This window comes from Ascaphus truei, chromosome 7, assembly GCF_040206685.1.
Source record: "Ascaphus truei isolate aAscTru1 chromosome 7, aAscTru1.hap1, whole genome shotgun sequence".
Taxonomy (NCBI): Eukaryota; Metazoa; Chordata; class Amphibia; order Anura; family Ascaphidae; genus Ascaphus; species Ascaphus truei.
In genome coordinates, this window is record NC_134489.1 from 22,433,501 (window position 1) to 22,505,589 (window position 72,089).

The 72,089-nt window shown below is 46.9% G+C and overlaps 2 protein-coding genes across 20 annotated transcripts in view; both read right to left on the minus strand.

Moving 5' to 3' along the window:
- Window positions 1-203: 203 nt before the first annotated feature.
- On the minus strand, window positions 204-37,225 carry RAMP1 (receptor activity modifying protein 1). Of its 2 annotated transcripts, none has more exons than XM_075607274.1 (3): window positions 35,909-37,225; window positions 17,994-18,132; window positions 204-3,153 (listed from the first exon to the last, which is right to left on the minus strand). In XM_075607274.1, exons 2-3 carry the CDS (start codon window positions 18,119-18,121, stop codon window positions 2,898-2,900), a joined length of 384 nt encoding a protein of 127 aa, XP_075463389.1. In that variant the 5' UTR covers window positions 18,122-18,132; window positions 35,909-37,225; the 3' UTR covers window positions 204-2,897. The 2 variants fall into 2 exon arrangements, with proteins under 2 accessions (XP_075463389.1, XP_075463388.1); XM_075607273.1 differs by lacking the exon at window positions 35,909-37,225 and adding an exon at window positions 35,560-35,878.
- A 16,385-nt stretch (window positions 37,226-53,610) lies between these two features.
- RBM44 (RNA binding motif protein 44) overlaps window positions 53,611-72,089 on the minus strand; it is a 48,575-nt gene continuing 30,096 nt past the window's right edge. For 11 of the 18 annotated variants that reach the window (XM_075607275.1, XM_075607281.1, XM_075607278.1 and 8 more), the window contains 13 exons: window positions 67,145-67,206; window positions 66,628-66,807; window positions 65,947-66,085; window positions 65,619-65,644; window positions 64,891-65,008; window positions 63,309-63,372; window positions 60,259-60,408; window positions 59,833-59,918; window positions 59,209-59,282; window positions 56,654-58,103; window positions 55,560-55,681; window positions 55,276-55,441; window positions 53,611-54,992 (listed from right to left, as the gene is read on the minus strand). In XM_075607275.1, coding sequence (XP_075463390.1) covers window positions 55,303-55,441; window positions 55,560-55,681; window positions 56,654-58,103; window positions 59,209-59,282; window positions 59,833-59,918; window positions 60,259-60,408; window positions 63,309-63,372; window positions 64,891-65,008; window positions 65,619-65,644; window positions 65,947-66,085; window positions 66,628-66,807; window positions 67,145-67,206 — 2,610 coding nt within the window. In that variant the 3' untranslated portion in view covers window positions 53,611-54,992; window positions 55,276-55,302. The other 7 variants (XM_075607279.1, XM_075607276.1, XM_075607289.1 and 4 more) reach the window with 7 other exon arrangements.

The following is a 72,089-nucleotide window of genomic DNA, read 5'->3' on the forward strand; positions in this document are numbered from 1 at the left end:
CAGTAGGTTCTTCCCCAGGGAATAAAATATTACATGACGGACATTACAGAATAAGAGATGTAAAATACAAGCTCTTAACCTCTTTCCTGCATGACCCTTTGTCACATTTTGGACTTAGATGTGCCTCCCCTGAAAACAGGAGATGGACATCACTGTGGCAAAGAGCAGTGACCAAAGTGGCTTAATAAAGTAGTGATCCTGTGTCTGATAAAAAAAAATCTATTTATTATATATTAGGGCAAAGCTCTTCAGAGCGTGTTTTAGATAGATTTATACAATATTCTTATACAACAGAAAAGAGAGAGAGACCTTCACAAATAAATCCCGTTCTCAATAAAAAAAAGTAGTGTCCCAGTTTGGGTGTGAAAATACAGACGTTTTGGTGAGTGCACAACATTACACTTACACTACTGGTAGAGAGAGCAGCTACAATCACCGTAGGGGTCTTTGTACCAAGGCAATTTTGGAGCAAAAGCAGGGCATTTTCACCCTGCACCTATGCATTTTGGCCCCGGGAGAAGTTGGGGAGCAGTTACATGGGGCTCAGATTATAATGAGATGTATCACATTCAGTGTCTCACTAGAGATGGACACATTTTTTCTTCAAATTTGACTTGAGGAGAAGGGGGACGGTGACTTCCATTCTGCTAGTGTCTCTAATTGTGTATATATCCCCTCAAACCTCCCTCCAAATAAATTAGGGTGTACTGAAAAAAAAGGGGGTTGGGGGAGTTTAAATAAAACACAGGTTTTCTGCAGGCACAAGTAAAAACAAGGCGAGGCACAGCAAACAAAACAGATACAGAGAGAAAGTGAGCTGGTGATTTCAGTTAGTACTACTAATTTTGTAGAGGATAAAGACAGTGGGACATATTTACTAAGCAGTGTTCTGCCATAAGGTACCTTCTTTGCTGGAAAACATTACAGCCTAGTCACATAAATGTACGGGAAGGTGTCTTTCCGTGCCAGAAGGTGTCTCATGGCAGAAGACTGTTTATTAGCTATGTTCTCTGTGCAAGAAGAGGGTAAAGTGCTTTGTACAGGTACGAGGACTGAGTGAGAAGTAGAGATGAGCTGTATGCTGTGAGAGATGAGCTAGTCATCAGCTGATGTAGCTCACACTGCTAGAGCTGCTGTCTTGGATAGCAGAGGTTGTGTGGGTTCTAATCCTGTTGGGTCTGACACCAGTCAAATCACTAGGTGCCTTAAGCTTACCAACTTGATATAGTTCTTTAGGAAATGATTTTAGGAAGTGTGGGATGTGACTCATTTAAATATACTTTGCATAGCCACTAGCATATTATTTCCCAGGGTACCTCAGGTGTGCTCCTTTTTCAGCACAGGCATCTCACCCTAATTTATTTCAGGGAGGTTTGAGGGGATATATACACAACTGGAGACGCTACTGAAACAGAAGTCATCCTCATCTTCCTCAAAATCAAATGACAGATGCTGAGGTATCCACTCTGGTTTTTTTAGCACCCAATCCACAGTTGGACTTTGGTGTGCGGATCGGATTTGGTCTAAAAATATTCAGGGAAATCCAGGAAGGGGATTTGGACCAGTCTGTCCAGCTCAAATTTTGCCTTTTATTTGCCTCAACATTCTGCATCCCATGTAAGAAACTGTTACTTATATATATATACTGTTACTTTTATATATATATATATATATATATATATATATATATATATATATATATATATATATATATATATATACACTGTGACTTATATATACACCGCGGCTCTGCTCCAAATACAGAGCAGTGCGTCAAAACACACTTTGTTCTACATCAGGGGCGGCCAGCTCCAGTCCTCAAGGGCCACCAACAGGTCAGGTTTTCAGGAAATCCCTGCATCAGCAAAGGTGGCTCAGTCCAAGACTAAGCCACTGATTGAGCCACCTTTGCTGAAGCAGGGATATCCTGAAAACCTGACCTGTTGGGGGCCCTTGAAGGCTGGAGTTGGCCACTGCTCTACGTTGACACATAAACACCCATGAGTTGAAGATCATTTGTGAAACTTAAGTGACTAAATAGAATGAGCGTAAAGTGGACATGAGGTCACCCCCTTTTTAAACCTTTAATAATTTCAGTCTGGGAAAGAGTAGCTTCTCTGTCACCCATGTGACGAATCTGCAGCGTTTAACTGGTGACAATATGAGGTTTGGCACTTATTACAGTAACTATGGAGGCACTAATATAGCAGAGGAGATGTGATAATACATAATTAATGTGCCCACAGACACATCACTCTGCTTGAATCTGCTGCTGCATATAATATTACTGAGCATCTCTATACATTTCCAGACCCCAAGCCTTGAAGCCCCAGATGCTCCAATAATGCTATTTTGGAGGACTCTAGAGGCCTAGAAATGTGTAGTTACTGATCAATCCAGTAGGAAGGTTATTTTCTATAACATAATGCCACCGTGAGAATATTGTAACACTAGTACATATGCTCTGCCCGCCCTTGAGGAAACATCTGCATTCATCTTTTCAACAGTTTCCGTCCCTCAATTCACTTCCACGTTTGACGTTCCAGTCGGAAAACACAATCTCTGAGTCCATTTTGCCTCTCGTTTCTCTCAGACGGATGGTAGAAGTGCACAACCCTATCTGTCAGTCCTACAAGGGCAGCAGCTTCCTTTTTTACTTCCGCTCCATCGTGATGTCACATACAGGCAGAAATATCCTAGCGGAAAGTGTCAGAGGCGGCCATCTTTGAAACTTCTAACAGGCTTTTTCAGGTATTCCAGGCCCGAATCTGAAAGCTTTTTACTCAACTCTGACTGCAGAATTTAGATACGGTTTTCCTTCTCTTTCCCCAAACCTGGAGGATGGGTGAGGGGAGAATGTGGAAAGGGTTTTAGGAGGAAGTTAGTGGTGGTTGTTGTCAAACAATCCCTTCACTGCGTTTGCTCCTCCACACGACCAGCGCTGTCATGAGGAGGGTTATGAGCATGGGAACAAAGATGAGAGAGCACAGGATGGTGAATGGGGGGTCAGCTGGGAGCCGCCCTGTAAGGGAACAGCTCTTGAAGTAGTTTTTATGGATCCCTGTGAAGAAATTATCCACCAGTTGGCTGGGCCAGTAACAGTCCAGCTTCAACGCTATTAGGACCGTACAGTTCGTGAGCTCTGCGTAGATTCTGCAGGAGAAAAAAAAGGAAGACATTATCAGGTAATCAGGGACACACGTGACAACAGGTCACACTAATCTTAGGGATAAAATTAAAGCAATATCCTACATGTGTGCTTTTTTGTTTTTTAATAAATCAGTTTAGTACTATGAGAAAATACTTCTAGCATTTAATTTTTTTTAAACAACGCTGAATGACATTTTTAATGTATTATAATATAACAAGCATTTTGTTTGATTCTATAGCAACCATTTACAAAGTAACATCCCCTTCCTCTTCTGAAACAGGCTCTGACACACCCGTTTTTGAGCCCTGCCCTCACATAATCTTCTAAGGAAAAGAAGGATCCAACGCTCTACGGTTTTCTGAATAAAGCTAATTTATTGTGCCACACAACGTTTCGACCAATAGGTCTTTTTCAAGTGAATAGGCATGAAACAACTGAGGATAAGCCCAGTATATATACCCCCAACCAAAGACAATACAACAGGTGAAAACAGGTAAAAAAAAATCACCCCAGCTGACCCCAATCCGTCTCCCCTGATTAGTCTGATCAACATGCTTAGTCTTTTCAGTTCGTGAGCTAATTTCCAGTTTTGCGTGTCAGCAGCATCATCTCAGCTCCTGATTGGACTCCTTTGTGTCCCTTGTCTTCTGCGCAAGCGTTATGAGTGCTTGCGTTCCAGCGTCCTCTTCGTCCGTGTTCCGGCTAGTTCTGATGTCATCCGCCCCATCAGGATTGGTCCTCCTCTTCTCGCGATGATTTGGGGGCTGCTCATGCGTCCTGTGAGCTGGTAAGCCTTCCCTTGTCTGTGCTTTGCGTCTTGGACATGCATCCTGCATCCTCCGTTGCCAAGGGTCCTGTGACGTCATCCTTTTCTTCAGCTCTCCCTCCTTTAAAGTGCCACGATGTGTAGTCTGGCTTTGATATGTACGGAAAGAATGTAATAAATAATCAGGGGTGACATGTCCAAAGTGTGAACCAGTGATAATAGTAAGTGCTTAAAAGTAATACAAATTAAAAACTTCAGAATGCTTGTCAATCTGTCCTGATGCTCAGTCACATGAAAGATCAGTCCTTGCTAGAGAGGCAATAACAGCAGCAGCCATACAACCTGTAATAAGAGCCCTATCTTCTTTTAAGAAAACAGTTGAAGGATATGTAGTCGTTTAAACCTCTAGGATGTACCGTATCAAGAATGTAAGTCCAGTATGAAAAAAGTAGGATAAACAATAAATCAGAAAACACTGGTTTTATTAACCATTGTATAGACTGTAAACATCTGGTCTCATCCCTCCGTTTAATGGGCATTGAGCACATACAAAGAAAATCGACAGGTTCTGATATTGACACACTTTTATTACAACGGGAGACATACTGGACTTACATTCTTGATACGGTACATCCTAGAGGTTTAAACGACTACATATCCTTCAACTGTTTTCTTAAAAGAAGATAGGGCTCTTATTACAGGTTGCATGGCTGCTGCTGTTATTGCCTCTCTAGCAAGGACTGATCTTTCATGTGAGTGAGCATCAGGACAGATTGACAAGCATTCTGAAGTTTTTAATTTGTATTACTTTTAAGCACTTACTATTATCACTGGTTCACACTTTGGACATGTCACCCCTGATTATTTATTACATGCTTTCCATGCATATCAAAGCCAGACTACACATCGTGGCACTTTAAAGGAGGGAGAGCTGAAGAAAAGGATGACGTCACAGGACCCTTGGCAACGGAGGATGCAGGATGCATGTCCAAGACGCAAAGCACAGACGAGTGAAGGCTTACCAGCTCACAGGACACATGAGCAGCCCCCAAATCATCGCGAGAAGAGGAGGACCAATCCTGACGGGGCGGATGACGTCAAAGCTAGCCGGAACGTGGAAGAAGAGGACGCTGGAACGCAAGCGCTCATAACGTATGCGCAGAAGACAAGGGACACAAAGGAGTCCAATCAGGAGCTGAGATGATGCTGCTGACACGCAAAACCGGAAATGAGCTCTCACAAACTGAAAGGACTAAGCATGTTGATCAGACTAATCAGGGGAGACGGATTGGGGTCAGCTGGGGTGATTTTTTTTTACCTGTTTTCACCTGTTGTATTGTCTTTGGTTGGGGGTATATATACTGGGCTTATCCTCAGTTGTTTCATGCCTAGTCACTTGAAAAAGACCTATTGGTCGAAACGTTGTGTGGCACAATAAATTAGCTTTATTCAGAAAACCGTACAGCGTTGGATCCTTCTTTTCCTTAGTATTGCCCTGGAATATACCTGACAGGTACTCCTTGAACCAGCAGCACCGGTAAAACTGTATGTATATTTTTCTCATTGTTGAGTGCAACATACCCCTTTTATTCTCACATGATCTTCCCCACAGAACTTTGCATCTTTGGTCCCCTCCTGCTGCATCTTTTGGTCCCCGGCAGCCATTTAGTGAACCCCCGAGCCGAATCTTCGCCGATTGATCATAAGAGAACGGATCAATTAGCAACTTAGCTAATTACTTATCATTGTGTGGATTGTATTGATCCACATATTAAAGTGGGAAAAAATGGCAGCTAAGGACTGCTGCTTTAAAAGGGCAATTCAAGGTAGCGGATCCAAAAATAAATGTTTAAACAACCTATTAATGTAATTGGCTCCTTTAGAAGATGCAATCCCCCCCCCCCCCATAAAGCAACTTTATTTGTATCTTGTGAAAAATGAATATTTTTTGTGACGGGAACACTGAATTCAAGTATATCAACTAGTTATGTTTTATCTGTTTGAACAAGGACCAAAAAATGTCAGGAAAACAAAAAAAGTTGGAAAAAAGTATTAAAGGAAAAATCCGATCAAAGTATGTAACATGGCTAGTGCAGGGTGCTCAACTCCCGGTGACTCTTGTACAGGACATGTTTCCTTCGGGGTATGTACACACCTGTGGTGGTTTTGCCAGACTCCCTGCTCATTTCATACGGGGTAACAAGTTATGGCGAGTAAAAAAAGTGTTAAAACCCTCCACCATATGGCGTACAGTAATGATGAAAAACACATGAGCAGGTTCACATGTCTGAGACAGGTCCACAAACCTGCCTTTGCCCCATAATCGCACCGCATACAGTGCTCCCACTGCGGCAAAGAATTCTGGGTAATTATATGCAAATGAGGTCGAAACAACTGTCTGTAAGTAGGTTTTCTTCTCCTGCACTTCTTGGACCTGGGCTGTGTTGTGTCCGCGGTGCGAGACGGCAGGCTTGTAGAGATCCATGTGATAGTGGATAAAAAGCAAAACGTGACACACTGTGAGTGCTCATCTGCATGTCATTACCCAGAATCCTTTGCTTCAGCGAAAGCATGGTATGCTGTGTGCTTATGAGGCAAGGCAGGGTTGTGTAGCACTCATTTCTAAAAAAAAAAAATAATAGTGCATTAAAGGCTTAGTACGTCCCAGCCTCGGGAAAATTTAATTGGTGGTTGTGATACCTCTACACAAGCTTCGGGAAACTCACAAGTCTCTTCTTCAGGTATTGCCACCTTCTTCTAGTAATATACGGTATCGCCACTGACAGCATCTCCTGGGTGCCGCTACTAGAATTGTGCACCGTTATCAAACACTAATGTGGATGTTTAGTCTCTCGGCTGAGGTCTAACAAGAAGTGGAGGGTATTGTAATGGGACTCCAAGGATCAGGAGGAGACTACGTCTCTAGTACAGCATGTTCTAATCATCGTCAGAAAGCAGACAGAAGCATGTGATCCCATCACATAGAGTTAAAGGGAAATGTGGCTGCATGATGTTGGAATTAAGTAAGGGTAACGTGGGGTGATACATTGTGCCACGGGTGATGCGTAGTAGGCTCCACTGATTTGTGAAGCACTAAGAGGAGGTTGCGGGGTCATGCTTTGGAAGTGTGGGAATGTAGCACCCCAGGGAGAGAAGACATGTCCCTGTGGGCAGGGAAAGTCTGACTCACTGACCCTGCGGGTTCATCAGCTTCCTCTGACCCTTAAACATCCTCCCGGAGGACGGGAGGGAGCCAGGGAGAATGGCAGCGCATTGAACCGAGCCTGGGACAAGAACTCGGGCGCAATGATACCAACATGTTTATCCCTCAGTGCTCTGGCTGCACACACACAAACTTAGCGAGCCCATATCCCAAACCCACAGTATATATTTCACCCCTCCAGTGCATTATTTACGTACAGCGTACATCCGCATTTTAAGTGAAACTTCTTTATCTTTTGGCAGTTTTGTCACGGAAATTGTGCTGTATTTGTAATGGTTATGTTTTTAATTAAAAATCAAAACACAATTTCAGTGCCAAAACGCAATGAATTTTGACTTACAACACATGTTTTAGCTATTTGCACTTCTATATTTATAACTGTGAATTCCTTGTGTGTGTGTGTGTGTGTGTGTCAGTGTGTGTGTCAGTCAGTGTGTACGTGTGTGTGTCAGTCAGTGTGTGTGTGTCAGTCAGTGTGTGTGTTCTCAGTGTCCTGCCCCCCCTCCTCCCTTCACCACCAGCCCCCTTCCCCCCTTCCCCCCCCCCCCCCCCGGCAGAGCTGCAGACATGGCTGTGTGTGCTGGTGCCTTCTGCCAGAACAGCCCCCCGCGGGGGAGGTGCGGAGACACGGGGAGGGGGTGGGTCTGTCTGAGTGCCCCAGAGCAGCCCCACTCTCTCCCCTGGCGGAGCGAGCTGTGTCCTGTTCGGCAGAGGTACAGGGACATGGAGGTGTTCGGTGTCTGACGGGGGGAGGGCCGCTCGTCGTGCTCGGCAGGGGTGTACAGGGGATACAGTCACCAAGCTGGCGCAGGCGAGCTCCATATCCCCGCCACTGTCTGAGTCCCGGAGCAGCCCCAATTCTCTCCCCCTCGGCGGAGCTGCGGCCGGATTGTGTGTGTCAGTCAGTCAGTCAGTGTGTATGTGTGTCCCCGTCCGTCCAGCGCTGCCGCCTCCTGCTGGAATCTGGCAGCACTCACGGCCTCCACTGACTTCCGTCTCCAATCAATACACTAACGCCGCTACAGAAGTTTCACTTCAAAAGGGCCACCGGAGAGGCCCTTATGAAGTATACCGTACCGTACGTCACAGCCTTTTGCTTGATTTTTTAGGGTGGGGGTGAACCACTTCTTGTTCAACTGCCAGAACCTGTAATCGATCAAGTGATTGCTCAAAAGAGCGGTCACACGTTGCACTCTAATATACAGAATCTATTATTAGCAGCACTCTAATATACAGAATTATTAACAACACTCTAATATACAGAATTATTAACAGCACTCTAAAATACAGAATCTATTATGACCAACACGCTAATATTCTATTAGAAGCACTCTAATATACATAATCTATTAGCAGCACTTTAATATACAAAATCTATTATTATCAGCACTCTAATATACAAAATCTATTATTATCAGCACTCTAATATACAGAATCTATTATTATCAGCACTTTAATATACAGAATCTATTAGCAGCACTCTAATATTAATAATCTATTATTAGCATTGCTCTAGTATATAGAATCTATTATGTGAGGCCCAAGCTCAGGGGGAGAGGCTCGAAGGGAATCGGGACCCTCCCTCTGGACTCGATGAGCCCCCCAAACAGTTACAGAGGCCACCGCGCTCTTCCCCACGCCAATGAAACTGCTGGGTGCCGGGGGAGAGAGAGGGGGCCTCTGTAACAGAGCAGCCCTCTGTCGACGTCACGACGTCATGTGACGCTGCGTCATCATGGCAACGCAACATTGCCCGGGGGCCCCTTCCGGCGTAGTCACACCACTGCTACTCCCTCACCGCTCTCGTCATACATGGAAGCTTTTAGCTGTCAGGATTTGTTATCTTTTACTCTGGTGGCAAAATGGTTGAAGCTCCTGTCCAGCACACCAACACGTAACACAAAGCAAGAGCAGCACGCCGTGTTTAATACAAAGGGGAGTTACTCTGGGATGAGTTGTTGGAATGATCACAATTTTCACCACAACCGAAGCCCTGAAACAATATGGTCACGACTGTTTTTTCTCTGGGGCTGCAAACTGCTGGTCCCTCCGGGCAGTAAGAGATTCCGGAGATCGGAGACCAGCGTTTCCCTGTTGTGTTCAGGTTCATTCGGCCGCGTCCTTGGCGAGCGCGCGTGGCGTCAGGCATGCCTGTAGCGGTTTGTGTCCTGTAGGTAGACGTGACGGGAAGGCATGTCCGAGGCGTGGCCGTGACGTCACGGAGCCGGTTCGCCCTCACGTGACCCGGCCATCGCGCGACAGAAACAAATGTATTTGTCTTCTGGTAAATCGCGCGCTTCGCCCCGCCTGCACCACCGCGGTCGCGTTCACCATTGCCTTATGGTTAATCCTTACTTTTGTGCACATATGTTCGGAACAGTCTTTCTCAACCTTTTTGTCCCACAGGGCCCCTTATTGAGAGGATCCAATGGCTGGTGTTGGGAAGAACGTCAGGTAGAGATCCCAGCCAGTCAGTCGCCAAACATCGCGAGACGAGACTGAGTATCACGTGATGTGGGAGTACTCGGCATCAAGCGCCACGGACGCCAAGGCAGGGAGAGCAGACAAGAGATGGGCGAAGCCACCCAAATCTGTTTCCCAGATTTTCGCGCATTTTCACCCCAAAATCCGTTTTGCGGTGTAAAATACACAAATGGATTTTAACGGTTTTAATCCGAGCGGATTCATCAAACACCGCCGTTGGATACAACCTGTGAATGGATTTGTAAAATTCAACCCGCGGATTCAGCAATTCTTAAGAATCCGCCTACGGATCGCTGAATCCGCGGATTGGAAAATACAAATCCGTCCCCGGGTTCGCGGAATCCGCGGAGCGTATTGGTGATAATAATCGAAAATCCCCAAACCGCGAATCGCCCTTTTTGAGATTGATCCGCTGAAATCCGCGGACCAAAGGAACCGGCCAATCCACGGCAGATCCAAATCCGCCCCCAAAAATTCGCCCACGCAGACCTCAGTTTTCTCAGTGAGTCGGGTGTACACAACCTGCGATTTTTTACCCACAAATCTGTGAGTGCACTGTGCAACTTTTAAGTTTTAATCGTTTCTATTAACCAAATGACGCTATATTTGCGGTTCTGCCAATCCTCCTTACATACCCAGTCTAAGCCACATTGGACATGGGGATCTGCAGAGCGGCTGAGATGTCCAGCAGCTCGTCTGTCTGATTCACTGGATTTATTCAGCTACGTGCCTTATCGACACGATTTCTTGCGAGTTCTTAGTATTGCAGTGGGGATTGTTTACACACTATACAGATTATCCCTTGCGACATAGTTTTCTTCTTCTTTTTGTTACCCCATCATTTTATATCAATTGTCACATTAATTTAAATTCCAATTAAACTGGGTAGAAACTGAAAAGAAAGATCTAATTACAATATAATTTCACACTTGCAGCATTACCGGAAAGACTGCTTCTAAATGTCATTGTAACATGTTATTTTTTTCCCCAGTTTAAATGTAATGCCACATATTTAATCAGCAATACATTCTGAAAACATTGCCTCATTTGGGTTGATACTCTAAAAGCTCCCGTCGGTCGTTTTTTTTACACCGGGCACCCTACGCCTGAGGCACCCCGGGGTGACAGGGCACCCTGGTTGAGAAACACTGCTCTTGAATGTATTTAGAAAGCCCTTCCTTATTTGAATCATACAAAAGACAGGGGAGCCCAATGCTACATCCAATGACAAAACATATGGTAATAAGTGTAAAGTACAAATACTTCAATAATAACATCTTCTTGGTTATTTAGTTAAACCCTTTGGCCAAAGCGTCATAAGCCTGCATACCAAACGTCAAGGTATAACCAAAAATGCAGGTCCTAACACTACACTGTGAACCCTTCCTTTTACCTAAGTATGAGGGGAAGCAACCATAGTAGGTCCTGTCCATACAGCAAACTGGCAACAGTTGTTTGGAGGTAGGTGGCCCCTCCTCCCAGAGCTCACCCTCCCCACCTTTTTAACTTGGGAGGTTCTGGCATTTGCTGTATGGACAGGACCTACTATGGTTGCTTCCCCTCATACTGAGGTAAAGGGAAGGGTTCACAGTGTAGTGTTAGGACCTGAACATTTGGTTATACCTTGACGTTTGGTATGCAGGCTTATGACGCTTTGGCCAAAGGGTTTAACTAAATAACCAAGAAAATTTTATTATTGAAGTATTTGTACTTTACACTTATTACCATATATGTTTTGTCCATTGGATGTAGCATTGGGCTCCCCTGTCTTTTGTTGTATACACCTTTTGACACATATATATATATCTTAATATATAAATTCGAAAGTTGTGGGGTTGAAATGACATGTGGTGAATCTGATTGTCCAGCCTCTGGTCAATCAGATTGGTGGCTCTATGACGTCACCCAACTGCCGCCTCACCCAACTGCCACACACCACTACACACACCACCTCCCGCCCAAACCGCCGCCTGACACCCCTGCGCCTCCCCTCCTCACAGCACCACACACACCGCCTCCCCTCCCTCACCCTGCTGCCTCCCGCCGCAACCGGCTGGGACCAAGCGGCGGAACGAACGGACAGCCGGGGGCAGCCCACCCCCCCTCACCCGTACCACACCCCACCTCACCCGTACCACACCACCCCCCCTCACCCGTATCACACCACCCCCCTCACCCGTACCACACCATCCCCCCTCACCCGTATCACACCACCCCCCTCACCGTAGGGTGCAGCGCCACACGGAACTCCGGGGGGGGGCCTGCGCCCGAGAAAGCCGACGTGCGGGTGGGCGGGGCCTGCGCCCGAGAAAGGCGCCGCACGGGACTTAGACGTACGTGTGTGTGTTACTGTGTGTGTGTTACTGCGTGTGTGTGTGTTACTGTGTGTGTGTGATACTGTGTGTGTGTGTGTGTGACACTGCCCCCCCTCCTGTCCACTGTCCCCCCCTCCTGTCCACTGTCCCCCCCCTCCTGTCCACTGTCCCCCCTCCTGTCCACTGTCCCCCCCTCCTGTCCACTGTCCCCCCCTCCTGTCCACTGTCCCCCCCCCCCTCCTGTCCACTGTCCCTCCCTCCTCCCTCTGGGGGGGGGGGGGGAACAGAGAAAGAGGGGGACCACAGAAATAGGGGGAGAGGAGGGAGCGGGAAATTTTACTCACGGGCAACGCCGGGTCTCACTGCCGCCTCACCCAACTGCCACACGCACACACACCACCTCCCGCACAAACCTCCGCCTCCAGCCTCCCCTCCACACAGCACCACACACACCACCACACCACACACACCACCTCCCGCCTCCCCTCCCTCACCCCGGTGCCTCCCGCCGCAACCAGCCGGGACCAAGCGGCGGAACGAACGGATGGCTGGGAGGGGGAAGCCCACCCCACCTCACCCGTACCACACCACCCGTACCACACCACCCACCCTCACCCATACCACACCACCCCTCACCCGTAGGGGGCGGCGCCGCACAGAACTGCGGGGGCGGGGCCTGTGCCCGATAAAACCAACGCGGAGCGCCGCACGGGACTGCGGGGGGGCGGGGCCTGCGCCCGAGAAAGCTGCCGCTGAGCGCCGCACGGGACTGAGACGTGTGTGTGTGTGTGTGTGTGTGTGTGTGTGTGTGTGTGTGTGTGTGCGCGCGCGCGCGCGTGTGTGTGTGACACTGTGTGTCCCCCTCTCCTGTCCACTGTCCACCCCCCCTCCTGTCCACTGTCCACCCCCCCTCCTGTCCACTGCCCTGCCCCCTCCTGTCCACTGTCCACCCCCCCTCCTGTCCACTGTCCGTGTCCCCCCTCCTCCTGTCCACCCCCCTCCTCCTCCTGTCCACCCCCCTCCTCCTCCTGTCCACCCACCCCTCCTCCTCCTGTCCACCCCCCCCCTCCTCCTCCTCCTGTCCACCCCCCCTCCTCCTCCTGTCCACCCCCCCTCCTCCTCCTGTCCACCCCCCTCCTCCTCCTGTCCACCCCCCCTTCCTGTCCTCCCCCTCCTCCTCCTGTCCACTGTCCCCCCCCTCCTCCTCCTGTCCACTGTCCCCCCCCTCCTCCTCCTATCCACTGTTCCCCCCTTCTCCTCCTGTCCACTGTCCCCCCCCCCTCCTCCTGTCCACTGTCCACCCCTCCTCCTGTCCACCCCCTCCCTCTGGGGGGGGGGGGGCGGAGAAAGGGGGGGAGCACAGAAATAGGGGGAGAGGAGGGAGCGGGAAATTTAACTCACGGGCAACGCCGGGTCTCTCAGCTAGTGTGTGTGTGTGTGTGTGTGTGTGTGTGTGTGTGTGTGTGTGTGTGTGTGTATGATGTGGTGGGTTTTGGAGTTTGAGCTTACAGGGAATGTGCGTGACATTGACATGTCCAACCAAATGTAAAAATGTAACCCCTTGTTAGCGACGCATCTCCAGTGAAAAGAGTTCATTTAATGCAGCATTCCCACCTAGCTAACCCTCCATTGCAGTTACTCCCCGGGGACCCCCCTCTCTCCCTGGTTTCCGACATACCTACCGGTAATGTTAGCGGTGTTTCCTTCGCCGAGATTTAAATTGCCACCCGATTGGAAGCTTCAACCAATGACGTTGCGGCTTCCAATTGGGCTGCGGGACCCGCGTTCTGTTTCCGTCGGAGGGATATTTACCAGTATCTACACCACGCATAGCCAACTCCAGTTCTGAAGAGCTACCAACAGGTCAGATTTTCAGGACATCCCTACTTCAGCACAGGTGGCTCAATCAGTGGCTCAGCCTCTGGCTGAGCCACTGATTGAGCCACCTGTGCTGAAGCAGGGATCTCCTGAAAACCTGATTTGTTGGTAGCTCTTGAGAACTGGAGTTGGCCGCCCGTGATCTCCATTAGGTATGTCAGAAACCAGGGTGTCCTATGGTGCAGAAAATAATGTGTTACGACTTCCCGATGCCAACGTTGTAAAAACAACACTGGAAAAAATATGGCCAGTTGCTTTAACACAGCACAAACTACCAGGTCCGCCCAGAGAGTCCATGGTGTGGAATCATTCCCCGGCTCCTGCTTCTCTCTGCATATCCCACAGTCGTATACACGGACCCAAGGGGACAGGGCTGAAACCGGGACTTCTCCATGTAAATGTCCTCAGTACTGTGACATCCTCATTACTACCATCTGTGGGGTTTCCCCCCTTTAGGGGGCCGGAAACGTCCCTGATTTCACATAGGAACGCTGGGATTCAGAATCGGGAACGGAAAGAAATGGGAAAAGCGACGTCACTGCTAATAATTCAACTCGGCAGACGCACGCAGCAAAAAAAGTCATTGGTAAGTAAAACCAATTAAAATAGCTTGTCAGTGTATTTGTCTTCCATAGTAAAATGTATATATATATTTGGAGCAGGGGGTTCCCCAGAGCTGAACCCCATTAATTTCAGCTCTGGGGACACCCTGCTTCCGGAGTTACCTGTGAATTAGGTGCCGGTGGCCTCTCTCCTTGGCTACCCGAGATAACAACATGTACGCTGTTCAGGTATTTCCCGGCCTGCAGACCAATAGAAAGCTGTGACGTCATCGGTGCGGCTTGTTATTGGCTCACGTGATGCGGGAGCTTCAAACTTGAAAGCTGTGCTCGCTGAGCCGGGGCGGCTACCGGAAGCAGGGGGTCCGCGGAGCTGAAATTAACGAGGTTCCGCTCCGAAGACCCTCTGCTTTAATTCTATATTTAAAAAAAACTTGATTGTGAAAAATAGATCCAGGTTCTGTGTGTTTCGAATCGAACCTGAATACGATCGACTCATAATTGGAGATTTGCGAATGTCTGCAAATGGACTTCTGAGATTTTTTCTGCCATTTTTGCAATAAGTTATGTTGCTCAAAATGTCACCAATTTTGTCAGACATTAAAAAAGTTATGGTGGGTAAAAAAAAAAAAAGGGTCAAAACCCTCCACCATTCAGTAAGGGTATAGTGCAAAGAGGGGCACACTGTGCTCATTTGCATGTCATTACCCAGAATCCCTGGCTGCAGTGGAAGCACTGTTTGCTAAGCGGTGATGGGGCTGCAGATAATGGGGCTGCAGACCTGTCTGAGACGTGCAAATGCACCACAGGTGGTATTTTTATTTACCAACTGTGCAAGAATGTCACTATTCTTTTAACCTGGTCTGGGAAGTTCAGCAAAAATGTTGTATCTCTACTTACTTTACAAAGAAATAGCCACGCTGGCAATTTACAATACACTTCACCAAAGAGATAAGATAAAGATTGCAAAAACCTACAAACAATATTTGCTTGGCACACAAACGCCCCAAAAAACATTCCATATATTGTTTACAAACGAAGGAGAAACAGGTGCGCAAATCACATCAGGACATGGAAAATAAAGTAAAAACACAAAATAGTGCAATATTGTCTACTCCAACAAAATAGCTTCAATGCTGGAAGTTCTATAGAATTTGCACTCACGTGTTTAACGTAAAATGAGAGCGTTGTGGTTGTTCAAAGTTACCAATTTATGTCTCCAGACAGGTACTCCAGATCCACATAGAGGGGGGGAAATTCCATATACAAAAAAGGGGAAAGCAAAATAGTATAGTACTGTTTTTAATGTTAAAAACACAAAGTATTCCACTTACATAAGTGCCTTTGTTTATGAGCATTCAGACCACCCTGGGTCATAGGGTCAGACAAGATATTCACAGCAACAGCATCTGCTCCACGGCCGTCACAGCAGGTACTGGGCTGATTAAAGTTGTCCTCCACTCTAGATGTCAGTGACTACTAAGGAGCCCTTGTTGATGACATCTAGAGTGGAGGACAACTTTAATCAGCCCAGTACCTGCTGTGACGGCCTTGGAGCAGATGCTGTTGCTGTGAATACCTTGTCTGACCCTATGACCCAGGGTGGTCTGAATGCTCATAAACAAAGGCACTTATGTAAGTGGAATACTTTGTGTTTTTAACATTAAAAACAGTACTATACTATTTTGCTTTCCCCTTTTTTGTATATGGATTTTCCCCCCCTCTATGTGGATCTGGAGTACCTGTCTGGAGACATAAGTTGGTAACTTTGAACAACCACAACGCTTTCATTTCACGTTAAACACGTGAGTGCAAATTCTATAGAACTTCCAGCATTGAAGCTAATTTGTTGGAGTAGACAATATTGCACTATTTTGTGTTTTTACTTTCTTTTCCATGTCCTGATGTGATTTGCGCACCTGTTTCTCCTTCGTTTGCTGATTGAATTTGGTTTGAATTCTACGTCAGGAGCTACACTCATTAAGGATAGTATATCATCTGTGTTACCTTTGATTTGTTGTGATATTATTTGCGCTTGTTTTTTCTTTTCCCAATTATATATTGTTTACAAATAAGTTGTCAAAATCCTAATACACATTGTTTAACAATTACTCCGGGTTTTTTTTTTTTTTCAAAGGCGACAATCATTAATATTTATAATTCCACGATAAAAATGTCACTGACATTAGGTCACTTTCGGTGGCACTGCCTCCAGCACGGTCTGTGGCAATTGTCATTCTGCCATTTCACCGTTTCATCGGCTGATAATGAGCATCCTTTATGTGAGTCTCTGGTGACCAATATTATTTTACAGCCTCTATAAATAGATATTATTACAAAATGTGGATTATTTCCTGCATGTCGCTTGCTCACATCCCCCCGAGATCTCTCTCTCTCTCTCTAGCACTATGCTCGCTGTCATTCTCTGCTTTCCCTCTCTCACACTCCTTTCTCCTTGTTTCTCACACTCTCCCCCTCTCCCCCTGTCTCTCGCACTATTTCTCTCTCCTTGTTCCCCCTCTCTCTCACACACTCTCACCCACAACTATTTCTCTCATTGTTCCTCCTCTCTCACACTCTCCCCCTCTCTCCTTGTTCCTCCTCTCTCACACTCTCCCCCTCTCTCTCACACTATTTTTCTCTCCTTGTTCCTCCTCTCTCACCTACTCTCCCCCTCTCTCCTCTCTCCTTGTTCCTCCTCTCCCTCACACTCTCCCCATCTCTCATACACTATTTCTCTCTCCTTGTTCCTCCTCTCCCTCACACACTCTCCACCTCTCTCACACTATTTCTCTCTCCTTGTTCCTCTTCGCTCACACACTCTCCTCCTCTCTCTCCTCTCTCACACACTCTCTCCTCTTTCACACACTCTCCCCTCTCTCCTTTTTCCTCCTCTCCCTCACACTCTCCCCCACTCTCTCACACTATTTCTCTCTCCTTGTTCCTCCACGCTCACACACTCTCCCCCACACTATTTCTCATTGATCCTCATTTTCTCTCTCTCACCCCCTTTCTCTCTCTCTCTTTGTTTCTCTTTCTCTCTCCCTTCCCCCCAAATGTCCCTCTGTTCTGTACTCTCACACTTTCTCTGGTTGTCTCCATCTCTTTCCTTCAAACATTCCCCTGCTTCTCCTCCCCTCGCACCCCTCACTTTGACCTCTAACTCGCTTTCCTCTCCTCAAACTCACACCCAATCCCTTCTGCACATCTGCTTTACATTAAGCAGTAATGTATCAGTATCACTGTATATATCACTTCTTGTGTATCAATATAGGTGCAGTATATGTACCTGTATCGAACATTCTGCGTGTATGTATCGAAATCCCATTGTATTGGATGCTATGGGGTAGTATGTTTGTGCAAACACCTGCTGCCTCATAAGGGTCGATGTACTAAGTTTGGCAAATGGAATATTTGGTTTAAAATCACTGCGTGCGGTACATAGAATATTACACACAATCTATACCAGGACACTGGCATACTGTAAAACTTTCCTCATGGTTTGGGCATAAGTGGCTCAGGCAGGGATTGAAGTCGCGAGCTTGTGCTAAGGACCAGTACTGGGTGGTCCATGTCAGTATCGCATGATCTCGCAGCATGGCACAGTGGCACTCACCCCGCTGTATCTCCCCAGTCGCACCACAGCCTCTGGCCCAGCTCCTCCATCTCCATGTCGAACTTGAGCAGACAGAAGTCGTTCAGGAGCTGAGCGTACACGGTCTCATCGCAGCCTGCGACCGCCATCAGGGGAGGGGCTGAAATACAAGAGCAGGGTGGGGTTACATACTTCCAGGCCCTGCCGCTCAATGGTTAAAGCAGCAAAACATGTGAAATCTTATCTATATGGTTTTTTTTTAATCAGTTCGTAGTTTTAGATAATAGTGACTTTTTTCCTTTTAGTTTTTTTGTTGTTGTTTTTATTCAAATCTTATTGCCATTTTTAATGAGTTTTAAAGCATCCTGTGATTTCTATAGCAGGATTTAGCCCACCTCCCCAGCAGTGCAAGACCTTTGCAACACTTTCCTGTTTGGGATAAATTTTTGCAAATGTTCCCAGCAGTTTGAGCTGCAAACTGTAACAATAGATAATGTTACCTTAGTAAGATAAGGATACATTGTAGCTGCTGAGTTACACTGACAGGAGCAGCCATTATGTTAGGCCCACAATCAGGATTTTGACCGATTTACAGTATAACAGGAGCGCCAAACGCTGGCCAGTTTAAGTAAGAATGTAGAATTATACATTGTCACAGGCTTTACATATAAAAATAAGACAAATCAAAAAGTTGGAAAGTAGTATTGCTGCTAAAGATCAAGTTCTTCCGCAAACTGGAGCAGCTGAAAGACTGATAACATTGTTATATATATATATATATATATATATATATATATATATATATATATATATATATATATCACAATTATTAAAGTTATGGTGGGTATATATATATATATATAAGTATACATTACCGCATAGCAGCAAAAAGGAGACAGCACTCAGGTGAATGAAAATTAATGTATTAAATACAGCACATGGAGTTATGTGCTGTATTTAATACATTCATTTTCATTCACCTGAGTGCTGTCTCCTTTTTGCTGCTATGCGGTAATGTATACTTTTATTATTTATATGGGACATGCACCTATTCATTATTGAATTTCTATTGGAGTGCCAGTGATTTTTTTATCATATACATATACATATACATATATATATATATATATATATATATATATATATATATATATATATATATATATATTAATATAATTAGGCGCTGAATCATTCTCTGTGTTATTATATATATATATATATATATATATATATATATATATATATATATATAAAACAACACAGAAAATGTTTCAGCGCCTAATTATATTAATTATATAGCATATATAAAAGCTCTACAGTGAACCCAAGGTAATAACAATATGTTTAGGTACACCTGTGAAGGATATGGCCCTAGGATCAATAAAGTATAATAACAATCACCTATAGTTCAATGGGTACAATGACCTAAATAATAGTAGTGATAACTCTGCCAATAAACATGTACTAATCTAAAACAATATAAACTAAATCATATAAATAAACAGTTCCAATAAGGAAAAGTATAAAAATCAATAACAATTGTAAAAAATTGTAAAAAAAAAACAAAAAAACAGTCCCCCGGAGTCTTTGCAGCCTGGACACAGGAATCACCAATTCCTTGTTTCTGTATATGTGTGTGTGTGTGTGTGTGTGTGTGTGTATATGTATGTATATATATATGTATATATATATATATATATATATATATATATACACTGACTTGTCGCTCAGCAGAGGTAGATAGCTATAAATCATACAGATTATAAATACATTATATAGTTACATTACAGATTAGTGCCAGATATAGATAATCAGATAGATATTTAGATATTATAGACAACTAAATTATATAGCTTAATGATTACTATTTGATGAATAGATAATAGGAATACATATAACAATTGATTGTTGATCAATACTTTCACTCTCTGTGTGTGTCTTCGTATCTGGGCTGAATTAAACATGAGCAGTAACCGTCCAGTCTCTGAGCTCAGAGCACCTGAATATTTGATGTGTGAGCAGGGACTTTCTCGGACCATTCATTATTAATAGAGGTTTAAGGACAGAGTGATCCTCTGGAGCAAACTGAATCAGGAGGGATCTGAGCGGGACAGGGAATGCCAAGAGACCCCCTCGCAAGCGAGACCCTCTGTCCTGTCTGCCTGCACTATACAACTTCAATGTCAAATGCTTGTGGAACGGTTTCAATATGAATCTGGGAAGGGGTAAAAAAAATAATCCCTCCCCCTTATAAATCAACATGCATCACTTTGCAGTAACACAGAATCCATGCACAATGCCAGTGCCCCAAACATCCTTCTCTTAGGGACCATTTGGTACACTGATGCTTGCCAGATCTGCCACACTGAATTAGTGAATAACCATACCGTACATGCTGGCCTTGAACCTTTTTTGGTCTGTGTAATCTAATCTGGCACAGATAGAGGATCGCACGGTGTTAGCCCGTAGAGTAGACAGAAGCAATTCCATTAATGGCTGACTGATAGTTAAAAAAGAGTGCAAGCTTCCAGGACCACTTAGTTTGTGCTCATGCAATTTTAAGACTGGATTTAATCATATGTATACAGAAGTGGCAGATGGTATTACCCCATAAAATGCAAAACAATTCACAAAATAACATGTTAAAGCTACAGATCAAGCAATATCCTACATGTGTTTTTTTTTAAATAAATAAGTTCTGTACTATGAGAAAATAATAATAATAAAAAACTACTTCTGGATTACAAGCATTTTTGTTTCTATAGCAACCTTTTACAAAGTCACATCCTCTTCCTCTTCTGAAACAGGCTCAGGCACACCCCTTTTTGAGCCCTGCCCTCTCTCTACCAGTGCACCAATTGCATCTAGTGACTGCCTGGTCACATGATCTTCTCCACTGAACTTTGCATCTTTGGTCCTCTTCTGCTGCACTGACAGCCATTTAGTGAACCCTCAAGCTGAATCTTCGCCGCTCGATCACAGGAGAACGGATTAACGGGCAATTTAGCTAATTACTCATCATTGTGTGGATTGTATTGAAGCACATATCAAAATGTGAGAAAAAAATACAATTTAAAAAAAGAAACCGGCAGCTTGAACTGCTGCTTTAAATAACAATGTGTTGTTTCCTTACCCAGCCTTAATGCAACATTGCCGGGAGCGGAAACATGTACAGATGTGATGAATAAGTAACGTGGCAATTCATAAGAGGGCATGTAAGTGGGTCAGGAATAATAGGCGCGAGGCACCTGGGCTGCGGCAGAGAGCAGCGCGGTTGCATGTAACTAAAGATACGATGGTACAATGTATGTTCATAACATTATGATGCAGCCACCTCCACTCTAATTCCTCGCCCACAGCCACCTCCACTCTAATTCCTCCCCCGCAGCCACCTCCACTCTAATTCCTCGCCCGCAGCCACCTCCACTCTAATTCCTCGCCCACAGCCACCTCCACTCTAATTCCTCGCCCGCAGCTACCTCCACTCTAATTCCTCGCCCACAGCCACCTCCACTCTAATTCCTCGCCCGCAGCCACCTCCACTCTAATTCCTCGCCCGCAGCCACCTCCACTCTAATTCCTCGCCCGCAGCCACCTCCACTCTAATTCCTCGCCCGCAGCCACCTCCACTCTAATTCCTCGCCCGCAGCCACCTCCACTCTAATTCCTCGCCCGCAGCCACCTCCACTCTAATTCCTCGCCCGCAGCCACCTCCACTCTAATTCCTCGCCCGCAGCCACCTCCACTCTAATTCCTCGCCCGCAGCCACCTCCACTCTAATTCCTCGCCCGCAGCCACCTCCACTCTAATTCCTCGCCCGCAGCCACCTCCACTCTAATTCCTCGCCCGCAGCCACCTCCACTCTAATTCCTCGCCCGCAGCCACATCCACTCTAATTCCTCGCCCGCAGCCACCTCCACTCTAATTCCTCGCCCGCAGCCACCTCCACTCTAATTCCTCCCCCGCAGCCACCTCCACTCTAATTCCTCGCCCGCAGCCACATCCACTCTAATTCCTCCCCCGCAGCCACCTCCACTCTAATTCCTCCCCCGCAGCCACGTCCACTCTAATTCCTCCCCCGCAGCCACCTCCACTCTAATTCCTCCCCCGCAGCCACCTCCACTCTAATTCCTCACCCGCAGCCACCTCCACTCTAATTCCTCGCCCGCAGCCACCTCCACTCTAATTCCTCGCCCGCAGCCACCTCCACTCTAATTCCTCGCCCGCAGCCACCTCCACTCTAATTCCTCGCCCGCAGCCACCTCCACTCTAATTCCTCGCCCACAGCCACCTCCACTCTAATTCCTCGCCCGCAGCCACGTCCACTCTAATTCCTCCCCCGCAGCCACGTCCACTCTAATTCCTCCCCCGCAGCCACGTCCACTCTAATTCTTCGCCCGCAGCCACCTCCACTCTAATTCCTCGCCCGCAGCCACCTCCACTCTAATTCCTCGCCCGCAGCCACCTCCACCCTAATTCCTCCCCCGCAGCCACCTCCACTCTAATTCCTCCCCCGCAGCCACCTCCACTCTAATTCCTCGCCCGCAGCCACGTCCACTCTAATTCCTCCCCCGCAGCCACGTCCACTCTAATTCCTCGCCCGCAGCCACCTCCACTCTAATTCCTCGCCCGCAGCCACCTCCACTCTAATTCCTCGCCCGCAGCCACCTCCACCCTAATTCCTCCCCCGCAGCCACCTCCACTCTAATTCCTCGCCCGCAGCCACCTCCACTCTAATTCCTCCCCCGCAGCCACGTCCACTCTAATTCCTCGCCCGCAGCCACCTCCACTCTAATTCCTCGCCCGCAGCCACCTCCACTCTAATTCCTCGCCCGCAGCCACCTCCACTCTAATTCCTCGCCCGCAGCCACCTCCACTCTAATTCCTCGCCCGCAGCCACCTCCACTCTAATTCCTCGCCCGCAGCCACCTCCACTCTAATTCCTCGCCCGCAGCCACCTCCACTCTAATTCCTCGCCCGCAGCCACGTCCACTCTAATTCCTCGCCCGCAGCCACCTCCACTCTAATTCCTCGCCCGCAGCCACCTCCACTCTAATTCCTCGCCCGCAGCCACCTCCACTCTAATTCCTCGCCCGCAGCCACGTCCACTCTAATTCCTCCCCCGCAGCTACCTCCACTCTAATTCCTCGCCCGCAGCCACCTCCACTCTAATTCCTCGCCCGCAGCCACCTCCACCCTAATTCCTCGCCCGCAGCCACCTCCACTCTAATTCCTCGCCCGCAGCCACCTCCACTCTAATTCCTCGCCCGCAGCCACCTCCACCCTAATTCCTCGCCCGCAGCCACCTCCACTCTAATTCCTCCCCCGCAGCCACCTCCACTCTAATTCCTCGCCCACAGCCACCTCCACTCTAATTCCTCGCCCGCAGCCACCTCCACTCTAATTCCTCGCCCGTTTACAGTTCATGTGGGGTAACTGTTTGTAAAAGAAGCTGTGTGCGTTACAGCTGCGCAGTCATACTTGATTGGGGTTTATAACGCAGGCGAACATCACCAGCATTTCTCCCTGCGAGGCGGTGCCCTGTGGCAAGCATGGTGACGTGTTTGCACCACGAGAAAGGAGAGGCGTCGAGCGGGTGGCAATAAATAGTGATACCGTGCGTCCCATTCAAAACCTAATCTCCGCATTTAGATAACACCGAGGACAAGATGTTGGAGAAAGTTATATACAATATCTCTGCGTGAAAGAGAAATAAAAAGCAGACGGGGAGAGGCCCCTTAAAATAAATCCATTTGACTTTAAATAGAAAGTGGAACCGTTAGTCTGTCATTAAAAAGCCTCGGTGCTCTGGGACTGTAAATGGTTAAATAGCGGTATCCCGACCCGCCTGGCACTATCGCACTTCCACCAGTGAGCTCATGAAATACCATCTTTCTTTAAGACGCTTCTCCAGAGATCTGATGAGAAAATGCATCTTTTTAACCTGAGGCGTCATTAACCCCCTTCCACACTGAAGGAGCGCTCTCCAAGCATAAGCGCGCTCAGCGCCAGCGGGGACTTAGCCTTAGTTTTTGCCATTATTTGAGGGGTTGCATGAAAGGGCCATTTTTTTCTGTTGTTGATGAGAAGTACTAACGGTTCTCTTTTCTGTCTCCTGATTGCACGTGTTTTCCTGTTTATTTTTTTTCCTGTTTATTCTGTTTATTCTCAATGGGGAGTACGCCAATAATAAAAACCGAATGTTTGTAATGGAGCTGCGACTTCATTTGTGATTGTACTGTAGTAAGCCAAGTGGCTGCAGCGCATTTGCAGCCCCAGTTTGCAGCACAGAACTGTGGCTGAGCAATTTCATGCCCAAAGGGATATTCTTTTTGGAACTCCGCTGTCACTGCTTGTGTTACCGGGGGACGGCACAGCACACAGTCATAGGAGTCATACACAATACACAGGACGAAGCATTGCGGGCCTGTCTGCCAGTAAAAGGTTAACTACCAAGATATTTTTTAATTGTTTAATCTAGTAAATCAAAGGCTACCTGGACTGAACATTATATGTGTATATGGAGGGACTGGCAGTGTGTGTATAAAGGTGTAAGGGTGGGGTAATTGGTACTAACCAGGCAGAGCTGAATCTGGTATCGGAACACATATAGGATTTAGCATGGGGACCTGCTTTGTACCCGTTCTGTGTATAAATAGAGGGGTTGGCACATTTTGTGAGGTCATTTACATTGTCCCTGCCTATGCTCCACCTATTTTGTGTATTTCAGGCGTGTGTGTCTCCTCCATATTGTGCCTGCTCTGTGTGTAGATGCAGTGTTTGGTAGAGCAGTGTGTGGGTGTGTTTGAACGTGGGTGTGTACCTGTCCTGTTTATATATATATATATATATATATATATATATATATATATATATATATATATATATATATATATATATATATATATATACACACACACACATATATACAGCGAGTACGAGGAGTGAGTGTTTGTGCATGTAACCCCCTCCTAAATGGTTACTAACAATATTAGTGTATGCTGGGCCCCACCCTGGTTGCTTTAGGGATCCATATGTCACGCAGTGATATTTAAGGAGCAGGGACTGTTCTGGAAGGTCAGGTTCCTGGAGGTCCACAGGAGCGGAGCCTCGGGGAGTGTAGATGGGTATGTTAATAAGGTTATCACAAAGACCGGGTCCCCCTGTTTGTTATTTTGCAGATAGGACCAGTACCCCTTAAGTGAGGAGCCCCTAAAGGTGGAAAAAGAGTCCTGAACAGTTCATTAAAAGGAATACGGCACGCCATCGAGGGTCTCAGGAGAGAGAGCCCCCGGGCTGTAACCGCAGATCAGGGCTAATGTTCCTCATCAGTCTGTGTGGAAGTGGCAGTTCCCAAATACAGACAGCAAGGTATTGGGTCAAGCACAATGAGATGTATCAGGATTTCCCGTATGCGCCCCGAATAGTCGAATCGCTACTTAAAGGGTTCCGGAGAGACAAGGGGGGCCCGGTCCCACAACTACCCACGCAATGAAGTCAGAGTACCTCCATCTAAATGTTAAGTGTGGGCACAGACGGAAGAGACGTATTCATCTATGTCTTTGTATAAAACTCTGTGCAACGTATCAAGATATATATGAGCGGTCCCTGAGTTTGGGGACACGAATAAATGACACTTGTACTATAAAAGTTCCTGATGACCATTATTTAACAACCTTGCTACCTCAACGCCCAGCCGCCTGAATGCAGAGCGGCCATATACATGTACTGTATGCCTCCCTAGGAAGCCGGGCAGTGAGGGCTACATATGTCTCAATATGTGTGTTAATGTGAGTGTGTTTGCACCAGTCCTGTGTATATACAGAGAGTTTGAGGTGTGTGTGTGTCAGAACCTGTTCTGTGTGTACTGTACACTGAGGGCGCAGTGCGTGAGTGTGCCTGTGTTTCCAGTTCTAAATGATACAGTAGGTGTGTTATCATCTCATTTCACGGAGGTGTGAAGTCTGACAGAAGTGGGGAAGCAGCGGTTACTCATACTTTATTACCTGTGAAGTGTAACAATTCTGAAAGTGACCCCGTGCCCAGCCAGAAGTAACACACCATACAGACTATATTGCATAATTGCATATTCTCTGATGAGTCTCTGGGGGTTACCATGGCAAAAAAACTAGCACTGCCGGAGTTCAGTTACCATGGTAACTTCCCCCTACATCTAGCACATCCTGCTGTGCATCAAACTCTAGAACCTGAAGGGTTAATAAGACATTTTAACCCACCCAACGCTGTCATTAAGAGCTTTTCATCCAGCCAAAGTTAAAAAAAACAAAACATTCTGCATCTTGGATTACCACAGAAAACGCGTTTCAGGAGGCGACTGTGATCTCGTGCGACGTCTAGGCTGGTAAAACTGATAACCCCGTCACTGCCAGGTGGACCAGCAACTAATTGCAGAGGAATGCATGCAGAACCCCTTTGCAGCTGAAGGTAAACTTGAGTAATAAGGACTTTTGTCGTAGAATCTGACCGCTGAAGTTGGATAACAGAAATAGATTATTTATTGTAGTTGGGTTTTGGACCTGAACCCCCCTGATTTTACCCTAAGAGTATTCTAGGTGTAACGGTGTTTCCCTTATCCGGTGGAAGATTTGGCCATTACGGATCGTGTGGTGCATGATGTCTGCTGGTAACAGGAGGGCTGAGACGTCCGTCGGTGGTAGTGGGGACACAGGACTTGGTTTCTGGGGTTCATACCCTATGTATTCATTAGCAGTGCTGGGCCTCCATCTGCTGTAGGCTCCAGGGAACTGAAGGTGATCTCCCACAGTAGAACCGACTACCTCTCCCCCCAGTAAGATCACACACCAGGCCGGAGGTATATACAAACAGGAACGGTTTATTGGCTCTCTTTATACAGCACAGTACACGGCAGGTTCTGCCCAATACAGTCACTCTCAGCTAGCATTGAAGGATGGTCCCTAGACCTTCACTACAGGCCAAGGGCACCTGCAGCCGCCCCAGCTCTTCCCTACCTCCCTAGCAGAGGTAGATGTATGGTACAAACTCACTCTCCCCCAGAGGGAAGAGGACCAGGGAAGACCCAATAGTCAGGCTCTTGGCTGTGTCACCTCCCCCTCTCAAGTGGGTAGAGGCACTACTGAATTTGGGGTGGCACTGCCTTAAGTACTGCCAGGAGGAGGGCACCAGGCCTGGCTCATGATTGGTCATGCCCAGGCCTGATGTTACCGCCTCCCGCTGTCACTCAAGTGCAGCTCCTCAGAGGGGGAAAGCCGATATTAACTATTGGCAGCCTGATTGTACCAGGGCTTACTGCCAGGAGGGAAGCAGACTAGTAGCCACAGATGGCATGGTTACATGGGTAAGAAAAGAGACTGTGTTTGTCTGAGAGTTGGCAGGTGTGAACCAGCAAGGGATGGGTTAATATTCCAAGGATACAAGAGACAGGATGGGGGAACCATTACCCAAAAGGCTGCACACTTTCTATTGAGCTGTTATCTGTACAAATGACCTTGCCAGAGCTGAAACAACTGCTAACTCAGGACAAATATACTCCTCCCTCACACTCACATACATAGGGGGCCCAGGGAAAGGAGAAACGTTCTGTTTGGGAAGTTGCAGAAGTATTATAGGAGATAAGAAGATGGAGTGGTAGAGCAGAATGAGATAAGTTTTGTGCCCTGAATACGATTCCCTTGTCTGGACGAGGGGAGAGCGCTCTTGATTATTTTATCCTGCGCACAAAGGATGAAACTTGCTATTTTACTTGTACTCATTCTGTGATCATAACAAACGCTTTCCACTCTGGAAAAATACTGCCATGTCACACTCTGGGGGGGGGGGGGGGGGTGTAGAGAAACTGATATATATATATATATAGATAGATAGATAGATAGATAGATAGATAGATAGATAGATATGGTGTTTCCACTGACATGCATGTCCTTTTCCATAATCCCTTATTTCCCAGAATCCCTTGCTGCAGTGGGAACACTGTATGCTAGGTGATAATGGTGAAAGGCAGGGTAGCAGACCTGTCTAAGACATGTGAATATTCTTTATCGGCTATATGCTAACGGTGGAGTTTTTTTGTCAAAACATTGAGGAATACATTTCACCTTTGGATCTTGGAGTGCCTGTCCTGTTTTCTCATATCAGATGTGCTGCCTTGCTGACACCTGGACCCTATTACCACCTTTATCTACACATATGTGAGTGCCTTATATTCTGGACTTATTTATATCTTGCACCAGTATTACAGTTTTGATACATAGGACTGAGCAGTTCAAACCATGTGACTCTGGAGAAGTGACTTGACCAGGTAAGGGTCACCAGTGGCTGGGTTATACGTGCTGGCTGCACTATATACAATGAACAACGTTACAAATGTGCAATAGCTTTCCCTCCCTGCCACTATCCACCAAACTTCTTCTCTCCCCATCTTCAATACCCGTTGGAAAGATCAACCTCCAATACTCACAGGATGTCACCTTTTACCCATGAACCTATGCACTAACACAGGGGTGCGAACCTGGGGGGTGCAAGATATTTTAAGGGGGGCGCAGAGGACCGTGGGAATTGTGGCAGAGGAAGTAGGCGGCAGAAGAGGATGGAGGGCGGCAGAGGAGTTTGACAGCGGGAGCGCAGCAGGGTGACAGAGAAGGACAGCCGGGGAGGAACGCGCCCAAACGGAACGACTCGGAAGTCTTCACTGACTTCCGGTGTCTGCCGCTGCTACAGCGCATTCATCCCCGGCCGTCCTCTGCCACCTCCTGCTTCGCTCCTGTCTTCCAACAACTCTGCCACTCTCTTCTCCCGCTGACGTCCTCCTCTGCCACTGCCCTACTCCCCTCCTGTGGTCCTCCTCTCACACGGTCCTCCTCCACCGAAGCCAGGTAGGCATTGCTGAGGCGGTGAAAGGAAAAGGAGCAGGACGGGGTGAGAAGAGGAGGAAGGAAGGGGTGAGATGAGGGGTGGGAGGAGAGGGGTGAGAGGAGGTGATGGGATGATAGGGTAAGGGGAGGAGTGGGGATGAGATAAGATGAGGGGGTGGGAGAGAGGATGAGGAGGGAGGCTGAGGGAGAGAGAGATGAGGAGGGGGTGAGGAGAAGATGACGAGGAGGGCCGAGAGTGAGGATGAGGAGGGGGATGAGAGAGAAAAAATTGCAATCAGTATTATCTTATACTCATATGTTTGGCTGTTTTAAAAATGTTGAAAGATGCCAGTATTTGTACTGTATTCACATTTATATTGTTCCGCATTACGATAACGTATTTTTTCATGTTTCGGCGTTAACACTATGCTCATCCCATCACTAACATATATTCCCTCTGTGTCTGCAGGCACTCGTCACACCCCTTACACTGTAAGCTCTCGAGCTGCAGCATCTCCCAAATGTTTACCCTTTTATTACACTTTTCCCAGTTTTGTTTCCTCCGCTGTATTAAGTCTTATTCACTGTCTGTGGAAATCGCTCCGTTCCCGACTGGTATATGAATAAAAGTGTTACATACTGTACGTACATCTACAGAACATAACTCATATTAACTCCGTCCATGGCTGATGTCAGCAATTAATTGGATCAAGACACCAGGAAATGATACAGTGGGCAGTACACGATCAGTTTATGTCATTCTCTCAGTTATACAATAACTCCCCCAGCGTCTTTCCATCAACACTAGAAAGAAGGTCAGAGCTGTGTAATCTCCGGTTACAGCACCAGCAACTGTATATATAGATATATGTTACATGCATATTGAGATTGATTGATATATATATGTGTGTATATATATATATATTTATATATATATATATATATATATATATATATATATATATATACATATATATGTGTGTATATATATATATATATATATATATGTGTGTGTGTATATATATATATATATATATAGTTAGTTGCTATATTTAGACAATACATATTGTTTTTATTGTGTGTTTATAAGGTGCCAATGTATTGCACAATGCAATAAAGTGGAAGAAACTAATCCAATAACAATATCATGGGTAAGATGTCAGATTGACACAAACTGGTACAATATGCAGAGTCCTTGCCCGCTAAGAGTTTACAATCCGCTGAGATCCAGCGTCATCTGCCATGGACTTGAGTTACCGTTAACCTGGGATAACAGTGCGTTAACGCCAGGATTGTGAGGCGGCTCGAAATAATTTTTCAACAGAAGTTATAAAAAAAATTAAAAAAGAGAGAGAGAGATTTCTCTGATCTTCCAGATCTATTGCAGGGTCAAAGTTTCTTTAACCCATTCAGAGCTAGAGGCTCTGGGGCTCCCCCCAGGAAAAAGCAATCGCCAGGTCATATTAGGAAAAAAACGTTTGCGATGCTATGAACTATGTTTCCAACCACAACCAGGCATACGACTGCTTATTCCTGGGGGGAGCCCGACTGCTTATTCCTGGGGGGAGCCCGACTGCTTATTCCTGGGGGGAGCCCGACTGCTTATTCCTGGGGGGAGCCCGACTGCTTATTCCTGGGGGGAGCCCGACTGCTTATTCCTGGGGGGAGCCCGACTGCTTATTCCTGGGGGGCGCCCAAAGCCTAACCCTTTCTAGGCGGTGCATCAGAGTGCAGTTTAGGGTTTTCTTTCTAGTTTTCTCTTCATCGGTTATTCTTTTCCAGCATTCCCCGACTGTCCGCACGTGCTACTAGAACTTTGCATATGCTCTACCATGGGCTGTGCCCACTGGTAACTTTCCCGCTGCTCAGAAAGCCACCATGACAGTGGTTTCCAAACTTTTTTTAGGTTAAGGAACTCTATGTGCATTGTAAGGAGCCCCAACCCTCTCTAATAGCACGTCTGAGATCAGATGCATTGTAAGGAGCCCCAACCCTGTCTAATAGCGCGTCTGAGATCAGATGCATTGTAAGGAACCCCAACCCTCTCTAATAGCGTGTCTGAGATCAGATGCATTGTAAGGAACCCCAACCCTCTCTAATAGCGCGTCTGAGATCAGATGCATTGTAAGGAACCCCAACCCTCTCTAATAGCGCGTCTGAGATCTGATGCATTGTAAGGAACCCCAACCCTCTCTAATAGCGCGTCTGAGATCAGATGCATTGTAAGGAACCCCAACCCTCTCTAATAGCGCGTCTGAGATCAGATGCATTGTAAGGAACCCCAACCCTCTGTAATAGCGCGTCTGAGATCAGATGCATTGTAGGGAACCCCAACCCTCTCTAATAGCGTGTCTGAGATCAGATGCATTGTAAGGAACCCCAACCCTCTGTAATAGCGCGTCTGAGATCAGATGCATTGTAGGGAACCCCAACCCTCTCTAATAGCGTGTCTGAGATCAGATGCATTGTAAGGAACCCCAACCCTCTCTGATAGCACGTCTGAGATCTGATGCATTGTAAGGAACCCCAACCCTCTCTGATAGTGCGTCTGAGATCACATACATTGTAAGGAACCCCAACCCTCACTAATAGCACGTCTGAGATCAGATGCATTGTAAGGAACCCCCAACCCTCACTAATAGCGTGTCTGAGATCAGATGCATTGTAAATTCTTCTGCATTTTTTGGTACAATTTTAGAATGACACGGAACCCTGTATGTGATGCTCAGTTCCCAAGGGTTCCTAGGAACCTGGTGGAAAAACACTGCACTAGGACATAGCACCATTTAAGAATATTTATTTTAGAGCACCCCTATTTGTTTGTGGGAGGGTTAGCACTTTTAACCCTTTCACTGCCCATGGTGGAAATTATTGCAGCCTTCTCTGGAAGCACAGAGAGGAACCCACTAGTGCGCAATTCATTACAGCCTTCCATGGCATCCGAATGGTTAAGCTGAGTGTGACCTATTTCTTCAGGCCCTAAGCAGACAGGGTGCAGCCCTGACTCAGTCCCAGAGTCAGCTCCAGCTGCAGAGAGAGAACTCTCTTGCCTCAGTCACACATTTAGGGGCGTCCCATCCTAAAGCTGCATTACTTGTATGTGTGAAAACGCCTTAACTCTGAAAATGAACAATTTGCCCTGTAGAGTGGTGCTGAGTAGGGCTGCACATTCCCAACCAAATTGAGATGGGGGGGGTGGAAATCCCTGCTTAAGTCCCCCCCCCCCAAAATAATTACCCCTATTTCTGCCCTGTAAAAATGCTCTCTAAAGCCCCCCAGTCGCTAAAAGATCCCACCGCTGGGTAATACTACGGGTTAGAGGGCAACAAGGGCAACTCATTCGATGCTGCGGAGATTGGAGCTCCTGTACTTGGAGCAGAAGATGGGAGGTTGGGCGCCTGAAAGTCCCACTTGGCCTCATTAATGTAAACTATCTCCCTGAAATGAAGCCCCAGGACCCCGCCGCAGCTCTGAGACCTGGGATACAACCACAGTGTCTGTGACCTCCAGATCCTTCCATCCCTCCAGGACCCCGCCGCAGCTCTGAGACCTGGGATACAACCACAGTGTCTGTGACCTCCAGATCCTTCCATCCCTCCAGGACCCCGCCGCAGCTCTGAGACCTGGGATACAACCACAGTGTCTGTGACCTCCAGATCCTTCCATTCCTCCAGGACCCCGCCGCAGATCTGAGACCTGGGATACAACCACAGTGTCTGTGACCTCCAGATCCTTCCATCCCTCCAGGACCCCGCCGCAGCTCTGAGACCTGGGATACAACCACAGTATCTGTGACCTCCAGATCCTTCCATCCCTCCAGGACCCCGCCGCAGCTCTGAGACCTGGGATACAACCACAGTGTCTGTGACCTCCAGATCCTTTTATCCCTCCAGGACCCCGCCGCAGCTCTGAGACCTGGGATACAACCACAGTGTCTGTGACCTCCAGATCCTTCCATCCCTCCAGGACCCCGCCGCAGCTCTGAGACCTGGGATACAAACACAGTGACTGTGACCTCCAGATCCTTCCATCCCTCCAGGACCCCGCCGCAGCTCTGAGACCTGGGATACAACCACAGTGACTGTGACCTCCAGATCCTTCCATCCCTTCAGGACCCCGCCGCAGCTCTGAGACCTGGGATACAACCACAGTGTCTGTGACCTCCAGATCCTTCCATCCCTCCAGGACCCCGCCGCAGATCTGAGACCTGGGATACAACCACAGTGTCTGTGACCTCCAGATCCTTCCATCCCTCCAGGACCCCGCCGCAGCTCTAAGACCTGGGATACAACCACAGTGTCTGTGACCTCCAGATCCTTCCATCCCTCCAGGACCCCGCCGCAGCTCTGAGACCTGGGATACAACCACAGTATCTGTGACCTCCAGATCCTTCCATCCCTTCAGGACCCCGCCGCAGCTCTGAGACCTGGAATACAACCACAGTGTCTGTGACCTCCAGATCCTTTTATCCCTCCAGGACCCCGCCGCAGCTCTGAGACCTGGGATACAACCACAGTGTCTGTGACCTCCAGATCCTTCCATCCCTCCAGGACCCCGCCGCAGATCTGAGACCTGGGATACAACCACAGTGTCTGTGACCTCCAGATCCTTCCATCCCTCCAGGACCCCGCCGCAGCTCTGAGACCTGGGATACAACCACAGTGACTGTGACCTCCAGATCCTTCCATCCCTCCAGGACCCCACCGCAGCTCTGAGACCTGGGATACAACCACAGTGTCTGTGACCTCCAGATCCTTCCATCCCTCCAGGACCCCGCCGCAGATCTGAGACCTGGGATACAACCACAGTGTATGTGACCTCCAGATCCTTCCATCCCTCCAGGACCCCGCCGCAGCTCTGAGACCTGGGATACAACCACAGTGTCTGTGACCTCCAGATCCTTCCATCCCTCCAGGACCCCGCCGCAGATCTGAGACCTGGGATACAACCACAGTGTCTGTGACCTCCAGATCCTTCCATCCCTCCAGGACCCCGCCGCAGCTCTGAGACCTGGGATACAACCACAGTGTCTGTGACCTCCAGATCCTTTTATCCCTCCAGGACTTCAGCCTTTGTTCCAGATTTGCCACTTACAGGATTAGAAGATGTACCTGGAAAGAACTTTCACACCCAAGCACAGCTACACGGGAGCTTGAATGGTGCATGCAGAGCACAGAATACTACCCCAGAAATAATTAGCAATTAAATCAAACAGGGTTGTTTTCACATGGCATGAGGATAGCAAGACATAACAGATACTGTACGGGGAACAGAACGAGTAACTTAGGCATGTATTATGTGCAACAAATGAAAGGCACCTATGCCTTTCTGACACTAATTAGTCGCTTATTTAATGCGAATCTTATTTCTGCAAGCAGAGCACCGCACACAGCGGCAGAAATCACATATATTAATTAAACGTGATCCAGGTGGGATGGTTCCAGGAGTCCGCACAGTACCTACCCTGCTGTATTTCCATGCACACACGTTACTTCTTGTGTTAATAATAAAGGTGTGAAATTAGATGCTCCCCCTCTCTGTTCTTAAGGCCTTTCCTGCACTCTTGTGTCAGTGAAAGGGTTAAAAAATAAATGTGTCAAAAGTTGTTATTTCTTTTTGAAGGGGGTCCACATTTGTCTCAGATTACAGAAGGCTTTGTTTCTGTTTCCCTCCCTAGTGTATACGTTGAAGTCTTCCAACCCTCAGCCTTATTATAGTCTGTGGGTTCACGCCATTGCTAAGCAGCTCTCGGCTGCAAAACGGTGACATTGTGAATCTACTGCCAGCTTTATTATCAGCGACTTATTTTAACATTCGCACATGGATTTTTAAATATCTCTCTTTTGTAGCCTCACTGTAAGAAAAATGTGACACTACCTTACACTAAGCACAGCCCCCCCCCCCCATATTATCTCAGGTGCTTACACCCCCTTTTTTAGTGTGCAAATGTAATTAATTATATACATATGAATATATATATTTTTTATAAAGTGCTAAAGATTTACACTGTACATAGAATTTTGCAGACACAGAGACCCTGCACCGAAGAGTTTACAATCTAATTAAATTAAATTTTGCATTTCATTTTTACATACACACATCATATATCTACTCAGGTTTCGAGTTTTTTTTTTTTTTTTTTTTTTTACCCTTTATTTTGATAGTGTTATCATATTAAACCCCTCAATGCAGAATAAAGACCTAAATAAACTCAATAGAGATTTGAAAAGGCAAAGCTCACCTTCAGGTCGTTAAACCGCACAGAAATGACATTATCATGTATAATTCTGCACTATTCGGTACCCAGGACTCACTTTAAAACGAGACGTGACTCTCAATGCATGTTTTTAAAATAAATGCATCAATATAATAAATCCAGAAATACATTGTGACTGAGGCGCGCAGAGCCTGATTTCGCTGCCTGCATTATAAGGGGGGTTTACATACACTCTGTAGGTGTGTTTTGGGGAAGATACATTAATCTGAAAGAATATGTAAGAAAGAGGCAGGGTGAATAAGAATTGATAAGAAGTGAGATCCGGTTACCTGGCGACTGGACATGGAAATACATATATACACTTGGAGAAGGTAACTACTGGAAGCACAAGGTGTCCTATCCCATTAAGTGCCACTGTCTGTGTTGCTATTTATAAATGCCCACCCAGTCCTTGGACTTTATGCAGAGTTGTGAAAGGACAAGGAGAGAATGAGTATTCCCAGCAAACCAAATCACTCACCCAAGAGGATCCAGAGGAGGTGCCTGGGGATAAGGAGGCATCCCAGGTTCATGTCTGACAGAGCGGTGTATCTGGGGCTTAGAGCGCTGTATCAGAAGAAGGAGCCATCAAAGCGGTGAGGTCTGCAGAGGGCTACCTCTTTACAGTGAGGGGTTGTCTTCTTCTCCTGGGGACCAGCCAGGTGCAAGGGCTGCTCTACCTGCCCCCTGAGGATGAGGGAGGGGCTCCTATGGACCACCCACCTGAGTGTGCTGTGAACGACTGGCATTTAGAAGATGCTGGGAGAAGTATATGCAGGTTCCCACCCATAAAACCCCCCCAGTCATAAGGAGAGACCCCCTCCACCTACCCCAAATCAAGTCTTTATGTGGATCCCCCTCCTACTAGTCACTCCTGGGAGATGGAGGGGGAGGGTCTTCTCCAGCTCCTTGATAAGTCCTTTAAGTGAGAAGCGGAAGGTCTCTATGAAATAATAAGAGGGTCTGTTGTTGGCTAAACGAGGTCGCCCAAAACAGGGTCTTAGCAGACGGGTCTCTCGGTAAAGTTAGAGGGGTCCTTTCTCAGTAGTTAGGTGTCTCCTGCTGCCAGTAGTACTGGGGTTATCCCTTCCTCAGTAGTTTTAGTCTCCTGCTGCCAGTAGCACTGGGGGTTCTCCCTTCCTCAGTAGTTAGGGGTCTCCTGCAGCCAGTAGCACTGGGGGGGGTCTCCCTTTCTCAGTAGTTAGGGGTCTCCTGCAGCCAGTAGCACTGGGGGGTCTCCCTTTCTCAGTAGTTAGGGGTCTCCTGCAGCCAGTAGCACTGGGAGGTCTCCCTTTCTCAGTAGTTAGGTGTCTCCTGCAGCCAGTAGCACTGGGGGTTCTCCCTTCCTCAGTAGTTAGGGGTCTCCTGCAGCCAGTGTACTGGGGTTCTCCCTTCCTCCTTAGTTAGAAGGTCTCCTTTGTCTTCTCTTCCGCTCTGTTTCGAGGGTCTCTGTAGTTGAAGCGGTGCCCTCTCCCTCTCTCTGTAGTTGAAGCGGTGCCCTCTCCCTCTCTCTGTAGTTGAAGCGGTGCCCTCTCCCTCTCTCTGTAGTTGAAGCGGTGCCCTCTCCCTCTCTCTGTAGTTGAAGCGGTGCCCTCTCCCTCTCTCTGTAGTAGTAGGGTCCCCCCCCTCTCTCTGCAGTAGTAGGGTCCCCACCCTCTCTCTGTAGTTGAAGGGTCTCCTGCCCCCGGCTCTGTTCTTCTGTCTGTGTCTAAGTTTAGATCCAGAGCTGATATAAATAGGATCTGTAGGATCAGGCAGCAGCCGAGATCTGTCACTATCATCCCAAGAATGCATGTGCTCCCTGTGCCTCTGCCATAGAGAGAGGGGAGTGTCACTGTGTGTCACTGATTAGAGGGCTGTGTGTGTCATATACTGTGCTTGTATATTATGGACAGATATATAGGAAGGTTGTGTACAAGTCTGGTGTCTCCCTGGTGAGTTTGTGTCCTTATACATGTGTGTCCTTGTATGTAAGTCTGTGTTGTAGTATGTCCCGGTAAATAAATCTGTTGTGGTGTGTCCCATTTATAGGTCTGTGTTGTCCTTTGTATACACGTGTGTGAGTTTGTGTTGTAGTGTGTGTTCTTGAGTATGGTTGTGTTCTCCTAGGTGTGCCTGTGCATGTACTGTAATAGCACGATGTTGTCCCCCTTCACCCTCACAGTGTGACAGAGCAGGACAGGGTGTACCTGTCATTTCCAGCTGTCCCCTGCAAGTGACCTTATTCTGTCATATCAATAGGAGAGACGCTGCCCTCTCCCTGACACAGAGACACACACACACACACACACACACACACACACACACACACACACACACACACACACACACACACACACACACACACACACACACACACACACACACACACACACCTTTTATAACAACTATAGAGTTAAGCAGTGTCCAGGTTACTAAGGCGAATTTGAAATGTAGAACTTTCCTAAAGCCTGAATTGTGAATGATTAAAGAGCAAGTAGACTGAATGCTTCATATTTGTTGAGGGTTAGTGCTTCTGTAATTTGTCCACATGGTTGAACTGTTTCCAACACAACCAATATTCCAGAAGGTAGCAAAATGGGTGATGGAAATGAACCCACCGGCAGAGAAATTATTACCAGGACTTACCTACAAAAGGTAAGGAGTCCCAGCCCAGAGGGGGTTTACATTCTACACACCCATCTTGTCTGAAATATTCAAATTGGGAAGTACATTTACTGACAAGGGTCAACACAATGGCCTTTTACTCAACACGCTGTGAAGTTGCTTCTCTGCTCTGTAGCTTTTAGTCCCAGTCATTTGATGTTCCCCAGCTCTGGGAAGCAGGTGGCTGCGTCTTTTATACAGTAGGGGTCCATAGGAAGAGAGGCAGGAACAGGAGGGAGGGGGGGGGGGGTTTCTGCAAAGTGGTGCAGATTCTGTACCTTGTATGCTTGACTCCTTCACTACAGAGCAATGCATTCTGGTAGAGGTTGATGCTCCCATAGAGGAATATTTTTGGAGGCTCTGAGGGACATTGTATATCTGCTAGGAATGGAAAAGGAGCCAGCCTATCAAAGTTGGCAACTGGATGTATACCAAGCAGAATACTGTACTCTCACCCTGGAGTATGTACCAGACTGCGACCCATCCAACCTCACATTGTATTTCAGGATATCCAGTCTCATTGCTAAATATGTTCATAAATAGGGCAATTTATCTTCATATGCCCCCACTGACACAGACAAACCATGAGTGGCAAAGCCAATTGGAACAATGTACGATGCGCAAATAAAGTATTTGACAACCTACCGGAGAATCTCACAGCCGCTACCATTTTAAGTTCTTTAAAAACTAAGGCTGCCTCACATTTTAATCTGGTCTGTAACTGTTACATACGCCTATAATATATAATATATATTTAACTGTGCATGCAATGTCTTGTATATAATGTATACCCTGTTCACTTATGTAACTGTATTTGTAACCATGTATTATTTGTCATCCTAACGCTATGCCCAGGACATACGTGAAAACGAGAGGTAACTCTCACTGTATTACTTCCTGGTAAAATATTTTATAAATGTATGTATGTCTTTATTTATATAGCGCCATTAGTGTACATAGTGCTTCACATTAGTAATACACGTGACAATCATATAAATAACAAATAACAGATCATGGAATAAGTGCTTCAGACATAAAAGTAAAATTTCGGAAGAGGAGTCCCTGCTCCGGGGAGCTTACAATCTAATTGGTGGGGAGAACTTACAGAGACAGTAAATTTGATGCGTTTTTCCCTTTCCGGGCATGTCAGCGAGCAACAATTGCTAGGGGATGAGTTTCAAGGGGGATTTTGCGGAGGAATTGTTGGCAGAATGTGCCTAGGTAGTCGGGGTCCGGAATTGTCGGTTCCCCATAAAATGTACCCGGGAATCATGCCTGATTCCCGGATACATGTAGGCACATTGTCCCGGCAATATCTCCCCTTGAAAAAGCAAGCGCGACTCACCACTAGGGTACCCTGCTTCAGCATAGCCCAGAAAGGTGAATGGGACACAGGGATTAACAAGTGTCCCCATAGCGGAGGGGATCCCTAGGTAAAGGGGGTGGGGGGTACCCCAGCTAGTGCCCAGGTGACCCAGAACCTGTATTGGGTTTGTGGGTGCCCCAATCGTAGATAAGGTTGTGGGGGACTCTCAGAGTCCAGACTAATTCCCAAAACATAATGTAAGGGGAATAAGGCTGATAGAAATAAAAGTACATCTTTTCTATTCTATTCCCCATACCCAGAGACTTAGGAAATGTATTAGAACATGCTTTGTTAAATGTGTTATAAAGTAATGTGCTTGGGACTTTTAGAACTGATGCCCAAACAGAGTGTCAGGGATAACCCATAGGTGCCAGTAAGTCTGCTGGACATCGGAGTTCAAAGTAGCCAGAGATGCCAAAGTGTGTGTGAAAGCCATTTGGGTAGCAAGGAAGGGCTCAAGTACCCAGGCCCGGAGAACAAAGGCAGTCATCCAGGCTGCCATTTATTCTGCAGACCCAGTGGAGCCTGACCCAGCGGGTGCCATTGAGATAGCCAGGGACGGAGGTGGCAACCTTGTGCACATCCCTTGGAAATTTTATATTTCCCACTGATCCTGCTTTTCATACCGGCTTGGCTCTGATTGGTTGCTGAGAAAGTTCCCACGCAATGATTGGCTGCTAAGTTTCATGAATGAAACTCAATACTATAAGAAAATCTTAGTCAATTAGATTTGAGATTCCCAGTAGAAAGAACGCGGACGGGCTTTCCAAGTTGCTCTTGCTCGAATAACAGAGCAACCGGCTTTGATTTCAAGCCAGAAAAGCCTGCCTGCCAGATTCGAAGTCCCGACTTTTGCGACAAAGTTCTCAAAATCGAACGTAGCGGTCGCGGCTGGGATTTAATGCTGATCTCGGTTCCAGAGGATCGGTGGTAGCTCTCGGTCAAGAAAAGACCAAGTTCTCAGTAGAGGAGTGGTGGAACTTCACGCCAATTGGGGAACCAGGAGATTCCAGGCTAAGTACCAGTCAGGGTAAAACTCTTATTTAGAGTTCCCTGCACCTAGGAAAGTCTAGTTTTTTTTACCCCAACCACCCATTTAGTGTGTCTCTTCGTCTGTATTTTGTGTATCATAGTGTGTAAGCAAATTTGTGTGAATAAACTTCAATTTATTTCATTACCTTGTTTTGCTCAGTGAATGATCCTGATAAAAAAATTGCCTGGTCTCCCGTGACACCGCCAACCCCCAATTAATAAACCAGAATAGCCTACTTATTAGACTATTGCTAACAAAACTGTGTGACCGATCCCAGGCAGTATGGTGTGCAGAGATCGTGGGACACACTAACAAGGCCTCAAATTGCACATCAGTGTGTGCAGACAGCATTGGTGGCATAGCTGTCAATTACTGCAGGAGCTTCCAAAGTCACGCCCCACAATGCCTTGCGCTATGGATGCAAAGCATTGTAGGGAGCGACTTTGGAAGCTCCTGCTGTGATTGGCAGCTATACCAGCCATGTTAAGGCCTTACCAAGGGCACAGTCCCCCACATGGAGCCAGAAACCCACTATACTGCCTGGGCTCTTGTCAAGAGAGAGGGGATTTGGCCCGGGATTAAAGGGGTTACACCCCATTTGGCCACCCTCTACTCTCGCTGGGAAGCAAGGGGTTAACTGGACTGGGGTCCAGTAATGTGGTTTTGCCTTGCTTCAGCCATCCAACTGTTTATTCCCCTGTAAAAATGTATTGTTTCTGTTCCAGTGACTGCACCACACAAACACTGGGATCCATCCGGGAGGGCAAGGGTTAATAGTTGAATAGTGATTATAGCCCTTTGTTTAAGTTACCCTCAAAGATGCCTGCCTACCAAGGAATGCGACCAAATGTTTGCAGGAAGCTGGAGTGGTTTGGGAGTGTTATAACTCACACTTACAAACCATAGTATCCTGCCAGACACCTCATTTGGTAGACTGGCCAAATGCCCCTGATTTAGGAGTGGGGCTACAGAATGAGTGACCTTATTAAATATAAGAATATTATGAGATGTCCTCGGCTGAACGTGCTAAAAGCTACATATGTGTATTCGTGGGACTGATTCGCACATAAGGATTACAGACACATGATGTTTAGCTGGTACTAAGAGCCAGATATTAATCTCTCTCTTAATTTTAGTACAACACGGTAATATTTAGTCTCATTGGGAGCGTCATGCGTGACGGAATGTATTAATATGTCTCGCGTGCCAGTAAGTACTACTAAACTGAAGTTATTTACAGTGTATATGGGATTTTGGATCTGCTCTGAAAATGCAGACCCCCATCTGCTATGCTAATAGGGCAGGGAGAGCATCCTGCAAGAATTAGCATAGGCCAGTGATCAAAAGGTAACTGCCCTAATTGTTTATACTGGGGGCAGGAACCAAGGAACTGAGGGGCTTATGCAGAGAGGATCGTGATTTACTGTGAAAACGGCAATGAAATAGCCACAGTTTTGGCATAAATTATGGCCATATGCAGAAAGCGCCTTTACCTTCTTTTAGCAGATGGTAGTCAAATTGCCAAGTTTTCCTGGCTACCTGGAACACGCCATAGTAAAGGGCAGAATGGCGCATTCCAGCGCTTCGGTCCTTCTGGCATTGCACGCTAAAATAGCATGGCGAGTTCCAGGTTCTCGCCACGTGTGTGGCGACTTTTACACTTTACAAAACTGTTCTGGCGAATTTTAAAAATCGCGCCATTTTCTTGTGACTAAAAGATTTTCTGGCGAGTTTTTTGGCCAGAAGATGGCACTATTCCCTTTCCGATCCTCTCTGCATAAGCCCCTGCGTGTTTTTAAGTGTGATACTTCACACTTACAATGGAAGCCAAAATCTGCTTCAAAGAGATTTTTTCTAGCCACCTCGGCATCTAGGGTTAAGAGATGGGTTTGAAATGGTATTTAACCCAGTGTCAACCCTTACTCAAATGTCTTCATGTGTCTTCTTCATGATCTTCATGTATTGCTGTGATGTCTTCATCTGAAACTGAATTATGGAAGAAATTGCCCATCCTGTATCCTGATGGCTTTTCTTGTCCTAACCTTTAAGTAAGTGTCCATATTTTGTCTGTTATTTGTATATCTCGTGTGTTCACCTTTTTCAAGGAATAAATTATACTTTATCATATCTAAGCCTCGTCCAGTTCAACCCTGGTATATTCTTGGTGGTGTATTATTCCTAGCCTGTCACAAAGCTCCCGTCACAGCTCTCCATCATATATTTTTGTGGGCAAGTCTCTTGGAGACACCTACCCTCTGTTGGTAATCACTATACTTAGCAGCACTAATATATGCCAAACCAGCTTCAAAGTTCACTAGAAAAGAGCAGGCAGGATCCCACCCCAGTAGTTGCTGCATGATTGCTGCTGATACAAGCAGGTGAAAGGCTTGTTTCAAACCCAAGTGATTACAAACTGTGCGCTTCATCTGATAAAATATACAGGCCAGAATGCTGGCTCCCGCATTCAGACTTAACATTGCAGAGATGAATGGTACACAGTAGAATCTGAACACTCCAATTTCCAGGACTTTCAGCACGCTAGACCTCTGCTAATACACGACTTTCACAATTGCAGAACTTGTAAATATTCAATTACTTTGTATTTACCAAAGCGCTGTGCTGTAGAAGATCCAGCAAGTATGCTAATGTATCTTTCAATGGTCTAAAATGTGCAAGTGATTGTGAGGAAAAAAACACCTATATGTAGATCATGCGTGAGCAAAGACCTTTAGTATACTGCAGTGGTTTTCAAACTTTTTCTTTCGTTAAGGAACCCTAAAATTATATTGTGAAATTCTGCATAAACCCCAACCCTCTCAAATAGCACTTCTGAGATCATATGCATTGTAAGGAACCCCAACCCTCCCTAATAGCGCGTCTGAGATCATATGCATTGTAAGGAACCCCAACCCTCCCTAATAGCGCGTCTGAGATCAGGTGCATTGTAAATTCTTCTGTATTTGGTACAATTTTCAAATTACCTCACAACTGCAGGGAACCAGTTGAAAACCTCTGATACTGCGTTTGAAAATATACATAGTTGTACAAAATCAGACTATTCTAAAAACAATACGTTTGTGCTTATGTAAAGTATAATAAAATGAGAAGTCCACACAAAACAGCATAAGGTACACCCAACAACAGACCTGGCATTTTATTTGACAATGGCTTTTATTACAAAGGTTAGAAAAGGTCAATGTATTGATCACCCTTTGATGCCATGCAGAAGAGAAACGGAGCCACGATTCCACCCCAGGAGTGGCAGCATGACTGCTTCTGACAATATTCGTATGTTCAAAAGGATGCATTAGAAACACAGCTCATTACATATGCTTCACTTGGGAAACATGAAGGGCAGTGGGAGGTTGTCCCCTGCTTTTCACACACACACTGCAATGCTAATAAATTACACACAAGATAATCTGTTACTGAAGTGAAATTTAAGTGGGAGGGAAATGAATTGGTGCATTAAATGTAACTCAAAATTTGCAAATGAAATTAAGCCACTTTAAGGCAGCCACGTGAGGCTTAAAAAAAACGCTGTACGCGTGAAGAGAGCTGTGAGTTTTGCAAGCTCTGCACACGAATAAGAGCTCAAATGGACAGAGCTTTCCAAACGTCACTGGTCTCTTTCGTACAGAGCTTTCCAAACATGGAGACTTATGAGGTTAGAAAAGCTGTCCACATAAAGACATGAATACATAGGGAGAACAAGAACCCAGTGTTAGCACTCAGTGCCCAGATTGAATGTTTTGTGAATTAAATTAAAAATATCTTTTAATAATCATCAATATAAAATAATGGGGTTTAAAATAATCCAAGATTGGACACACACATTCAATCCAGTGTTGAGTGCTATATGGCACCCAGGATTATATATGATGGGAACTAGTGAGTGGAATTATATCACTGTTCCCTAAGGGGCTGATATGCAGCTACCCTAATTAGGGTGTAACTATAAACAGCAAGGATAGGGCGGAGGAAAGGAATAGGGCTATAGATGTACTTATGGATCTCCTATACGTACCAATCCTATTACATAGGTGCGCTGGTTAGGTGACAATAATGTCGATTGCAGAGACTGCCACTGAACAGGTAAGTCAAATCAGTAGTAACAGTGGATGGGTAACATAAAGTACTAATGGCGTGGTGTGGCTATTTGGGTATGCCTATATTCATGAATGGGCTTAACCACCAGGTACTATACTTAAGCAACTTAGCAAGTCCTTATCAGTATGCAATATCCTAAATACCAGCAGTACACTGCTAGGGTGTGGTCATGTGCTTGCCTATGTCCACATTAATGAATGTACTCAACCGTGCAGTGTACCAAGCCCAAACCTATGCTCACTCACCCTTACCTACTGTCTATCAAGTAGAATCACCTTCGTTCCTATGCAAAGTAAACTGCACGAACGCCAGGTCTGGCTGCTGCTCGCAGTGAGAGACTCAAGGCTGCCACGTGAATACTGACCCTGCGCGTGCACGTGTGTGAGGCCATCTATTTATTACACATAAAGACATGCAAGGTTTAGAAAGCACTGAACACATGAAGACCTGTGAGGTTTGGAATGCTCGGTACACAGGAGGAGACCTGCGAGGTTTGGAATGCTCGGTACACAGGAGGAGACCTGCGAGGTTTGGAATGCTCGGTACACACGAGGAGACCTGTGAGGTTTAGAATGCTCGGTACACATGAGGAGACCTGTGAGGTTTGGAATGCTCGGTACACACGAGGAGACCTGTGAGGTTTAGAATGCTCGGTACACATGAGGAGACCTGTGAGGTTTGGAATGCTCTGTACACAGGAGACCTGTGAGGTTTGGAATGCTCTGTACACAGGAGAAGACCTGTGAGGTTTGGAATGCTCTGTACACAGGAGATGACCTGTGAGGTTTGGAAGAATGCTCTGTACACACGAGGAGACCTGTGAGGTTTGGAAGAATGCTCTGTACACACGAGGAGACCTGTGAGGTTTGGAATGCTCTGTACATACGAGGAGACCTGTGAGGTTTGGAATGTTCTGTACACAGGAGGAGACCTGTGAGGTTTGGAATGCTCTGTACACACGAGGAGACCTGTGAGGTTTGGAATGCTCTGTACATACGAGGAGACCTGTGAGGTTTGGAATGTTCTGTACACAGGAGGAGACCTGTGAGGTTTGGAAGAATTCTCTGTACACACGGGGGAGACCTGTGAGGTTTGGAATGCTCTGTACACAGGAGACCTGTGAGGTTTGGAATGCTCTGTACACAAGAGACCTGTGAGGTTTGGAATGCTCGGTACACAGGAGGAGACCTGTGAGGTTTGGAATGCTCTGTACACAGGAGATCTGTGAGGTTTGGAATGGTCTGTACACACGAGGAGACCTGTGAGGTTTGGAATGTTCTGTACACACGAGGAGACCTGTGAGGTTTGGAATGGTCTGTACACAGGAGACCTGTGAGGTTTGGAATGCTCTGTACACACGAGGAGACCTGTGAGGTTTGGAATGCTCTGTACACACGAGGAGACCTGTGAGGTTTGGAATGCTCTTTACACACGAGGAGACCTGTGAGGTTTGGAATGCTCTGTACACAGGAGACCTGCGAGGTTTGGAATGCTCTGTACACAGGAGACCTGTGAGGTTTGGAATGTTCTGTACACACGAGGAGACCTGTGAGGTTTGGAATGTTCTGTACACACGAGGAGACCTGTGAGGTTTGGAATGCTCGGTACACAGGAGAAGACCTGTGAGGTTTGGAATGCTCTGTACACACGAGGAGACCTGTGAGGTTGGGAATGCTCTGTACACACGAGGAGACCTGTGAGGTTTGAAATGCTCTGTACACACGAGGAGACCTGTGAGGTTTGGAATGCTCGGTACACACGAGGAGACCTGTGAGGTTTGAAATGCTCTGTACACACGAGGAGACCTGAGGTTTGGAATGCTCTGTACAGAGGAGACCTGTGAGGTTTGGAATGCTCTGTACAGAGGAGACCTGTGAGGTTTGGAATGTTCTGTACACACGAGGAGACCTGTGAGGTTTGGAATGCTCTGTACACACGAGGAGACCTGTGAGGTTTGGAATGTTCTGTACACACGAGAAGACCTGTGAGGTTTGGAATGTTCTGTACACAGGAGGAGACCTGCGAGGTTTGGAATGCTCTGTACACAGGAGACCTGTGAGGTTTGGAATGTTCTGTACACAGGAGACCTGTGAGGTTTGGAATGCTCTGTACACAGGAGACCTGTGAGGTTTGGAATGCTCTGTACACACGAGGAGACCTGTGAGGTTTGGAATGCTCGGTACACACGAGGAGACCTGTGAGGTTTGGAATGCTCGGTACACACGAGGAGACCTGTGAGGTTTGGAATGCTTGGTACACAGGAGGAGACCTGTGAGGTTTGGAATGCTCTGTACACACGAGGAGACCTGTGAGGTTTGGAATGTTCTGTACACAGGAGGAGACCTGCGAGGTTTGGAATGCTCTGTACACAGGAGACCTGTGAGGTTTGGAATGTTCTGTACACAGGAGGAGACCTGTGAGGTTTGGAATGCTCTGTACACAGGAGAAGACCTGTGAGGTTTGGAATGCTCTGTACACACAAGGAGACCTGTGAGGTTTGGAATGCTCTGTACACAGGAGATCTGTGAGGTTTGGAATGGTCTGTACACACGAGGAGACCTGTGAGGTTTGGAATGTTCTGTACACACGAGGAGACCTGTGAGGTTTGGAATGGTCTGTACACAGGAGACCTGTGAGGTTTGGAATGCTCTGTACACACGAGGAGACCTGTGAGGTTTGGAATGCTCTGTACACACGAGGAGACCTGTGAGGTTTGGAATGTTCTGTACACAGGAGACCTGCGAGGTTTGGAATGCTCTGTACACAGGAGACCTGTGAGGTTTGGAATGTTCTGTACACACAGGGGAGACCTGTGAGGTTTGAAATGCTCTTTACACACGAGGAGACCTGTGAGGTTTGGAATGCTCTTTACACACGAGGAGACCTGTGAGGTTTGGAATGCTCTGTACACAGGAGACCTGCGAGGTTTGGAATGCTCTGTACACAGGAGACCTGTGAGGTTTGGAATGTTCTGTACACACGAGGAGACCTGTGAGGTTTGGAATGTTCTGTACACACGAGGAGACCTGTGAGGTTTGGAATGCTCGGTACACAGGAGAAGACCTGTGAGGTTTGGAATGCTCTGTACACACGAGGAGACCTGTGAGGTTGGGAATGCTCTGTACACAGGAGACCTGTGAGGTTTGGAATGTTCTGTACACAGGAGACCTGTGAGGTTTGGAATGCTCTGTACACAGGAGACCTGTGAGGTTTGGAATGCTCTGTACACACGAGGAGACCTGTGAGGTTTGGAATGCTCGGTACACACGAGGAGACCTGTGAGGTTTGGAATGCTCGGTACACACGAGGAGACCTGTGAGGTTTGGAATGCTTGGTACACAGGAGGAGACCTGTGAGGTTTGGAATGCTCTGTACACACGAGGAGACCTGTGAGGTTTGGAATGTTCTGTACACAGGAGGAGACCTGCGAGGTTTGGAATGCTCTGTACACAGGAGACCTGTGAGGTTTGGAATGTTCTGTACACAGGAGGAGACCTGTGAGGTTTGGAATGCTCTGTACACAGGAGAAGACCTGTGAGGTTTGGAATGCTCTGTACACACAAGGAGACCTGTGAGGTTTGGAATGCTCTGTACACAGGAGATCTGTGAGGTTTGGAATGGTCTGTACACACGAGGAGACCTGTGAGGTTTGGAATGTTCTGTACACACGAGGAGACCTGTGAGGTTTGGAATGGTCTGTACACAGGAGACCTGTGAGGTTTGGAATGCTCTGTACACACGAGGAGACCTGTGAGGTTTGGAATGCTCTGTACACACGAGGAGACCTGTGAGGTTTGGAATGCTCTTTACACACGAGGAGACCTGTGAGGTTTGGAATGCTCTGTACACAAGAGACCTGCGAGGTTTGGAATGCTCTGTACACAGGAGACCTGTGAGGTTTGGAATGTTCTGTACACACGAGGAGACCTGTGAGGTTTGGAATGTTCTGTACACACGAGGAGACCTGTGAGGTTTGGAATGCTCGGTACACAGGAGAAGACCTGTGAGGTTTGGAATGCTCTGTACACACGAGGAGACCTGTGAGGTTGGGAATGCTCTGTACACACGAGGAGACCTGTGAGGTTTGAAATGCTCTGTACACACGAGGAGACCTGTGAGGTTTGGAATGCTCGGTACACACGAGGAGACCTGTGAGGTTTGAAATGCTCTGTACACACGAGGAGACCTGAGGTTTGGAATGCTCTGTACAGAGGAGACCTGTGAGGTTTGGAATGCTCTGTACAGAGGAGACCTGTGAGGTTTGGAATGTTCTGTACACACGAGGAGACCTGTGAGGTTTGGAATGCTCTGTACACACGAGGAGACCTGTGAGGTTTGGAATGTTCTGTACACACGAGAAGACCTGTGAGGTTTGGAATGTTCTGTACACAGGAGGAGACCTGCGAGGTTTGGAATGCTCTGTACACAGGAGACCTGTGAGGTTTGGAATGTTCTGTAAACAGGAGACCTGTGAGGTTTGGAATGCTCTGTACACAGGAGACCTGTGAGGTTTGGAATGCTCTGTACACACGAGGAGACCTGTGAGGTTTGGAATGCTCGGTACACACGAGGAGACCTGTGAGGTTTGGAATGCTCGGTACACACGAGGAGACCTGTGAGGTTTGGAATGCTTGGTACACAGGAGGAGACCTGTGAGGTTTGGAATGCTCTGTACACACGAGGAGACCTGTGAGGTTTGGAATGTTCTGTACACAGGAGGAGACCTGCGAGGTTTGGAATGCTCTGTACACAGGAGACCTGTGAGGTTTGGAATGTTCTGTACACAGGAGGAGACCTGTGAGGTTTGGAATGTTCTGTACACAGGAGAAGACCTGTGAGGTTTGGAATGCTCTGTACACACGAGGAGGCCTGTGAGGTTTGGAATGCTCTGTACACACGAGGAGACCTGTGAGGTTTGGAATGCTCGGTACACAGGAGAAGACCTGTGAGGTTTGGAATGCTCTGTACACACAGGGGAGACCTGTGAGGTTTGGAATGCTCTGTACACACGAGGAGACCTGTGAGGTTTGGAATGCTCTGTACACACGAGGAGACCTGTGAGGTTTGGAATGCTCTTTACACACGAGGAGACCTGTGAGGTTTGGAATGCTCTGTACACAGGAGACCTGCGAGGTTTGGAATGCTCTGTACACAGGAGACCTGTGAGGTTTGGAATGTTCTGTACACACGAGGAGACCTGTGAGGTTTGGAATGTTCTGTACACACGAGGAGACCTGTGAGGTTTGGAATGTTCTGTACACACGAGACCTGTGAGGTTTGGAATGTTCTGTACACAGGAGGAGACCTGTGAGGTTTGGAAAGCTCTGTACACAGGAGACCTGTGAGGTTAGAAATGCTCTGTACACACGAGGAGACCTGTGAGGTTTGGAATGCTCTGTACACACGAGGAGACCTGTGAGGTTTGGAATGCTCGGTACACAGGAGAAGACCTGTGAGGTTTGGAATGCTCTGTACACACGAGGAGACCTGTGAGGTTGGGAATGCTCTGTACACACGAGGAGACCTGTGAGGTTTGGAATGCTCGGTACACACGAGGAGACCTGTGAGGTTTGAAATGCTCTGTACACACGAGGAGACCTGAGGTTTGGAATGCTCTGTACAGAGGAGACCTGTGAGGTTTGGAATGCTCTGTACACACGAGGAGACCTGTGAGGTTTGAAATGCTCTGTACACACGAGGAGACCTGTGAGGTTTGGAATGCTCGGTACACACGAGGAGACCTGTGAGGTTTGAAATGCTCTGTACACACGAGGAGACCTGAGGTTTGAATGCTCTGTACAGAGGAGACCTGTGAGGTTTGGAATGCTCTGTACAGAGGAGACCTGTGAGGTTTGGAATGTTCTGTACACACGAGGAGACCTGTGAGGTTTGGAATGCTCTGTACACACGAGGAGACCTGTGAGGTTTGGAATGTTCTGTACACACGAGAAGACCTGTGAGGTTTGGAATGTTCTGTACACAGGAGGAGACCTGCGAGGTTTGGAATGCTCTGTACACAGGAGACCTGTGAGGTTTGGAATGTTCTGTACACAGGAGACCTGTGAGGTTTGGAATGCTCTGTACACAGGAGACCTGTGAGGTTTGGAATGCTCTGTACACACGAGGAGACCTGTGAGGTTTGGAATGCTCGGTACACACGAGGAGACCTGTGAGGTTTGGAATGCTCGGTACACACGAGGAGACCTGTGAGGTTTGGAATGCTTGGTACACAGGAGGAGACCTGTGAGGTTTGGAATGCTCTGTACACACGAGGAGACCTGTGAGGTTTGGAATGTTCTGTACACAGGAGGAGACCTGCGAGGTTTGGAATGCTCTGTACACAGGAGACCTGTGAGGTTTGGAATGTTCTGTACACAGGAGGAGACCTGTGAGGTTTGGAATGCTCTGTACACAGGAGAAGACCTGTGAGGTTTGGAATGCTCTGTACACACAAGGAGACCTGTGAGGTTTGGAATGCTCTGTACACAGGAGACCTGTGAGATTTGGAATGTTCTGTACACAGGAGAAGACCTGTGAGGTTTGGAATGCTCTGTACACACGAGGAGGCCTGTGAGGTTTGGAATGCTCTGTACACACGAGGAGACCTGTGAGGTTTGGAATGCTCGGTACACAGGAGAAGACCTGTGAGGTTTGGAATGCTCTGTACACACAGGGGAGACCTGTGAGGTTTGGAATGCTCTGTACACACGAGGAGACCTGTGAGGTTTGAAATGCTCTGTACACACTAGGAGACCTGTGAAGTTTGGAATGCTCTGTACACACGAGGAGACCTGTGAGGTTTGGAATGTTCTGTACACACGAGGAGACCTGTGAGGTTTGGAATGCTCTGTACACACGAGGAGACCTGTGAGGTTTGGAATGTTTTGTACACACGAGGAGACCTGTGAGGTTTGGAATGCTCGGTACACAGGAGGAGACCTGTGAGGTTTGGAATGCTCTGTACACACGGAGACCTGTGAGGTTTGGAATGCTCTGTACACACGAGACCTGTGAGGTTTGGAATGCTCTGTACACACGAGAAGACCTGTGAGGTTTGGAATGTTTTGTACACACGAGGAGACCTGTGAGGTTTGGAATGCTCGGTACACAGGAGGAGACCTGTGAGGTTTGGAATGCTCTGTACACACGGAGACCTGTGAGGTTTGCAATGCTCTGTACACAAGAGGAGACCTGCGAGGTTTGGAATGCTCTGTACACAGGAGACCTGCGAGGTTTGGAATGTTCTGTACACAGGAGGAGACCTGTGAGGTTTGGAATGCTCTGTACACAGGAGACCTGTGAGGTTTGGAATGTTCTGTACACAGGAGACCTGTGAGGTTTGAAATGCTCTGTACACACGAGGAGACCTGTGAGGTTTGGAATGCTCTGTACACACGAGGAGACCTGTGAGGTTTGGAATGCTCGGTACACAGGAGAAGACCTGTGATGTTTGGAATGCTCTGTACACAGGAGACCTGTGAGGTTTGGAATGCTCGGTACACACGAGGAGACCTGTGAGGTTTGGAATGCTCTCTATATAAAATACATTTAATTTGTAAAGTTCTCATTGGACAATAAAAGGCGTCAAACACACTCACTTCTCCAGGACCAATAAGGCCCGGGCCATAGAGGGGTGAGGCGATCCGAGCCGCGCTGACGCTCGCCTGCTTAAATCTGGGCGATTTCATGCCCATACAGGCGAGCTAGCGGGCGCGATCGGAGCCGGGGGGAGGTGGTTGGAGGCGGGGCAGTGACGTCGCTGGGCCAATCGCCTGCGACGCACAGACGTCGACGTCACGGCACCGTGACGTCGACACTGCTGTGCTGTGATTGGAGGTTTTCAGCCGACAGCGCGCTGAAAAACAGCTTGGCGCTCGGCTGAAACCTCCAACTCCCCAGCACGCCTGCGGACGCTCGCGTGAGCCCCCTCTCAAGGCATCCTCATTGAGGATGCAGGGGCTCAGCGCACAGCGTCCGCACGCCTCAGCACGGCCTGTCCGTCTATGGACTCGGCCTTAGGCAGCATGAACGTTACACGACTGCAGCCATATAAAAAGGAATCTGCTGCCACCTTGTGTACACTTCAATTCCATTGACTTCCTCCAAACTAATTTATTCTCCCTTTACGGGAAAGTTTTACCTTTTTGTATCCTGTGAAAAATAATACACTTTCTGAAAAAATGACTTCAGTGACTGGAAGTTATTTGGCCAACAATAGCTTCATATTTATATGTGAAAAAGCAAGAACAATAAAAAGCGTGGATTGGTGCATTGAAACTGTAGATAAAAAAGGAACCAGTCTTACCAAGAAAGCGATTGGCTAAATACAATAAAAACTCCCCCTCGCCCCCATTTTATTTACTACACTTAACCCATTAAAATATTATAACTATTAGTTCTCTGATTCTAGGCGAGGACATCTTTTAGAAGTGGTTTCCCAACATGGGAGGTTGAGGAGACTTACGAGGGGCTCCCAGTGACAGAGAAAGTGGCACCATACAGAGGACATGGATTGCCAAGTAGACAAAATAAAAAGGTAGTTTTTCTGCATTAAGTACAGTTAAGGATTCCACAAAAAAAATTATACTTTTTTTAATGAGATTTTTCTGATGACCCCCAAATCTTGAAACTTCTTTCTTTATGCACCAGATAAAGAACAGAAATGGAGAGGGTGACTGTTTTTTTTTTTATAGTAGAAACCCAAGCCTGAAAAAAAAGGACCAATTTGCCAGCCCAGCACACCCACTTTTTATATTTGCCAGAGCAGGAGTAGCCAACTCCAGTCCTCAAGGGCCTCCAACAGGTCAGGTTTTCAGGATATCCCAGTTTCAGCACAGGTGGCTCAATCATTCAGATTGCACCACCTGTGCTGAAGCAGGGATATCCTGAAAACCTGACCAGTGGATGGCCCTTGAGGACTGAGTTAGCCATTCCTGTGCTAGAGTATTCTCTGTGCTATGAAACAGGACAGACACCGTGCTGTACTCTGAGGTATGAGCTACTAACTGCTGCATGTTTTACATGTTACAGGGCATGCGTGACCAGGGAGGCAGCGAGGGAGCTGGAAAACGTGTCAGCCTGGAGCAGAATGAGTGCGCTTGCTCTCGGCTGTGCTTTAAATCCCCCTCCGGCTCCTCCCCCTGGCCGCGTTATCCCCAGCTCGCGTCTGCAGGATGGAGAGCGGCCAGTGACCCCTAGCGGTGAGGTGCCATCCCCTCCCCCCGGTCATTGCGGCCCCTCGTCTAGGCAGCTAGAGGGGCAGCTTGATCATTCTGCATCCGATGGGATGTGTGTAAAGTGCACCACTGGGAACCCTTCCCCTGACTCAGAAGAGTAAGCTTGGCATTTAAGACTTCATGAAATGAAGCACACAGAGGTTTGTAATGCCACTTTTTTTTTTATTTAACAAAATTTGTACCAAGAATAACCTGCAGAAAATGGCTCAAACAGAAAAGGGCAGCTTGTAATGCTGCAACACTCCCACCGCAGGAAGGCAAGGAAAATATGGAATATATATATATATATATATTTGTAACAAATGAAAAACTCTCGCTATTAACATCAAAACAGGTCAGAAAAGCAACCCCCCAAAACTATCCGTCACAACATCCCTCACATTGTATCCTCTGGATGCGCTTCCCTGGAAGATGTCTGCACCCCTCCAAAAAGGGCAACTAATTGTGAGGCGGGCTTCAAATTGGAGTTCTAGAAAAAATGGGGGACGCAAACTGTCTGTGTAGCCAACGCAGATCACATATGGAAAAACGTTGATGGATATCCCCAAGCAAAAGTAAACCACTCATACATATTTCTTGTCAATTATTATGGCAAAAGGCGGAAGCAGAGACCATGTTTCAAGTGAAGAGTGATCCAGATCGGACCGGACATGCGGTCTCTGCTTCTGCTCTGTCTCATAATAAACCTGGGATGACATAGACAAGAAATATGTAAGTTGCGATCTACTTTTCCTTGGGGATATCTGTCAACTTTTTTCCATATGCTCAAATTGGAGACCAATTTAAAGTCTTCTGCCGTTAAATATTTAATGGAGCGGTTTAAGCAGTGGTTTGCAGCCTACATTAGCTTTTGTGCTTCTTCATGTAGACCAGAGTTTCTTATTGTCAACCCTTATCGATGCCGCAGACCAGCCCACGTTTGGGATTAATATATCATATTTTGTCCCCAAATTTATGTTCCTGCACTAGGGGGGGGGGGGGAGAAACACCCATCTGATCACATTATAGCACAGAGTACAAGATTAGTTGATTCCCTTCGAGGCAGTCATATAATATTTGGTTTGATATGTAGCTTTGCCACCCGACTCCTGCTCACCCAGGTATTGCAAATTAAGTTGGGCAATGTAAAACCCTGAGCTGGCGGAGGCTTCTTTTTAACTTAGTGGTGTCTCTAGCAACAGTTCTACAGTAGTCTGTCTTTTACAGCACGCCTGGCTGGATATAAGCTATGTGCTACATTCATGTCTGCTTATCCAGTGGTTATATGTCATGTTTCCTTCTCTGAGGTTACTTAACAATAGGGATGTAAGCCCTTAAATGCTGCGATTCTGCAGTGGTCAGCAACGCAAAGGATAACGTTTGGCTGGCACCATTCGAGCGCCGTGAGATGTCACTGTGATTGCTTTGGAAGGGTGGTGGGTCGTCTTCTCCACGGATGAGTCATACGGTTGTCACAGGCTGGTTCCCACTGTGCCAACCTTTTGGAAATCAGACAGGGGATAGACGTTCAAGCACAAGGATAGCTGAAAATAAATACATAATAGGTTTCCCATGTGAGAGATTGTCATGGTGAAGCTAGCATGGAGGTGCCGCTTCTGGACTGCATCCCAGGGTCAGCTCGCCAAGAGCTTTGCATACGTTCAAAAGGACTGTAAGCTCGTCCGGGCACCGATCCCTCCTGGTAATTTATTCACCTAGCTAAAAATATGAGCGTTACAGAAACGGCTTTAGAGGGAAATATATTTTAGAGGGGCTGGGTCTTTGGACAGTTACAGGCACATATGCGACAATGAAGTTAGACAGTACCTGTGCTTGCTGCCCTCTCTCTGCCTCTCACACTCCTGCCCCATGCGGGATGCTCAGTCTCGTTAAGATGCCGGAAGCCTTCTTTGCGATGACCTCGATGGGCACACCGTTGAGAGACCCCCCCCTGCTGTTTCTTACATCCTGCAGGGCCCTTATGATCTGATCCCTGCAGGGAAGAAGATGGGAGCATGATTTCTCACACGCCCGCCAGGGGCGGAGGGCTCTGTGGTAAAACATTCTGTCAGCCTTTTCTCTGTTGGATAGACCTGCTGTTCAGCCCCTACCTGCTGGCTTCGGGATGCAGCTCAATCAGACGCCTCAGTAGTTTGGCAAAGCTGCCAAGATTCAGGGTGTTGGGTGGGATGTAGGCAGGCAGCTTCGTAAGTGGGCCCAACACGTTCCAATCCTAGAGACCCGCAGAGAAATAACACCATACATGGATGCATACAGAGAAGGCAGATACGTCTTTTTAATGACATCTAATTAATAGCTATAGATAGATCTATATAAAAACAAGAAAAACACTACTAACGTTTCAGAGGAAACAACCATGAATAACTAATTACTCCCTCAACAAGAATGAAGATCAACACCTCTTCGCCTATTCATGGTTCCCGTTGTAATAAAAACAAAAGAATATTGACAAACTTGCATAGAATCATTTCAAAATACTTTTGTTTTGGGGATCCCTCACCTCGGTTTAACCTAATGAACATAGAACCATGTGGGTGGGAACACACGGCAAGCCATAACCGCCAAAAGACGTCTGGAACGCATGGCAAAGCAAGGAGTCACAACTAACAATAATGCACTTTAAATAATCTTCTATAGATCGGACAAGTCCGTCTCTTTGTGATCACGTTTTGTATTGTGTAAGCGCTTTAGTGCAGGAACGCAGCGCGCGCGTTCGTGTGCATCTGGTGATCTATACATTCTTCAAAACCCAAAAAGTGAAAGTAAAACCAAAACAAAAAGCAGGAAGAAATTGTACCCTATGCCTGTTTTTATAAAACCAGAAATAAAATCGTATGAATCTAAACAACATATCTATACATCAATGTTTCACAATTGAATGAAATGCCTCACTGCACTTTCACAAATTCTCATTCTTCTACATGCCTTTAGATTGTAAGCTCGCTGGAGCAGGGACATTGGTCTCCTAATGCTTTCATCCCCGATTTCTGGTATTCTCATTTTGTACTCAATTTCCCTATGTACTGTATATACTGGGTGCTATGTAAATAACAGTATACAGATATAAAACGGTTTATGAATTGTTTGCTCTCTTTTAAAAGTAAAATAAATAGATCAGGCAAAAACAAAAATCGGTTCCAAAAAACGCTCCCCCTATTGGCTGTGGTTATATTGAAAGACTTACCTCTCCAGCGCTGGGAAATGAGCCTCCTTTCCGAATGCAATCCGCAGGGTTAGATGCGGAACCAGATACAACGGAGCAAAGAGATGGAGCCGAGATGGATCTTTTAGTGAGGGGTACCACAGATGCTCTGGCAGAAAGGGACAAAGCTGCTGTGCTTGAGGTGGGGACTTCAGTTGTTACATTTCTAGAGGTTTCAGTGGTCATTTGCATGGGGATAATCACTGTCTTGGGGACAGAAACTGGCTCTCTTAAAGGGGTTCCAGACATCAGTTGAGTTGGTTCTTGTGAAGCCAATGCCACTCTGCTGGAGATAGAAGATGATACTTTAGCAGAGGCAGGGGCTGTTACTTTAGCCAATACTGCACTTGTTGCTTTAGCTGGGGCAGGCACTGTAATAGGGACAGAAGCTGGCACTGTGATAGCGACAGCAGAAGTTACTTTCTCCAAGGCTGCAGTGGTTGTTTTGGCAGGTGTTATCACAGTGGCTGGGCTGGGGACAGAATTGGAGGCTGTTATTTTGGCTGGTAGCGCAGTTAATTTCCGTGTTGCTGTTCTGTAGTTTGAAGCTGGTATCTTGCCTGTAGAACCAAGAGAATCTTGAACTGACTTAGCATTAGTCTGCATAGGACCGGTTATAGTGGAAGTAGTGATACTAGAGTTGCTGCTGGTCACAGAACATGGTGGCACTATTTGCTTGGCAGGGATGTGCCTGCTCCACTCTTTGAGAACAGAAGTCTTTGCAGTGGAGGTCACATGGGCAGGCTGGGCTTTCTTCTGGCAATTGGAGACAGGTTTGGTTAAAGCTTGTGAGATGGAGGGAGCAAACAAGGGTGCCAGAGCAGAGGTGCGGAATTGACCAGAAGGGTCTGTGGGTAACCAGGATGAGGGGCTGGTGGAGTTTAGGACAAACCTGTTTTGGTTTCCACTGTATGCCATCCAGGGAGAGGGCCATGGCTCTACCATGGACATCGCAGGTGTGAGGCTTGAAGAACCTGGCATCCAACAGACTGGTATGGATGAGGAATTTTGCATTGTACCGTGGGGTGGCATAGAGCTTTCAATCGTTGACGAGTTCAAGGAAGCAGCTGCCACCTTCTCAAGACCAGGCGCCCGTAGAGCGGCAGCATTTGGGACTGCCAGAGATTTTGGAAAGGTCGGTGCATTGCTAACATTTTCCAGGGGCATCCATGGGTTGGTGGAAGGCTCTGATGAGCGATTCAGGATGGGGTTTGCACCCGGAGCTCCTTTAGGCTCACTGCTGGCAAGCTTGGCTTTAAAGTGGAGCGGAGTTCCATGGGGTTGGTGAAATGCCTGGAAAGTGAACGAGACGCTCTGTTCCGCCACCTTGATAGAGCGGACTTTAATTGCTCTCCCGCCTATCTCCTTCCCATTCATTTCCATCACCGCAGCCTGGGCCTGTGCGGTGCTTTTGACTGTGAGGACAGCATAGCTTGAGAAAAAGAAAATACCAACACAATCACGTTCTCCTCAACACCAAACCAATCCTGGGAACAGAAGCTAAAGAATTGTGTGCAGTAACTAACACGAATGATATACTTCAGTAAAGCAACCTCAGGCAGAGAAGGGGCTTTGGTTTTAAGATAAACAGAGTTTCTTCCCAGAATCCCTGGCTGCAGCGGAAGCATTGAATGCTAAAAGATAATGGGGAAAGAAATGGTTGCAGACCTGTACGACATGCAAAGGTACTCACAAGTGGTAACATATTAAGAAAATCAGACTGACTGACATCCCAGAGTTCCTAATGCACTACCGAAAAGGTTCCATGAATAGTACTACAGTACTGTACCTGGACTTTACTGACAGCGCCTGAAGAAAAACCTCTGAAACTTGGTACAAACTATGCGTTTGCCACGCCCAGTAGCACTCTTTTTTTGACATAAATATATATTCATGATGTGGTGGGTGTGGGAGTTTGAGCTAGCTGGGAATGTGTGTTAATCAATTTCTGACTGGTAACAATTGTAATGGAGGAAGGTGGCACCTCCCCCCAGAGCTCAGTCCTCCTCACCTTTTTAACTTGGAAGGTCTTTTACTCTGCTGCAAGAACAGGACCTAGTATGGTTCTTTCCCCTCATACAGAGGTAAAAGGAAGGGTTCAGTGTAGTGTAGGACCTGCATTTTTGGTTATACCTTGACGTTTGTTATGCAGGCTTACGACACTTTGGCCAAAGGGTTAAACTAAATAACCAAGTAATTATTATTATTGAAGTATTTAAACTTTATACTTATTACCATATATGTTTTGTCAATTGGATGTAGCATTGGGCACCCCTGTATTTTGTTGTATACATTTGCCACGCCCAGTAGCACTCTTTTTTGACATAAATATATATTCATGATGTGGTGGGTTTAGGAGTTTGAGCTAGCTGGGAATGTGTGTTAAAAGATAATGGGGAAAGACACGGTTGCAGACCTGTAGGACATGCAAAGGTACTCACAAGTGGTAACATATTAAGAAAATCAGACTGACTGACGTCCCAGAGTTCCTAATGCACTTTCGAAAATGTTCCATGAATAGTACTACAGTACTGTACCTGGACTTTACTGACAGCGCCTGAAGAAAAACCTCTGAAACTTGGTACTTTTGGAAATGGGAATTCAATTCCACCTGAAATGTAGATCGTGTAAAAAAAAAAAAAAAAAAAAAGAAGAAGAGGAGAGAGGAGGAGAAGGAGGAGAAGATAGAATCTCAGAACACAAAGCAAGAGACAGCTGCACCGAGGGGGGAATACAATGCCAAGCAGGTAAAATACCATGTAGCTTCACAAAACTATCCATGGTGCGGTGGCAAAAGCTGAACAGATACTTAAGGCACAGGCACAAACAGTATTCAGTTAAGGACCGTCGTAACCCGCTTTCTTAACCTTGATGGGAAGTTACTCCTTGCCACCGGACATTTTTTTTTAAATTATTTCTTTTTCGGTAAGTTTATCGTGGGCACATTTGAAGTCCTTCCATCTTTCAGATGGGAGTCTACCCTGGGTGCACACAAGCCCATATTTACTAAGAGGTGCTCTTCCATAAGACACCTTACAGCTCAAGCTCATTCACTTCAATGGGTTGCAAGGTGTTTCTTTGGCTCCATAAAAGGAGCCTGTTCTAATAGCACTAAGTGAAAAAGGGCCACTTCTCCTTTTCAGCGATTACTTACTGCATACCTCTGTGATGGAATAGGGTAAATTTCCCACGTGGATATAGAAGCCTCCTCTTCGTTCATCTGCCAAAGAATCGGACTGATTAGCTTCTGGAAAAATTAATATTAATATATATTAGTGGGTGAGTGTCATGAACGTCCCTGAAGGGGTCCGCATACATCTGCTTCCTGGATGCAGGCAGATACTGGGTATATCTGCTTCCAGAAAGCAGGCAGATACTGGGTATATCTGCTTCCTAGATGCAGATTATTGACAAGAGTACAAGCACTTGCTGGGATATAGTGAAGACACCATAAACATCAAGCAGTTGGGAGTCGGGGGAAGAGAGGGTTGTTTTTGCACGTTGTGCTTTGGGAAGGCCGCACATATCCAAAAATAGTACAAGGTCTGTTACCCGCCCGGCACTCTAAGCAATGTTCTTGTGGTTACCTGCAGACACTAGCCTCTGGGACATTCCAGGTGGTTGGCAATCCCTCGTCTTGTCCATCTGACCCTGGGGCATCCCTCTGGGACAAGCCACAGTCAGGTTCTCTTTGGCATCAAACCAATCATCGCTGACCTCTGCAACCTTGCTGAATTCTGAACCCCAGGGGGAAAAAAAATACGATGGGTTTAACTGGAGAACAAGGTTTGCTGTAAAAAGGTGCATTCCTGCTCGGTTTTATTAGAGCAGCAAAACGTGAAATCTTATGTTTTCTTAAATAAATCAGTTCTGTAGAATAGCTGACTATTTATAAAAATTTACTTTATTCAACTCTTAATGACATTTTTAAAGGAGTTTTAAGGCATCCTTTGATGTCAATAGCAGGTTTAAAGCAGCAATATTACATCCCCTTCCCCCCCAATCTCTCTTACTTGTATAGGTAAAGCATGTGGCAATGTACAATTCTACCTTTTTACCTAAGCTGGCAATCATTTGGGGCGCCGGCTATAAATCCTGATTATGTGTGTAACTGTGTTTTTCAACCTTTTCCCCCTCGGGGCTCCACTAACCACAGTGCTCAGTTGCTGAGGCACCCAACAGGACAGGGTCACAGAAAACACAGGACAGGCAGACCGGGAGTTAGAGGGGGAAGGGGAGTTACAGGCGTCACACAATACATTTAGTATTATAAATATAATTAAATGCACTTCAACATTTATCTAATGAATCTATGGCACTATGGTGAACGATACTTATAGTATGGTTCACCATAGAGTGCCTTAGATTCATTAGATAACAACACTTTTGGCACATTTCACCATATTGTGATTAATAAGCAGTTATTTTCTGCACTTTCCATTTGCCTTTGAAAAGATCACTAAAATCATGCTCATTGGGTTACCAAGTATTGAGTGATTGTAAATTGGGTACCGCTGTATTTTCTACATTGAATGTACGATGTAATTTCTATTGGATTTTGGGCACCTCCACAATGCCTTTTCATTGCCTAAAAGGGGTTATTTAATGTGAGCGGACAGCTTCCAAACATGACACCCAGACGAAGCACGCAGTGCGAAACGCATAGGTCACGTGAAGCTTTCTGGCACACGTGCTCATTGGCTGTTGAAGCTTAACCAGGAAGTTCTGGCTGGGGATCATCGGCTGTCCGAGATCGCTGTCCAGACACAGCAGATCTGCAGCAGCCATACTTCTACTACCTGGTTAGCACATCCCCCTTTGTGTGTTTTGTCTCTTTTGGCATCTTCAGTATGCATGTATTTTAGTGTAGTCAAGTTTAAATGTATTGTATTCTTTACTTTAAGTTTTAAGCATTTAGTTCCTTCTTTTAGGGCACATCACAATTCAGCTTTATTGTTAGTAGTGTCAAGGTATTTTTAATTGTTTTGATTGTTGATATTTGTTATTTTAGGTCCACTGTTGGTGTCGGTGGACCTTTATTTACACATAAATATATTAAATACTATATTTTAAAATTACTGACCCCCAGTGTGCCGTTTGCATTTTGTTCTTGGCGTTGGAGAGGGCAGAAAGTCGCAGAAAGTCACAACACACACACACACACACACACACACACACACACACACACTTACTGCCCATGCAGTTTCCTTCTCCTCTGGATGGTCACACCCCACAGGCTCCTGACGACACCTCCTGATTGGCTGGATTACCCAGCAGCAGCCAATCAAGATAGAAGAACCTGCCCTGCTCTGGGAGATTGGAGAAGTCCCGCTGCACCCTTTTGATCCACTCACGGAACCCTAGGGTGCCGCGGAAACTTGGTTGGAAACACTGGTCTAACATGATGGCTGCTCCAGTCAGTGTAACTCAGCAGCTACAATGTATCCTGATATTACTAAGGTAACAATCTATTATTACAGTTTACAGCTCAAACTGCCAGGAATATTGGCAACAAATGATCACAGGAAAGTGCTGCAAAAATCTTGCACTGCTGGGGAAGGGTGTTCAAACCTGCTAAAGAGATCAATATCCATATACATTGCAGCTGCCGAGTTAGGCTGCGTCCAGGGTTGCAGCAGCCGTACGGAGGCGCGCTGAGGCTGAGGAAAAGCGGGTGCTTTCCCTGGCCTTGGTTAGCGCGCCGTCCGGGGGCGTGTCGGGGGGCGGGCTAGTGACGTCAGGGAGCTGGTTCGCCCTCATTGGGCGAACCGCTCACGTGACCGGCCCTTGAGCGCTTGAATTTAAAATTTTGCTAAGACTTCCGCTTCCGCACGCTTGCGGAAGCGAGCCCGCTAAAGCCGCTCATTGCGGCTGCAGGGGCTCACAGGTAAGCGCCAGCGCACCTCAGCACGGGTCATGCCCGAGGCCTAAGTGCTTAGGCGCTGACCCGTGCTGAGGCGCGCTGCTGCTCGGCAGTGAGCCCCTGCAGCCGCAATGAGAGCGGCTTTAGCAGGGGCTCGCTTCCACAAGCGTGGGAAGCTGAAGTCTTAGCAAAATTTGAAATTCAAGCACTCAAGAGCGCAGGGCCGTTCACGTGAGCGGTTCGCCCAATGAGGGCGGACCAGCTCCGTGATGTCACAGCCCCCCCACCCCGACATCGCGCGGTCTAAGGCCAGGGAAAGCACCCGCTTTCTCTCAGCCTCTGCGCGCCTCCATTCACCCTGGACGCAGCCTTACACTGACTTAAGGATTGATTGGAACCGAAAGGTTGGCCAGTTAGGCACACAAATTAGTATTTTTACAGATTTATAACAGATGAACCAAAAAGATTGCCAATTTAGGTAAGAATGTATTGCTGCTTTAAAAGCAATTTATTATTTTCCGCTCCACTTGTGAAACCTTACATACATTCTGGAGAAATATGAATGACAAACAACAATATTCTGACAGAGAATTGTCTCAAACACAGAATCAACATAGGTGGAATTAACACTTATTTTTATTAAGTCTTCACATCCATATTGTCAATGTTTCAGTCCAACATCCCCAGACACGCAAATAGTACCTGAGCCTTGCTAGGCTTTACTCCCTAAAACCTACAAATGTAACATTACAATGAGTTCCATGTCAGACCAACCTTCTTCCTGGTGGTCTTGAAATTCCATAGGCAGGGAGGTGGTCACACAATCCTCAACAGACACCTGAGGCAAAGCACAAAGATTTACAGATGTAACCCCGTATCTGCAAGCAGCACAGGACATGGCCCCTTTAAGAATTTCACTCCACTGGACCATGTGACTGTGCTTAGCCAGTGGGCGACAGTTGGAGACAGAGAGGCTGAGGGAGAGTTCTAGAGGGAGCTGAGGCAGTGAGTGTGTGCAGGCCAGTCCTGCAGAGAGATCTGTATGAGGCTGTAAGGAATCGGGGAACACTTCCTTTGCGGCATGTTCCCTCCATACCTGCTGTTGCTGCCACCGCGGCCACTGTTCCTGCCCATGCGCGCTCCCCCACTCATTCCAGAGCACACGCACCTGCAGCTCTTCTAGCTGCCGCACGGAACCTGGTCCCGCCTCCGTCTCTCCCCGCTGGGGCCGCATCTCCGCTCCTCCCCCTGTCCACATTGCCCTGTCCTGCCTTTAAATACATCCTGCTTCCTCCCATGCTTTGCTCAGCATAATCCTATGTAGCCTCGTGAAGCTCACTTTGTTTGTGCAGTGCTCTCTCCTTTGCAGTTAACCTCTTGTTTACCGACTCGGCTTGTTTGTGGACCCTTCTGGATTTTGGCATATCCTCCACTGTGGCGATCTCGCCTACCCTTGAACACAGCTTACCGACTCGGACTACGTTGCTCTCTCCAATCCCAGACCACGGCTTACGGACCCCCTACTATCCTGTCTTCTCCAATCCCGGAACTCGGCAAGTATACCGCATCTTCTACACTCTCCAACCCAGACCAGGCTCCAGGCACGCCTCCGCTGCTGCGGGTGTGTGGTGTTATACCTTCCCACCGCAGTGCCGGGGTCTTGTCTAGTTTGCGGGCAGCGCGAGCGTTACAGAGGCATTGCTTGCACAGCCATCCACCAAAAGGGATCTGCACCTGCCTGACAGAGCTGGAGAGTGGAGTTATGTGGTGAGCTGCAGCACAGTGGGGAAAGTGCAGGGAAACACCAGTGAGGAACCTGTCAGCCCCAGAGGAACAGCCCAGGAGGCAGACAGCTGCAGGAAGAGATTCCCCTGCTGTGAAAAGTAAAGAGTAGCTTTACATTTAGCAAAAGCAAAAGCCTGCAACAGGCAATTCAGAATAAAGAGCTCCGAGATATTAATGTCACCTAGCCCCGTCTGATCAACAGGGGAGCGAGTTAAAGGGACTGTACTATATACTGATAAGCGTAGCGCTAGTTACATTTGAGTAGGTTAATAAGTTATTGTGTATGATATGCTGTGGCCCTAATTAGAAGGGTCACAGGAGTATTTGCAAACCTGTGTTTATGCCGGTTTAGGTTATCCATAAACTGTTAAACATATCCTCTTGTTGTGTTACCCCCTATTACTGACCCCACTCAATTGTAAGGATTACTATATTAAACGGACTCGGACCCCCACCTCATACACAGAGGTACGGTGAAATAAAGAGAGGGGTTACACAGATGAATAATGTACTAAAGCCAACACACGGACCAGGAGAGAGATGCGTGTGACGTTTATATAACTTGACTGACACTCTCCAGATCTTTGGTTCCTTGGCTCACGGCAGGCAGACAGTACTTGCTGCTTTTGGAGGCTTCCTGCTCTCTGCTCTGCTGGAACACCTCCGACAGGCACTTGCTCGAGAGCGAACTGAAGGACAAGAAATCGGTTACTCAAACAACTGGTGCCATATATCCGTGGCCTCCCCATACACTTAAGACAACCCTTCCCTTTACCTCAGTGGTGGGCAACACAATATAACTCAAGGGCCACATGTGCAGCACGTAAGCCCTCAAAAAGGGATCTATATAGTGCACAGGCAGAAGGGTAGAAACGTCTCCCTACAGTCAGCTACTTAATGCTGTCCCACTTCTCTTCTTACACTGGGAATTAGTGATGAGCGCTGGCATTAAACAGCTCAGGGAGTGGGAAGAAGCCACAATCCCCACCAGCAACATCTCTACTCCATCCCCAATGGGGAGAGAGGGAGAGCGGGCTGCTGAGATAACCAGCAGCTGGGGGCCGCAGGTGAAGCCTCTGAGGGCCAACTGTTGCCCACCAATGATTCACCCTCTTCCACCTAACAGAGCACCAGGAAACAGATAAACCTGACTAACCAGAGTTCCTGCACAAATGGGGCATCTTTGGGTCATTGGGAGCATGGAGTGGGGCAAATTAAGACTTGCACCTTGTTTATTTTGTTAAACTTCATTATGATTAAAAAAAAATAATACTTTTTATGTATTACACACAAACTTACTTAGCTGGAATATCAGTCTTTGTAAGCTGCAATAAAAACATACGAAGACGTTAATGGAATAAAACAGTCCTTCTGGACACATACGTGTGCGGGCATTTCCCGAGTGCACGGAGACACAGCATAGGGAAAGAAAGAATGAAGATGCACGTATGAAGAGAGCGATGCTCCCCATCATGTAGATGAAGGCTGTTATCTAATGAGGGTATGGAGAGAAAAAAAAACATCGCCCTGGGAGTGCAAGAGGATGCAGAGACGCTAAACCTCACAGGCACAAACAGAGGCGACGCTAAACCTCACAGGCACAAACAGAGGCGGCGCTAAACCTCACAGGCACAAACAGAGGCGGCAGGGAATCCAGTGGCTGTCCGCCCTGGATCTGCTCCTTCATTCTTTCATACTTTTCTTCCACTTCTGCCAGAACAGACAGCAAGTCGAAGCTCACTGCTGCCTTCTTGCCGCCAGAATCCCTGGAGGAACAAAGAGAAACAGATGAATGAAATACAAAATCAAGGAGATTTTTAGGGTGTGCAACACCGTGATACAAACCAGCATGGTGTGTGAAAATGACAGAACATCCTACCACTTCCTCCTCCCCACGGATAACAGGGACACTTGCCTCTCAATGGTTGCTCAGAGAGAAGTATAGGCAGCATGGTCTTCAAATCAGAGTGTGTTTAATGAGCCATAATGATCAGACCTCTCGGCTGCAACACTCAGCCTTTATATCAAAGGTAAGCCCTCACCTTGATGATGGACGATTGTTGCAGCCGAAACGTTGCATCGTTATGGATCATTAAACTTAGTCTGAGCAACGATTGATTTCTTTGGGACCCGCAGGATATTCCTCTAGTATAGAGCACCGGCTTGGTATTTCTGTTGATTTTCTTTGGAAGAGTGTCTGCATTAACCTTTACATTTACTACCCACCCATTTTCCTCAGAGACATGAAGTATGCAAACCTCATCTCCTTTTACCCAATAATATGAATTACCAACATTTAATAACTCGCCTATGGCCTCTACTGGAGCCTGTCCCGAATACGTAGGTGTTGCTAGTCCTTTGTACCTGCTGATGGAGCCCTGCTTCTCCATGGCCTGCTGATGAGCTCTCCAGTAATGCTGCCAGCACAGCCAGCGTCGCGTGTTCAGAAGCTGAAGCTCTGCTCTTACCGCTCTCAGTGTCACTAGGTCTGTAGTACATGTCGACAATAAGTCCCCTCTGAGCCTGCAGGAGCAAATACACATGCAGAAGTGCAACTCCGAACACACTCGCTGCACCCAAAGGGCTGGCTTCATACGGGGCCTATTTTAACACCATCAGTGCTGCATAGTTCCAACGTGCTGGAGGTGGATTAGTTTAAGTTTTTTTAGGCTAAACAAAAACATACAATTAACCAAAATAGCAACTGATAGTAAAGGACAGCCTCTCCCAAAACCCTTAAGAGTAAGGGATAAAAAAAAAACTATATTCATATGGTTCACTGTTACTTACATAGAGCTTTTTAAAATATATATCACACAACATACCCCTTGTGAGTTTCTGCATCATTGCTGTCGCCACCACTCAGATTTACTGCATTATGGGAATCCTAAAATGATATAGAAACCCTGATACAAAAATGGAAAAAGCACTGCAACAATATTACATTAGTGACTCAGTGGAATCCCTAAAAATAAAAATGTATTGTCCATTTATGGAACCCCACTCTACTTATCCTATGTATGTAAAAAAAATACTATTGCTTGGGAGATACATATACAGCTCAACACAGTCATGGCACGATCCACTTATAACACGCTTTGAGCGTGGACCCCGAATTTAAAAAAAAAAAAATGTTTTGCACACACATACTGCACAGCACACACTCGCAGCACACACACTGTCTCTTTAAGGGAGCTTGCTCTCGCAAGACGGAAGCAGAGACAGGGAGAAGAGCTGCCATATGCCGCTGCCCCACCGGGTCTGGGAACGCTGGGAGAGTTCTCAGCTTTCCCCCCTCCGGCAGACACGGTACCACCACCAGAAAAAAAAAAAAAAACGCTATAAAACGGGCTTGAGATATATATATCTATCTATCTATCTATCTATAGATAGATAGATAGATATATATATATATATATATATATATATCAGAAATTTTTCAGTATTCGGTGATACCTTTTTTATTGGACTAACAATTTATGTCATAGGACAAGCTTTCGAGAGTTATCCTCTCTTCTTCAGGTCAAGCAATACTGATATACAAAGGATTCAATGGCTAAAACAGTGTAGAGAGGAAAAAAAACCCAGATATTTACTGTAATAAGGTAGGGTGTTACGTGTTTGAAGCCAGGGGACGGTGACAAGGGAAGGTGGGGAGGGGAAGGAATGCTGGGGGGGGGGGGGGGGGAGAGAAAGTGTGGATAAGAGTTGAGGCAAGCAGGATCATTACAAACAATTTTGATAGGGTGTGAGAAAACCCATGTCCGCATTAAGTCCTTTGGTTTTGGTGTCAAAGAGTCTTATCATTCTGAGTTCAAATGTTTTCCGTTCTTGGGTGCAAGAAAAACATTTCAACTCAGAATGATAACTCTTTGACACCAAAGGACTTAATGCGGACATGGGTTTTCTCACACCCTATCAAAATTGTTTGTAATTATCATCCACACTTTCTCTCCACCCCCCCCCCCCCCCCCAGCATCCCTTCCCCTCCCCACCTTTCTTTGACACTGTCCCCTGGCTTCAAACACTTAACACCCTACCTTATTTACAATAAATATCTGGGTTTTTTTCCCCCTCTACACTGTTTTAGCCATTGAATCCTTTGTATATATCAGTATTGCTTGACCTGAAGAAGAGAGGATAACTCTCGAAAGCTTGTCCTATGACATAAATTGTTAGTCCAATAAAAAAGGTATCACCTAATACTGAAGAACTCATTTATTCTGATATATATATATAGATATATTACTTGTGAGAACATACACGTGTCTTACACAGGTCTGCAACCCTGCTTTTCGCCATTATCACCTAGCACAGCGGTGCGCAATCTGTGGAGCGCGACCCCCAGGGGGGGCGCGAGACTGCCGACGGGGGGCGCGGGGTTTACAGAGGCCCCGCGCGCTTCCCGAAGGCACTTAATTTAAGTGCCGGGGGAGCTGCAGGGCCTCTGTAAACCATACTTACCCGTGGCTCCGCGGCTTCTCCCGGCGTCGCCATGGCAACGCGGCGTCAAAATGACGCTGCGAGGTCATGTGACGTCACGTTGCTATGGCAACGTGACGTCATTACGCCGGAGCGCGGGTAAGTTGGGGTTGGGGGGGGCGCGGGAGCGAGGGTACAGCCGTCAGGGGGGCGCAGGGAAAAAAGTTTGCGCCCCCCTGACCTAGCATACAGTGCTTCCACTGCAGCAAGGGATTCTGGGAAATGACATGCAAATGAGCACACAGTGCCAGCTTTTGTCTCAAGACCACATTACATGGAAAAGCCTTAAGCCAATCGTGCTGCTTTAAACACAGCTTTTAAACATAGCCTGGGATGAGATGCAAAGCCAATAAACCCACCCACAGACAGACTGTTTTGACCTTGTGGTTCTCGTCAGTGTGAGGTTGGTTGTACCGGCTCTGCAACATGAGACATGAGTAGGTCTTCACCACACATTATTCAAGTTATGGTGGGTGAAAAGGTGACTAAAAACCCTCCACCGTATAGCATATAAAAATATTACTTGTGGGCACATTCACGTCTTAGGCCGTGTGTATAGTGCCCGCGACGGGCGACGCCGCCGAAAAACAAATACATTGCCGCCGCGGGCGCTTATAGTAAGCACGATGGCGCAATGCGACGGAGCGTCGCAGACTTTGGAAGCTGGGAATATTTGATTTTTCAAGGGCTGTCGTCTCATGTGACAGCCCCTGAACCAATCAAATGCCCGGAAACCCGCGCTGCCACCGCAAAACGAAATAGAACTTGCTAACGGCGACGGCACCCGTCACCATTACGCGCGGCCTTAGACAGGTCTGCAACACACACACACACACACACACACACACACACACACACACACACACACACACACACACACACACTTAAGGTTATGATGGGTAAAAAAAGTGACAAAAACCCTACACAGTAAAGCATATAGCAAATGGAAATATTACTGTATGTTCATTTGCATGTCTTAGACAGGTCTGCAACCCTGAAGATACCCATCAAGGTTGAAACATGTCTGTAAGTGGGTTTACTGGCTTTGCATCTCACCCCAGACTATGCTTAAAAGCTGTGATTAAAGCAGCACGATTGGCTTAAGGGTTGCTCGTGTAATATGAGCTTGGGACAAAAGGTGGCACTGTGTGCTCATTTGCATGTCATTTCCGAGAATCCCTTGCTGCAGTGGAAGCACTGTGTGCTGGGTGACAATGGTGAAAGGTGGGGTTGCAGACCTGTCTAAGACATGCAAATGAACATACAGTAATATTTCCATTTGAGATATATATATATATATATATATATATATATATATATATATATCGAGAGAGAGAGATATATATCTATATAGATATCGAGAGAGATAGAGAAAGAGAGAGATAGAGAGAGATAGAGAGAGATAGAGAGAGATAGAGAGAGATAGAGAGAGATAGAGAGAGAGATAGAGAGAGATAGAGAGAGAGAGAGATAGATATATATATATATAGATATATATATATATATATATATAGAGAGAGAGAGAGAGAGAGAGAGAGAGAGAGAGAGAGAGAGAGATAGAGAGATAGAGAAAGATATAGATATATATATATATATATAAAGCAGAAAATAGCCGTGTTAGTCCAGTTGCGATAGTGCAGAATAAATTAATTCTTCAGTATTCGGTGATACCTTTTTTTATTTGGACTAACAATTTATGTCATAGGACAAGCTTTCGAAAGCTTGTGCTATGACAAATTGTTAGTCCAAATAAAAAAAGGTATTACCGAATACTGAAGAAAAAAAAAAAAATATATATATATATATATATATATATATATATATATATATATTTTTTTTTTTCTTCAGTATTCGGTAATACCTGTCTAAGACATGCAAATGAATATACAGGAATATTTACAGTTGCTATATATATATATATATATATATATATATATATATATATATATATATATATATATATATATAGCAACTGTAAATATTCCTGTATATTCATTTGCATGTCTTAGACAGGTCTGCAACCCTGTCTTTCACCATTATCACCCAGCAAACAGCACTTCCACTGCAGCAAGGGATTCTGGGAAATGACATGCAAATGAGCACACAGATAAAAAGTGTCACTGTGTATATATATATATATACTAGCTGAGAGACCCGGCGTTGCCCGGGATGTAAATGCGTAATAGGTGTATTATTTATAAATGGTGGAACAATAGGTGACTATTTGTTGGAAAGGTTGGATAATAATGTTGAAAAGAAAGATGGAATAAAATGTAATACGATGTTGTATAAAAATGGTTTATTGTAAACACACCACAGTACAATGTATATTTTGGTGACATAAGTAATGTGAAAATGTGAGGCGTGTGTCCTGCTAGGGTGTGAGCGTGTGTGAGGCGGCGGGTGGGTGTTCAGTACGGGTGGCGCATGGGTAGTGAGTGCTGGCTGTGGGTCGGGGTCCTGCTAGGGTGTGAGGCGGCGGGTGTGTGGCGAGTGCGGGTGACAGCTGGTCAGTGATATTGTTGCGTAGGGGCAGGATGCGGCAGGTGTGTGTCGAGTGTGTGGGGTGGGTGAGAGGCGGCGGGCATGTGTCGAGTGTGGCGGGTGTCTGTTGAGTGAGTGCGGCGGCTGTGTGGCGCAGGGGTGTGAGCGGTGGGCGGGTGAAAGGCAGAAGTGCGGGTGGGCGAAAGGCAGAGGCGGGAGGGCGGACGAAAGGCATTGAAGGAGGGGAGGTGAGGTCGAAGGGGTGGTGGGGGGAGGTGAAGGGGGGCGGAGGGGAGGTGAGGGGAGGTGAAAGGGGGGCGGAGGGGAGGTGAAGGGGGGGCGGAGGGGAGGTGAAGGGGGGGCGGAGGGGAGGTGAAGGGGGGGCGGAGGGGAGGTGAAGGGGGGGCGGAGGGGAGGTGAAGGGGGGGCGGAGGGGAGGCGAAGGGGGGGCGGAGGGGAGGTGAAGGCGGGGCGGAGGTGAAGGGGGGGGCGGAGGGGGTAGGTGGGAAGGGTGGAGGTTGGGGGGCTGGGGGAGGTGAAGGGGGGGGAGGTGAAGGGGGGGTGAGGGTAGATGAAGGGGGGGTGGAGGGGAGGTGAAGGGGGGGTGGAGGTGGTGGGAAGGGGGGGAGGTGGTGGGTAGGTGGGAAAGGGGGGGAGGTGGGAAGGGGGGGAGGTGGTGGGAAGGTGGGAAGGGGGGGAGGTGGTGGGAAGGTGGGAAGGGGGGGAGGTGGTGGGAAGGGGGGGAGGTGGTGGGAAGGGGGGGAGGTAGTGGGAAGGGGGGGGGAGGTGGTGGGAAGGTGGGAA

Coding starts and splice junctions, on each gene's coding strand:
- RAMP1 (XM_075607273.1), bottom strand. CDS start 35,611: ATGAACCTGGGATGCCTCCTTATCCCCAGGCACCTCCTCTGGATCCTC. Junction 18,133..35,559: donor CCTCCTCTGGATCCTCTTGG/GTGAGTGATTTG, acceptor CTTGTATTTCAG/CCCCTCCCCTGATGGCGGTC. Junction 3,154..17,993: donor GACTGGGGAGATACAGCGGG/GTGAGTGCCACT, acceptor TTTCTCCTGCAG/AATCTACGCAGAGCTCACGA.